This window comes from Protobothrops mucrosquamatus, unplaced genomic scaffold (genome assembly GCF_001527695.2).
Source record: "Protobothrops mucrosquamatus isolate PMUCROS unplaced genomic scaffold, P.Mucros_1.0 scaffold5013, whole genome shotgun sequence".
NCBI lineage: Eukaryota > Metazoa > Chordata > Lepidosauria > Squamata > Viperidae > Protobothrops > Protobothrops mucrosquamatus.
Genome location: NW_015390890.1, coordinates 1 through 54,503, shown reverse-complemented (window position 1 = coordinate 54,503; position 54,503 = coordinate 1). Strand labels below are relative to the sequence as shown.

At 38.3% G+C, this 54,503-nt stretch overlaps 3 protein-coding genes across 3 annotated transcripts; 1 reads left to right on the top strand and 2 right to left on the bottom strand.

Moving 5' to 3' along the window:
- Positions 1-15,931: 15,931 nt before the first annotated feature.
- Positions 15,932-21,492, bottom strand: LOC107299490 (activating molecule in BECN1-regulated autophagy protein 1-like). Its single transcript, XM_015828845.1, has 6 exons — positions 21,321-21,492; positions 20,747-20,805; positions 20,044-20,227; positions 19,338-19,510; positions 18,033-18,099; positions 15,932-17,443 (listed from the first exon to the last, which is right to left on the bottom strand). The coding sequence occupies exons 1-6, from the start codon at positions 21,453-21,455 to the stop codon at positions 15,932-15,934; spliced, it is 2,130 nt and encodes a 709-aa protein (XP_015684331.1). The 5' UTR covers positions 21,456-21,492.
- Positions 21,493-32,073: 10,581 nt separating this feature from the next.
- On the bottom strand, positions 32,074-37,016 carry HARBI1 (harbinger transposase derived 1). The gene is made up of 3 exons (XM_015828844.1): positions 37,002-37,016; positions 33,038-33,736; positions 32,074-32,785 (listed from the first exon to the last, which is right to left on the bottom strand). The coding sequence occupies exons 2-3, from the start codon at positions 33,705-33,707 to the stop codon at positions 32,409-32,411; spliced, it is 1,047 nt and encodes a 348-aa protein (XP_015684330.1). The 5' UTR covers positions 33,708-33,736; positions 37,002-37,016; the 3' UTR covers positions 32,074-32,408.
- A 5,473-nt stretch (positions 37,017-42,489) lies between these two features.
- Positions 42,490-51,359, top strand: LOC107299488 (autophagy-related protein 13-like; the record flags this gene model as incomplete). The annotated part of the gene is made up of 8 exons (XM_015828843.1): positions 42,490-42,604; positions 43,275-43,321; positions 44,911-45,051; positions 47,812-47,852; positions 48,570-48,663; positions 48,942-49,040; positions 49,836-49,926; positions 51,261-51,359. Coding segments are annotated over exons 1-8 (645 nt in total), but the record flags the coding sequence as incomplete, so codon positions are not given.
- Positions 51,360-54,503: the final 3,144 nt, after the last annotated feature.

Genomic DNA, 54,503 nt, shown 5'->3' with positions numbered 1-54,503 from the left:
CATTTGCATTTTAAACAAAATAGATGTGGATTTTTCAGTTAATTTCATTCTTCTGTCTAAGACAGTTTTTTTAACGTTTTGGTGTGTTTTTTTAAACATTAATAATATTTATCTCCTAAGCTTTCCAAGAAACATACAGTGGTAAAATAAAATATACATAATAATATAGACTCATTTTAAATCAGTCTCCTGACCCACTTCAGGACTGTAATAGTTTTAAAAGTTTGGCTACATACAAAGTAAGTATAGCTAACACTTAACCTCTTAATAAAATACAATGTCTAAACCCTAAAACCCATGATATTCAGCAACAGAATAGTCCATCTTCATTGAAGGCAGTCTTCTCTTAGGCATACAGATAGTCCTAAATTTGCAAACACAACTGGGACGTAAATTTCAATGGTTGAGTAATGCGGTCATTAAGGGAATCATCCCATGAGGGACATGATCTTACGACCATTTTTATCAGCTTCCCAAACTCATTTTGCTTGTCCAAAACCAGCCAGAAAGGTCACCAATCACGATCACATGACCCAACGATACTGCAACCGTTGTAAATGTAAACCACTTGCCAAGCACCCAAACTGTGATGATGTCACCAAGGAGAGTGGTATGACGGCTATAATACACATGCAACTAAACTCTTCCCTTCCCTCCCCCCACTGTTCAGCTGCACGTGTGTTTGTTGGGAGATAGAGGAGCCTCTAAAGCAGTGGTTCTCAACCTTTTTAATGCCGCGACCCCCCAACCGGTCGTAAGTCGAGGACTAAATCGGTCGTAAGTCGAGGACTAAACCGGTCGTAAGTCGAAGACTAAACCAGTCGTAAGTCGAGGACTACCCAACCGGTCGTAAGTCGAGGACTTTCCCTGCCCGGGAGCGCCGCGCATGCGTGGTTCCGCCCCCTGCGCCGGCCGAGGCATAGCTGGCAAGTGGCAGAGACGGAGCAGACCGACCACCAGCTGGCCCAGCTCAAGGGAGGTAAGGCACCCACCGGAAAAGGGGGAAAAAATGGCGGACAGCCTTGCTTGGCGACCCCCGTGAAATGGTCGATCGACCCCAAATGGGGTCGCGACCCATAGGTTGAGAACCGCTGCCTTAAAGGAAGTTTACTGTAAAGCAGGGGTAGGCAACCTTGGCTCTTTTATGACTCGTGGACTTCAACGGCCAGAATTGCTGAGCCAGCCATGCTGGCTCAGGAATTCTGGGAGTTGAAGTCCACGAGTCATAAAAGAGCCAAGGTTGCCTACCCCTGCTTTAAAAGAAGAGCTTGCATGTTTTCCCTCCACCCACCCTTAGCAAGGGACCGAAGGCAAACAGTAAGCAAGGGAAAGGGAAGGGGGAAAAAGATGTCTCTCTCTCGCCATTTGCCTTCACTAAGGACAGGAAGACTAGCGTCTAGCAACAAAAGGAAAATAAGAGAGAAAACTCAAGGGCTATCTGTATACTATTATTATGCTTTTACTCTTGTATGGTTATTATTAGACTGAGAATGCCGTGCAAAATTTATTTTCACCAGTCTTGCGATCCCAGTTAAAACTTTTCCTTTTAACTGATGATTCTATTTAAAGACCTTCAAAAACTCCCGACTACATACAACACTCTTCTGTTTCCGTGATATTCAGGGACTCTCTCTTTTGAACAATCAGGGAGTCTGAAAAGATGGATATCTGGTGTATTACATAACTTCATTCATACACATTCCAAAGAAAAGATTTTTTCCCCCTTAAATATAGAACTGTTTATTGTTTCGCGCCACAAACGTTTGTAGCATATACCTAGTAGAACTTATGCCTTTCATCAACCACTACCAATAGAGGTAGACTTACAACCATTCGTTTAGTGACTGTTCCAAGTTACAACAGTGGTGAAAAAAAGTGGCATGACCATTTTTTCCACACTTAACGACTGCTGCAACATCCACACGGTTACGTGATCAGATGCTGGTCAGATTTATGACGATTGCAGTGTTCCAGGGTCATGTGACCTTCTGACAAGCAAAAGTCAATGGAAAGCCAGATTTGCTTAACAACCATGCAACTAACTTAACAACTGTTGTGATTCACTTAACAACTACGGCAAGAAAAGTCGTAAAATGGGACAAAAGCCACTTAATAACACTCTTGCTGAGCAATGGAATTTTGAGGCTCAATTGTGGTCATAAGTCAACCCAGGAAAGTTCACGCATGAGCTACTTCTTGCTTACCTAGCCAAGTTACATAAATCCGATTAAAATGACTGTTGATGATGAACTAAACAAAATGTTCTTGACAATTCTAAAAAAATTATCCACCTTCCCAAAATAGGCTCTTAACACCAACTGCTCTGTGTGAAAAATCCCTGAAGAGAGAAGGCTCCTATAACAATGGCTAAGTATTTTTATGATTTTATTGAATATTACTTGTAAGCTACCTTTTACCCTGGAAGGTGGTCCACATAGAACTAAATAAATAAAAGAAACATTAGTTTTTTTATAGGATGTTTAGGCACCTTGGAATCTGCAGAACCTTACTTTTAGAATGACACAGACTGTTTAATCTGGACAATAAGCTATGATTAGGGTGACTGTAACACTTCCTGTTCCTACCATAGGTTTGATGACAGAGTGACTAAATCTAGAAAAAAAGCCACTCAGATTTTAATCTGCCTCTCCCAAGTGATGCAGATGGTAACGTGATACCTTCACTATCCTTTATGAAAGTGAACCATGTATATTCCCACCAAATCTGAACGATAAAAAGAACTGAAATAAAGAAATAATGAAATAGTAGCAGTTAAGTTTTTTTTAAAATAGAAAGCTACAATGGAGAAAAAAGTTTGCTCAAGTAGGATTCGCAAAAAGATGAAATCACTGCAAAAATTCAAGCTTCTCTTTCCGCCACCAGCAGTTTGTTAACAGCACTGGGAATAGACAAAATGCCATTTCCCACATTTTACTGTTCTTGCTCATGATTGGGGTGTTTTTTTGTTTTTTGTTTTAGCCATGGAGAATATTTTACAGTCATGAGAATTCCCAGTTGTAAATCCTTTCTTACTTGCCTGTTTTACAATCATGTTTTTATATTAACTACCTCTGATCAGAAGGATTTTTTTCACATGCCATGACCGCAGTCAAAAAGGAAAGGCTTGGGAAATCTATAAATTCGTGTAATGCGCAAGCTGCTATTATAGATGCAGAGAAAATGCATGCATTAGTTAAGAAGAAATGATATCGAACTAAATTTCTCTTTCTGTGACAGAGACTTGATAAAGAAAAATACCCAAAGTATATTTGCGGAAGAAAAAGCGGAATGCTTTAGCCCTTAAATTCTGTGCTACAGCAGTATTGTGATACCGTAATTAGAGGAAACGTTATTGACTTACTGTTTAAAGTTTGAGAAATGCACCCTCTGCTGGTTTGAAAGGAAAAAACATTCTAACACATAGAATAATAGGGCTATACCAGGGGATGAAGGAAGAATGTAATTTGAAGTTTATGTGGGCACGCATGTAGCACCTGTCAAGAACTTAAACCAAATATGTCTCTTTCAAGGAAAGATGTTGTTAATATAAGAACTTCTCAAGAGACCCTACGTTCACACCTAATCATATTTCAACCTTCCAATGCTGTTCACCATATTGCCCTACTACAGTGGTGGCGAACCTATGGCACGGGTGCCAGAGGCGGCACTCAGAGCCCTCTCTGTGGGCACGCGCACCATCGCCCCAGTCCTAGGCCTTCAGCTGGGTTTTATAAAACCTTTTCGCTTTAGGCCTCCGCCACCGTGTACACAAAAAAAAGGTTCAATCAGTCAATTTCAACTTCTCGTGGGAAAAAAAAAAGATCTTGCAAATTTGGAATTGATTGACTGAACGTTTTAGTCCCACCCAGTCTGCCGTTACCACCACAGCCACGCCCACCCAATGGGCCACACCCAGCCAATGGGCCACACCCACCCGGCACCTGACGATGTATAAGTGGGTTTTGGGCTGCAGTTTGGGCACTCGGTTTCTAAAAGGTTCGACATCACTGCCCTACTAAATAATGTACACAGTTATTATATCTGAATGTTCCAGGAAATCTGGGCCAGCCCACCATGACATAGAGCAGGGGTGTCAAACTGCCGGCCCGTGGGCCGGTTTCATCATACCGGAGCCGCGCCCACCCCATTGCCGGCAACGGCGAAAAAGCTCCGATACTTCGCGCGACGTCATGAGTTTGACATGCCTGACATAGAGCCATCCCGAATGATAATTCTAATAATCCTCAACCGGAATGGCCACAGTGAACATTGCAATGCAAAATATCTGGAAGGCAGAGAGACCAGAGAAAACTTAAGTTTATGAAGAGTTTAATCCCCTGGAAGAATGGGGGGGAGGAAGCCTTCAGAAAAAATATACGTAAGCTTCTTTATTTTGGCCAGAAGAGAATAATTATTTAAATAAAATAAGTATTTCACAGGAATGCTTTGGAGACTTAAGAAAACTCTCACCTGAATATAACTGAACAAAATTTTAAAAAATGATTGCTGCCAGCAGAAGATAGGGAAAATATGGTTTAGGAGTATGGGCAAGACAGGTACCATACTATGAGGATTTCAAGATCAGTCAGCATTAATTTAACAAATTAAATCCCTATATGTGCACTGTATGATCATACCCTTGTGAAGAGGACAAAGAAATTCAGTAATCCTTAAATAGGCAATTTGGAAACAGATGGAATCAAATTCAAGTGGATTCAAATGAATGAAGCTGCTGAAGTCTGAAATTACTTTGACCCTAAGTTTAAATTATAAGCACGTAAGAGATTTTACAAGAAAAAGGAACAGAATGCCAGGTACAGGTCGTCCTCAACTTACAACATTCATTTAATGACTGTTCAAAAACGTTACAAAGGCACTGAAAAAAGTGACTTATGCCTGGTTTTCATATTGGGACCACTGCCGCATCCCCGTGGTCACATGATCAAAATTCAGTTGCTTGGCAACTGGCATATATTTATGATAATGGCCCCGTCCCAGGTCATGTGATCACCATTTCTAACCTTGACTTTGACAAGCAAAGTCAATGGGGGAGAAGCCAGATTCGCTTAATGATCATCCCATGATTCACTTACCAACCGCAGTGATTCACTTAAAGGTGGCCAAAAAGGTCACAAAATAGGGCAAAACTAACTTAACTGCTTTGCTTAGCAACAGAAATTTTGGGCTCAATTGTGGTCCTAAGTCAAGGACTACTTGTACCTAAATTCAGTGGTAGAGCTTGTAGACCAATGGTTCTCAACCTTTTTAATGCCGCGACCCCAACCGGTCGTAAGTCGAGGACTAAACCGGTCGTAAGTCGAGGACTAAACCGGTCATAAGTCAAGGACTACCCAACCGGTCGTAAGTCGAGGACTTTCCCTGCCCGGGAGCGCGGCGCGTGCGTGGTTCCGCCCCCTGCGTTGGCCGAGGTGTAGCTGGCAAGCGGCAGAGACGGAGCAGGCCGACCACCAGCTGGCCCAGCCCAAGGGAGGTAAGGCACCCGCTGGAAAAGGGAAAAAAAATGGCGGACAGCCTTGCTTGGCGACCCCCATGAAATGGTCGATCGACCCCAAATGGGGTCCCAACCCACAGGTTGAGAACCACTGTTGTAGACCTAGTTCAGGGGTAGGCAACCTTGGCTCTTTTATGACTCATGGACTTTAACTCCCAGAATTCCTGAGCCAGCCATGCTGGCTCAGGAATTCTGGAAGTTGAAGTCCAAGAGTCATAAAAGAACCAAGGTTGCCTACCCCTGACCTAGTTGATTTTTTTTACATTTTCCAAACTGCTTAGAGAGAGCTGTAAAGCACTATGAAGCGGTACAGAAGTCTAAGTGCCATTGCTATTAACCAATTAGCTGATCACACACCCCCCAACAGAGTAAGCCATTAATTGAGGTATTTGAGCCAATTCTAAAATATTACGAAAATATCTGCTCTGAATTTGTGCCTAGAACAACAGAGATGCTTCCAGGGGAGGAATGGCAGCCTGAAGCTCTCCCAAGTTTTCTAAAGCTTGGGGAGCTGCTCCAACTTTAAAAGCCAGCTGGAAGTTGATTTATGGTGGGTTTTTCTCTGGCTGAATCAAAGAAAGATTGAGAGATTAACCGCACATGTTCTGGACAGCAATCCCACAGTTCATTCTGATAAGTGCAGAAATGGAAAAAGATTTTGTAGATAGATCGGAAATGCTGGATTTTTATCTGCACTCCTAACTCCAACAGAGCCATTACAGATTTTACAGCCTTGCTATCCCAATCTCTTAATCACTTTAAAAAGTAATCAATTATAGCTGGAGAGAGATTTCCTTTTACAGCAAAGACTCCTTGCAGCGAGTTAAACTATTTTTCGAAACTACAAAGAATACAAGATAAGAGTTTGGTTTAAAGGTCTTCAAACTTGGCCCTTTTATGACTTGTGGACTTCAACTCCCAGAATTCCTCAGTCCACAAGTCATAAAAGGGCCAAGTTTGAGGACCCCTGCTTTAAAGGTTTAAGACTTATTGGCAAAAAGCTCTATTAAGAGAGGGTCTGAGTTTTCAATGGCTAAGGAAGTAGTCTTTGTTTTTTATTCTGCTGTTTTCATTTTTACTACAGGTTGTTCTTAACTTACAACCATTTGTTCAATGATAGTTCAAAGTTATGATGGCTTTGGAAAAAGTTATTTACAAACGGTCCTCGCACTTATAAGCACTGCACCATCTCCATGGTCACATGATTTCAGGAGTGAAAAATCAGGCCCACACGTGAAGGTCCAATTAAACTGATTTATCACTAATCACGCCTATGTATAGGAATCTTCCCAACTAACTATGAGGACCTGCTTGGGATTAGATAAGGGTCAACGGAAATCAAGGGAGGTGGGACTTAGTTCGCTTGTGGCTATGTAGGGATTCTATGCTGATCTTTCTCTTAACTCTGCCCCCAGGTTCTGCCACTCTTCCTACACACGATCGCCATTTGGATACTTTGCGACTGGCTCACATTTATGACCAATTGTAATGTCCTGTGGTCATATGTTGGTGATTTGCAACCTTCTGAGAGAGTTTCTGTCAAAAAAAATGTCAGTTGGGATATTTGGATTCCCTTAACAACTGTGGTTAAAATGGTTGTAAAACTGGGTTCAGTCATATGATGATTCACTTTATGACCCCACCTACTTATGATGGAAATTCTTGTTCCAATTGTCATAAGTCAAAGACATTACCTGCGTGTATAAGTTAGTTCACATTACTTATGCCATTACTGAGATAATTAAAGACTTATGCCATTATTAAGATAATTAAAGATAACAGCACTGCATAAGAATATTTCTTAATCTTCTCTAAAGTTCTGCATAACAAAAGACAAAAACTCAGATGTGAGGTTGAGTTACTATGGAGACGTGATATCCATTCTACTTATAAGAAGGAAGGCTTTTCTTTTTCTATATTGTCTACCTAGGACATTTTTGCTTTTAGATTAAAAATGACTATTAGAAAAACAACGAAACAGGACAGAAGAGAATCACCAGAGTAACCTGCAATTTACACAAGATACACTTCAGAATTTTTTCAATAAATGATAAATAAATTTGGTCAGATGGGGGGGGGATTGATATTTTGAAAACCCAAATGGAAGATGTGTAAAACTAAGACAGGTGATGAAAGATGTTGATAAAATATCTGGAAAGGTAAAACAAATTAATGGCAAAGGGAAAAATTTAGAGAGTAAGTCAGGAGTCCAAGGCAGGGAGTTGGGAAAGAGAATTGGATAAACTGGCTCTACTAGAATTGAGAGGAAAAGGATTTTGCCTGAGAATTAGACCTATTCTAGAGGTTCCAGTTGAAAATATTAAAGACAGGCTTATTAATGGTTTTGGCAATTTTCTAGATCTCAATTAGGAGGATAAGGAAAATAAAATGGATAAAATGTTGAAATATATTCCAGATTTGCCAGACTGAGAAATGTTCCTAGGGAAAAAGAAAAGAAGAAAAGCAGCATTTTAATACTAAATTGAAATTGGACACTGAATTGTTTTGAAAGTGATTCACATCAGAATTTAGAATCATAGAATCATAGGGCTGGAAGGGACCTTGGAAGTCTTCTAGCCCAATTCCTGCCAAAGGCAGGAGATCTTATTCTATCCTAGGCAATCTTTTCTTGAAAACTTCCAGCAATGGAGCACCTACAAGAAGTTCCAGATTGGATCTCTTTTTTAATGAGTTTCCACCTGTTGCTTCTTGTCCTGCCCTCAAGTCCTTTACTGAATAAGTTGACCCCGTTCTCTGTGACAGCCTCTCAAGTCCTGGAAGACAGCTACCATGTCACCCCTAATCCTTCTCTTCATTAGGTTAGACCTAATGAGTCAGCTAAGCTGACTCAGGAATTCTGGGAGTTGAAGTCCATGAGTCATAAAAGAGCCGAGGTTGCCTACCCCTGGGTTAGACATACTTAGTTTCCTTAAGTGTTCATCATACAGTTTAACTTTTGGACTCTTTATCATCTTTGTTGCTCTTGTTTGCACACTTTCTAGGGTCTCAGCATCTTTTTTATATCATGGCAACCGGAACTGGGCACGGTATTCCAAGCATGGCCACACTACTGCACTATAGAGCGGTACTTCTCGTGATCTTGATGCTGCCCCTCTGCTGATGCAGCCTAGGACTGCATAGGCTTTTTGGTAACTGCAGTATATTGTTGGCTCATATTTAAGTGGTGGTCCACCAGGACAAGATTCTGGTCCTCTGTTTGATACAGTTTAATACCTTCATTCATCACCTCTTTATTGACTCTTTGCCGGTACCTCTTAGTTTTGAGCATATTGATGTTCATGTTTTTCTTTCCAAATAAATATTGTTTCTCGATGAGCAACAGAAAATTCAGGAAAAGAGAGGAAAGAAACAAGAAATGTAGATTCCTTTCATTTTCATTTTCTGCATGTCCTGTTCAGAATTAATGGTTAAACTTAAGCAGTAAAAGTCTAAGGTATTATCATTTATTTTTCCTTTCTTCTCCAACTTTTCCTCAGATCACCTTTCTTACTTTCTATTTTAGTGGAAACCTAGTATTTGAATATCAAATTAAGTTAAACTCTTTAGATAACCAAAGGGCCTGAGCTCTGCATCCATGAAGAGATCTACAGAAAACAAGGAAGCTGACCACAGGTTCAGCAATATTATAGTCTCAGATGAATGGAAAATCTTCGGAATCTTTTACTATGTGCAATTCAAAACGTTGGCTACCACCTTTAAAGCCCAATATGACTTAGGGCCTGTATATCTATGTGATCATCTTTTCTTAATGAAGTGGGAGATAGGGGAAAATGTGCCTTGTCCAGGTCCCTTCTCTTAGGGAATGTCATCTTCAGACCTCTCTCAATAGGGACTCCCATTCTTAGAAAAGCATTCCTAATCCACTGGTTTTTCAGAAAGCCATTAAAATCTTGCTTTTGGGGAAAGATTTGGGAATAAAATGATGGGAGGGGACTCCCGCTATGTGTTTAGATGTTGTGGCTGTCCTTCAGGATGCAACTATTGTTTAGCTGTTGTTTATTATGGAGTGTATTTTAATGTTATATTTTTCATTTTATTTATTTTAACCCACCTTGGATCCTGTTGGATACAGCAGTATATAAAATGTAGTTATAAATAATCTGGAAACATGAATTAGACATTACTATTTTAAGTTAAAGAGAATCTGCAAGCTGTCAGTCAAACCTGCAAGTATCTATAACTCAACAATAGAATTTCTATACTATGTTATATTAATATTGTAAATATATAGTAATATGGAACTTAATTATAGGCTTTGTTCTTTGCTCTACTAAATCTGAAATCCTAAGTATACATGCATAGAAATAAATCTACAGAACACAATGGAAGATCCATCTAAGTAAAATGTGTAGATGAGAACTAAGGCTGAAAGACTTCTTCTTCATGAATGCTACTCAATTATTTTCCTGTGGTCCACTATCATTACCCTCAATTATTCTATGCAGTAATAGAGCAATATTTCTATAGCACAATCACCCATGGGTCCAACAGATATAGAGACAGATGGTGAAAACATCTGTAAGCAAATAGTCCTATCTTTCAAGCACCATCAGTCTGAAGATCACTGGAGAAAATTAAAATTTCACACCCTTATTGCACGAAAGCAGACATATGGCCTTATTTCATCTTAATGTGTGTATGCATCCCCAAAATCTTGCATAATACATTTGCCAGTGGGTCAAAATCCCAAGGCTAAATCAGAAGTTATATGCATAGAGTCCAGCTGCTTTCAAATTAAACTCTGTGGATGGGTACATATGCTCTCTTTAATAAGGTTCTAAGTTATATCCTCCAGTTAAAAAAATAAGACCAAGGTCAATTATGAAAACCAATTGGAAGCTTATTAAACACTATGTGATTAGCCTAACATAATTAAACAAGATCACTCAAAGATCAGAACTTTCTTCACACATGTCTACTCTGTAAAACATGATACAGCAGACAGCCTTCATTTAGCCATCATTAATTCCATTCACCCTGTGAAGACATGTGGTTACCAAACATGTACATTCTTAAACTGACAAACCAGCTCAAGAAAACCAGACCCAAAGAGATGCCAAACAAAACCCATTTTCATTATTTAATTTATCTAAACTTGCTGTTACCATTCCAATAACTGCATTATTGAGTGAGCTATTTGGACAAATAGAACAAAACCTAATAGAAATAAACCAAATTTACAGGAAGATGAATTTTGCTAAACAGAAATATTCTGAGAAAGGTAATGAACCAGACAATTGCTGATCTAGCTCTGTGAAAAGAACAAGAGAAAATAATTATTAATCTGGGAATGATTTTAACCCCAGAGGAGATGATAAATGAACCTGTTAAATACGACTCTAGATTGTACAGCAAACAGATATTACATTAGGAGATTAAAGAATACTTAAATATAATACAGATCATAAATTTACAGATCGGCAAAAGCAGCCCTTAATAAACAAATTACAGAAGATAAAAAAGAAGCACTATAGAAACTGAAATTGAATAAATTCTCTATACACCACTATATTCCTGCAATATATTATAGGATTTTCCAAGAAATCTTGATGAAATCAGTACCCAGGTCATAAATGAGATATAACAATGTCCTTCTTTGTGGTAAGAGGCTCTTTTTTTAATTTACAAAATAGGAAATGTTCCAACCCACCCAAAGTCTTATAGGCATTTCTTGAGTAGATTATAGTTCTATAGACTGTATTGGCAAAGAAATTAAAGGGCGTTTTAACTGATCCAATACATCCTGCCCTGACTAAATTTGCTCTAAAGCAGGGGTCTTCAAACTTGGCCCTTTTATGACGTGTGGACTTCAACTCCCAGAATTCCTAAGCCGGAGTTGAAGTCCACACATCATAAAAGGGCCAAGTTTGAAGACCCCTGCTCTAAAGAAATATAGAAGACACATTTTGAATGGCACTGAGAATATAAATCAGAAAAAAAAATGACACAAAAAGATTTTGATAAATTGAAATGGCTCTTAACAAACATTACTTTGAAGAAGGTGGACCGTGGTTTGAATTTTTTCACATAAATAAAGGGCATTTATAAAGAACAAGAAGCTAAGATAATGGTAAATGTAATTTATTACAATAATTAAAAGAAATCTGCAAGGTTATTAGTAGGGCAATATTGGAAGAAGGATTGCTTGCCTACTATAGAAGAATGGACGCTTAAAGTTTCAAATCTAGCAGAAATGGCCAAGATTTCTGCTTATTTGAAGGATCATTCACAAGAAAAATACACTTCGGTTTGGAGAAGATGGATAGATTAAAAGGGAGTTAAAGCGCTTTATGGACTTGGTTATTTAAATAGTTGGTTAATGTTAGTTAGATTATGATTATTATATTTGTAACCCTGTGTTCAGCTCTGGGAAGTGGGGGAGAGGGAGGGGGGTTTTGGGGTGGGTATGGGGATTCATATTGTAATTTTTATAAAACTTTTAATAAAAAAAAATAATTAAAAGAAATCTGCAACCAATAAAAGAAAAAAATGGACTAGCAATACATGTTACATTATACTTAGACAAGATAGCTGTCTAACTTAGATTAAAGACCAGATTGTATCACTTATGGCTACATTACTTCTCCTGAAAGAGCAGGATTCCTAGAAGGTTTGCATAAATAACTTGGAATCAAACAGAAATGTGCTATCTGTAAGAGATAATTAATTATAAACAGCACACTAAATATATGGGATAAACACAGAAAAAATAAGTCTAGACTTTTCACTCCTTGCTTTAACATTAATTATTTTCATTAAGGTGAAGTAAAAAAAAAGATTAGTGGAAATTGTATATCATACATGATTTAATTTTTTAATAAAACAAAGATGAAACCTCTCAAGACTCTCTGGAATCATTAAAAATTAAAATGAGTTCAATGATTTTAGTATTTCCAAATAAGCAGCATATCTAAAAGGAATTACAAAAACAAGTGAGTACTTAAGAAATCTGACTGATTTTGAAAAACTCAAGAACATCTGTTGAGGCTTAGTTACAATTCAAAAAGCATACACATTAAAGATTGCATGATGAAATGAATGTAAGCAGTGCAACTGCTAGCAACAATGGGAATATCAACGGAAGACAAATATTAAATTTATTGTGAACATTACACTCAAAAAATCACTATTATAAGATGCTTCAGTGCTGGTATATTACTCTAGTGTTGATTGCTGAAATAAATAAAAACTGCTAGAAATGAAATAAGGTCAGATATCTTTTTCATATTTGGAAGAATGTTATAAAGTACAATAATTCTGGGAGATGATGTATTATAGAATGAAATAAATCTTAAAGGTTGAATTATTTTTCCTGCCAGCTGTTTTATTTCTCCAATAAAGATTACCAAGTTAATATCTTACAAAGTATACAGAATTGGCTTTGTATAGCTGCCAGGATAGTTTATTCTTCCTACTAGAAATCCATGGTATATCTCAATATTCAAGATGTACTTCAACAAAACATACAACCTATTGCCTATATGTGTATGTGTGTGTGTGTGTGTGCCTTACCCACTTACCTTAGGATAGTTGCAGCCAGGCCTCCCACGCCCCAACACCTGCCTTGCCAGCCCACTTCTTCAGCGGCCACTTGCCGCCGCTCGCATGCGTTGTCCCCGGCCTCCATTTCGCCATCAGAGGCCTTTAGGCCAGGGGCGATGCGCGCGAGCAGTGGTAAGTGGCCGCAGAAGAAGTGGGCCTGCGAGGTAGGTGTCGGGGCGTGGAAGGCCTGGCACCAACTGTCCTAAGGTAAATGGGTGTGGGGTGTGTAGGGCAGCTCCACTCCCCCCATCCCTGCCCTAGCTTTTTACCCATGCACCTTCCCTATCTCGTACAGCCAAGTGAGTATGGAGTAGGCCGGGTCTTAAGTAGGCTTATTTTTGGGGTAGGTCTTATATTGGGCACACATGTAAAAATAAAGCTAGGGCTTATTTTCATGGTAGGTCTTATTTTTGGGAAAACGTGGTATAAAAGTTACCACAATATGGATCCTACAGCCAGGCTATTTCTATCCAGGAAGACTATATTATTGTAGACCTACCAGCCTAATTTGACTGATGCCATCATAGGAGACATTTAATAAAAGGATAGCTGAAACTTTAGTTTAAACTTTAAAAAGACTATTCCACAAGGGTTCACTAACCATGCATTTGATCATTTAGGGAGAATGCAGCATCTGCCAAAGAAGGTCAAGTCCGAGAAAGATTAACAACTCCAGAAAGTTTAACCACTCACTAACGCAGGAGTGGGCAACTTCCATGTAGACAAAAGCAGCAGTTTACTTTTCCAACTGGCCAGCAGGCCAATTAAGTGTTTCCATTACCTCACCTTAGTGGCTTTGTAAAATAAACAGATTGAGAGACTTTTAATCCTGTTATTTTAATGCGTTTGCTCAGAGGTTTTCTATTGTTAAATAATATCAAGAATTAAATGAAATCCTGTAGAACCTGAAAAATTCCCCCTCTCCCCATTTAAGAAGACTGTGATCATTTCCTCCCATAAGGTGGATCATATAACCAAGCACAGTGAAGGCATTATTTATCATAAATATAAAATCCTACAGGATGCATTATTCAATAATCTGATTAAATTCTACTGGTTTTCTTTTTTCTTTTTCGTTATGTCTAGTTTAATGAAAAGAAGGAGTAGGGGTGACATGATATACAGTAGCAGTATTCTAATATCTAAGGGATTGCCACAAAGAAAAGGGGGTCAACCCATTCTCCAAAGCACCCGAAGGCAGGACAAGAAGCAATGGGCAGAAAACAACCAAGGATAGAACCAACCTAGAACCAAGGAGAAACCCTCCGACAGTCAGAACAACCAATCAGCGGAATGACCCCCAGAAACCGCGGGCGCTTCATCACTAGAGGCTCCCAAAAAGAGACTGTACATCCACCTGTCTGGAATGGCACAGGGTCCCTCGCCCGAGCAGGGGGGTGCGCCACAAGACCTCCGAGGTCCCTTCCAATTCTGTTATTCTGAAATGTTTTCGTAACTCTGAATTCAACTACCGCAAGTTAAAATGCAGATGAATTCAAGCCACAAGTGATGGGGAAAAAAAAAGTTGCAGTGGAAAATGTGTAAGATCTTTCCGAATCCGTTTGTTAACACGGTCCGATTCCCCAAAAGTACATGCGCTAACTGGTGTGACCCAGTAGCAATATAGATGATTTGCAAAATCCCCTTTTCTGTTCTTGCTGCAGGCTAATGCTGCACTGAAAACGTCCTTGAAAAGTTAGATCAAGGCCAAAGTGCCTTTCGTTCTCCATTCTGTGCCAGTGGCCAGCCAGATGAATTCAGATTGCTCTCATACGTGTATGGTGGTGAGGGTGGGGAGCACTTCTTCTATTGTCTTGTCCCATTGTTCTCTCTCTAGCATTGCATATTTAATGCGGGGGGGGGGGGACATCAAACAATTTAATAATAGAGATAAAGAACAGAAACTGTTTAGATTTTTGCAGTTTTGCAAAGAAGGCAAGTATTTGAGTGCTTAGAGCAGCAGGCTATCTAATACTTCCCTGCTTTGCTTCAACTGTAATTGACTAGCTGAGGCAAATATAGAAGAAAAGGTACATCTAAATACACATTCCAGGGCTGGTTTTATCATCAGAGAGAATAATTTCCTTTCAGTTAGCCTTCTGTCTTCCATGGAAATCGCCGTTTCATCACAACACTGAAGTAAGAGATAACCACTAATTCAGTCAATGTCTAAGCAAAGAAATGGGAACAGGCAACATCTAGTCCAAGGGTAGGCAACCTCGGCTCTTTTATGACTCATGGACTTCAACTCCCAGAATTCCTGAGTCAGCTATGCTGACTCAGGAATTCTGGGAGTTGAAGTCCATGAGTCATAAAAGAGCCGAGGTTGCCTACCCCTGATCTAGTCTATTACAAGCAACAAAATATCTCGACCTCATTCTCACCGAGAATATAGCAATGCAGATCAAGAAAATCCAGACAGACACCTAAACATGAACAACAGCCAAGTGTTGTGTTGTGTTGGTTACATAAATATACCCGCATTTCTCCCCCCCGCATTTCCGTTTTTATCAAAATAATAAAATAAAAATGTGCATTTCAGAGCGTGTAGCCACTGATATTCTGTCACAAAAAGTTTTGATTCTAGCAAAAGATCAGGCCACCAATACAGATGCTTCCTTCTCAGTGTCTAAGAATGAGGGCTATGAAAAACCTTAATTTGCTCTCCCAGATATCCTCACAGATCTAATTGATTACACGGCTTCATAGTGGAGATCACAGCACTATTTTGCAATTAGGGGTTTTTTTTTGATAAGAGCATTTTCAGTTTTCTATTAGAACACTTAGAAAAGGTCAGACTTGGTGGGGCTTCCAAGACAAATCAAGATGGAATCTAGCTAGAAAAGTCTAGCGGTCTTACCTCCTGAGTGAATCCTCTTCTGAAATCTCCTCAGGCATTTCCTGGTTTAAGGCGTCCTGTGATACATTCTCAGGTCTATTTGAAGCAGATTGGCTGTAAATTCTTTCCCAGTGCCCCGTCTCTTGATTAAAGACCCCTCTCACAGTCCTTTCCTCTTGAGGATTAGAAGATCTTCTCAGGGGCAGCCTGCTAGAGGGAGAGGTTCGGCTTTCCATTCTCTCAGAAGGTGGCAGCTGGCTACTGCTGGATGGCACCCCCTCAAATGTGCTTTGGGACTGCCCTGGTGCATAGCTGGGTGTGCTTCTTTCCCAGCGAAGTGTGTCATTGTTAAAAGTCAGCAGGTTGTGACAGGCGCGACAGCGGTTCAGATGCCCCCGTGACAAATTGGAATTGTTTTCACTGCTATGTGGGGTCTGTTGATGAGAAGGACCAGGCCTATCAGGCTCAATGTTGTTATTAAGCATTTCCTGGGCCTGATGTGACTGACTAGGTTCACCACTTATCCCCTGATCTAGTTCTTGAAGCCTATCATATTCCAAGAAGAACCGCCTCAAGTCACACTGAAGCTCATTGCGAAGGCTGGCTGGATTGCTTGGGCCAGTACTACTGGTGCTTTCTGCTTCAGCTTCAGGAGGAGCTGGGAAACCCCTCCCTTCTGTAGCTGAAGTATATACAGAGGATTGGGAACTTCCTTCCTGCTGTCTCAGTACCGACAACAAACTCACTGAAGAGGCACTGGTTCTAGGAGGAGGCATACCTTCCAGCTCAGAGCGAGGGCCCATATTTAACACTGTTCGAGTCCACTCAGAACCCTCCAACCCTGAGGCCATCTGTCTTGGGTGGATCCTGGACGGATGGCCTGACAAAGACCCAGTAAGGGATCTACGAGTGGGGCCCAGGCTAAAGTTGCGCAGGGTGTTGCCAGCAGTACTGCTCTGAACAGTGCTGAAAGCAGATGGTCGATTAAGGAGTCCCTGCTCCTGCTGTGTTGAAGAGGCCTGCTCCTGGGGTTGGTAAGGTTCCATTTGCACAGAAGAAAAGGAAGTGCCAGTGGACCCAGAGGATGTGGAAGGGGCGTTGTCCTGGGATGGGAAGAGAGAAGATGGAAGTCTTGCACTAGAACATCGCCTGCAAAGGCACAAAACCCCCAGATGCTGGCAACATTTTACTGAGGGGTAATTGACAGGCTCACTGAGGCCATTATAGGCAGATGCTCTAGAGGTTTCACTAGCTGGAGGTGGTGGTGGTGGAGGAGGAGGAGGAGGGGGAGGTGGTGGGGGAGGTGGTGGGGGAGGAGGAGGCGGGGGAGGAGGAGGAGGGGAGGGTGTAGCAGAGTCTTGCATGGCGTTTTGCTCTCCCACCTGGATACCAGAAGAGCGTGATGACAGCATATGCAGGAAATTATGAAGGAGTGGTGTGCGTCTCACTGGTTGAGATTGGAGAATGGAACGTTGACGATAATGTGGTATTTCTGTACTATCCACAGGTATTTCCACCTCCTCATCGTTCTGCAGAATAAAGCGCACACAATCAATCAACTCATGGGGGAGGGAACGGAAGATAAAGCAGAAAATGCTTTTCTTGAGTTCGGTAAAATTATTAATAATCTTTCATTAGACTGATCAGTGAAGATTCAGAAAATTCCATGGAATAATGCTGTAAATTCCCACAAAGATACAGTAGAGTTCTTTCAAAGAAAGCAGTGCAGCTAATAGGGCTCAAAAAGCGATCGGCACAAAGAAAGCTTTGGGGCCCCCAACATGCAATATGGTCGTGGAAATATTCCTATTAGCTCAGCCATACATTTCACGCCTTAGTTATGTATAAGCTTGTCTTTTATCGGGTCCTCCCATTCTGTACCAAAGACTAAAATGGATAGTCACCCATTCAAATGCTTTCAGATTACTACCAAGAGTTTTAAAGATTCTGGTTCATGTTATTCCAGACTAGTCTGTTTAAAAAATTGCATACATACCGGTAGCTAAATTAACAACACAGATAACTATATTATGAAGCATCTTCATGCTACATCCAAAAGCTGAAGCTTCTCACAGACAAAATATTTAATGTCTTCCAAATGGTTCACAAAACAATTACCTGCTGGTTGGAAGGGTTAACAATTGCTGTGAGTAAATAATGCCCAAGGGGATCAAATCGTACTAGTCTGAAATAGAAAGGAAGATATAATTTCAACTCCAGCTATTCAAGACAATAATATCTACAAGTTCTAACAAACTTGCCACATTTCTAGTTTTTGAAAGAAAAAAGTGCCTGATTTTAGAAATCAGATCGCATCTAACTCTCTAAGCAGCAACACTTCTGCAAAATAAGATTTTCAGTTATCGTTTCAGAGTCAGTTGTACACACACACAAAAGCCCCTATATTTCAGAGATTGTTTCTAATTTATAATTAGAATAGTTTCAAGTTACACACGCTATATAGAAGTTGTTTAAAGTAAATGATCATTTCAAACGTTAATGTTAGTTAATTTAATTCAACATGATGCATTTATTACCTTTTGTGCATTGGGTAATTGTAGGATTGTTACTGGGATCACCTACTTTTTTCTGGCTTTTATTGGCTTAACCTAAAGGACAACCTCCAAAAGAACCACCATTTCATTCATTTTTCTCCTTTCAAACCACTAATTCCTAGATAAGCACAATTTTTGCAGAGCAGTTTCAAGCAGTCTTTAGTTTTCAAGTTCACCAAGATTTATTTTGTAATTTGATCCTATCAGCCAGATAGTTGGGCTTTTGATGCCTCTGGCTAACAAAATATCCAGAGTAATATTAAATCAGTAAAGCAACTGCCTTTTTCTCATTTAATAAATATGTACGCCTACTTGCGTATTCTATGTGCCTCAGTTTCAGCTATGTCATTCAACATATTACATACCGGTATTGTTGCCCAAGTACCTTGCTGTACTACTTGTGAAAGGCTATAGTTGTTAAAGAAGTGTAACAGGATAGGTGAGTTGGAACTCATTAAAAATGGCTTATCTGATCTAGATAAGCAATGCTACTTCAGTCTCACTTTATTTCAGATAAAAAAATATAACAGTAGGCAGTTGCAGCTATGAATTTGAATAGAACTATTGGTAATTCTCAAATTTGAGTACTAACCACCACTTCTGAACACACTCTTCTTTTGGAAAACTCAGAATAGCTTATGTATCACTCCCTGATAATTTCCAAACTACAAACCATCATCATGTGCTAATATCAAATTTAACACCGAAGCCAATGTAGCGATCTCCCATAGTACATCCAGTTTGTCAATTACTCATTCTCATTTTTGATCTATAAATATACCTCAAGTGGTTTTATCTGAGGATTTCTTCTAACAACAGCTACTCCTCTACTTCCTTGTTAACTAGATACACTCCCAGGATTACTCACCGGACACGCTCCATTTCGCTAGCTGTTTTCACAACCGCAAAAGGCTCCCGGCGACTCCAGTCCCAGAAGTGAATCTCATTGGCTGTTGCAATTAGCAGAAGTTGGGCCGTTGGATGAAAAGCCAAGGATGCAATGGCATTGTTGCTATCTGTAAACCAGCTCTCACTTCCACCCTGAGAGCAAATCAGTGTAGAGTCACCAATAATTTTGAAACAAAAAAAAAAAAGTCAAAAAGAAAGTAACCTGTCTAAAACATGTTTCTATTCTCTCTCACCTTTAGCTAGATCTAGAATTGAATAAGGATCAGTACATATCCTTTCTTTTTTTTTTAATCACACAGGCCCCCATCCTGCACAGTGAAACTAGGATTCTTTACTTCATTTACCACAAGCACATTGCAATATATTGTCTATAGAAGTTACCTAGGAATTATCACACATTCTAGAGAAATGAGAAAAAAGTCATTTGAGTTGACACAAACATTTCAGCTATGCTGCACTAGAGAAAAATAATCATGAAAAATACCCATTCGTGCAAGAGTTTTATTTAAAGACTTTTTTTAATATATAAAACCAATCCAGAATCCACCTGATGTTTCCTTACATATTTAGAATGGAAAGGGATGTACACTCAAAGCAGTAACTCCCCCATGACCAAATCATCCATGCATAAAAAGAGAAATAGACGTGTGCTAGAAGGAACTTACATGCAAATCCCAGATTCTAACCTCTCCATCAAGGCACCCTGAAGCAATGAGCCCTGGGATAGTGGGATGAAAAGTTACACACCATGGTGTGCGTCGATGTCCAACTAGCGAGTGAACACACTTGCCCGTTTTCACCTCTGTGATGTAAATATTATGGTTCACATGAGTTGATGCCATGAGAGTCCTGCAAAAAAAAAAGACACTATAAGCAGTTAACTGAGGAGGGGAGGAGGAGACCCTTACTTAAACATCACAGCAAGAACTGTGGTGGAAATTAGTCTTCCCCAACCTGACACCTCCAAATACCTTAAACCAGAGCTCTCATCACGTCAATGTACACAATAATGGTCAAGTTGACTTGAAAGTATAAGCTGAGATTATCGACCAACACTTCTTGAGAGCTCAACTTGGGGAAGGCAATAATAAATTAGCCTGTTTTTAATTTAAATGTGTAGGATTATTCACAAACTGGAATTATAGATCTTTTCAAAGACAGTAGTTATTTTAGCATTTCAAAGACAATTATTATGCAATGTTTGTTTTTATGATCATTTCATTCTTCACTTTAGTCACCTTAAATGTTATTTTTTGGTGGAAAGGCATAACACACTTCAAATTTTCAAAGTCTGGAAAAGACTGATTGCCAAATGTATATTTAGAACATAATAAAAAGCAACTAAATAAATAAACAAATAAATATTACCTGTCTGGACTGAATGCTAGCAGAAAAGTGGAGCGTGGACTATCCGGCAACTCAACTTTCTGGAAGTTAAAAAGTACAGAACATTTTCTAAGTTCAAAGTACATGCTATACGTACAATCATTTTTGCTTTACGAAATCAAAATTGGGAAAATCAGACATGTTCTTAAAACTTCCATTCATTATATCATTTCAAAAAGGCTTTAAAACTAACACATATATGATAGCAATTAATCCAAATCTATTCACTCTGCAAGTACAGTACATTGAACTATCTACAAGCAAAACACTCATACACCACAGCTCACTGAAAACTACATTCTTTATATAATTAAGGATGTGTCAATCCAAAATGTCCCCATATAAGGGGTTCCCCTAACCCTAACCAATCTGCTCAAACTGAAGAAGCTACTTGGATGAGCAGCAAAACATTTCGAATCAAGAAGAAAAGAAGTCCAGTTGCCATGACTCAATTTCCAGACAACTCTACCTGGATGATTCAGAATCTTCATTGACATGCCTCCATATAAAGCAGGAAAACATTAAAATCCTTTAGAATTCCTGCCAATTGTCTCACCTTGCCTTCCCATTTCATCCAACGGGTTTTGTCTTCAACCAACTCCTGCAAAAGACGCTGTGCTCCCAAAGCTTGTGTTCCACGTTCTCGGCCCCAAAGGATTCGCACGGCATTCTTTTCTGGTACAACCTTCATGATTTTAGTGCAAAAAATGAGTCACTGACAGACACTCAATCTCAAGTGCCAAGGATCTACAGAAAGGCCATCCACATCTCGCAAGTCTATCTTCATGGAAATCTAGATAAGAGACATTTCAAAACAGTCAAAAGACAGAAGTTTCCAAGGGTCAGTACAGATACATACAGTATAGAATTCATGCATTTATGAAGTAGTTGTTTTTAATTGCATAGCACTACATAGGAGAACAAACCCATCAGGACAAGATTCAGCTGTCCATCTGCATTTAAAAGACAAAGGCCACTCTTTTGAAGACAGCGAAGTCCACATTTTAGACAGAGAAAACCACTGGTTTGAAAGAGGGGTCAAAGAATCATCTATGTCAAAATTGAACATCTATCTCCAGTCTACAACACAGTCCTTTCAGCATTTCCAAGAAGGCTCTATACCCATTTGCATTACTCAAGTAAACCTGAGGACACAAACTTCCAAGTGGTCTCAACCACTCTCTAAAAGAATGCAAATGACCAGCTGTTTGCAAGGAATATAAATCCTTCCATTCCCCACCATTCAATCAGAGCCGAAGAACCTTCTTGGATGAGAAGTGAAACATCTTCAAAGAAAAACAAGAAAGCCCAGTTGCCTTCTTGAAAATGCACCTTTGGGACAACCATGACCTGGATGACTGAGAATCTCCATAGACATCAGGCTAGAAACCAAGAGACTGTGAATTCTAGTTCCACTTTGGCCATAAAAGCCAACTGGGTGACTTTGGGCCAGTCACTCTCTCTCAGTCCAACCCACCTCAAAGGGTTGCTGTTGTGGGGGAAAATAGGAGGAGGAAGGTATGTTGGATATGTGGGCCACTTTGAGTTATTTGTAAAAACAATAAAGGCAGGATATAAATAAGATCATTTTGTTAGACTGGAAATACATAAGGAATCAAATCCCTGTTTTTTTTATCTAATACTTATTTCATGATAATTTTGTAACATGGACATTCCAATCACGTCTTTAATTTCAATAAAGGTAGGGATCAGTTTGCATTGTTCTTTTTGAAACATTTTGCATACAATGTATTATCTAGAATGAAATCAGATAATTTTAGAATTTATCCTCAAAATTGTCTCACTCAATAAGCAATGTAGCCAAACACACAGAAAAATGAAGTCCTCTAGTGTGATAATGCCTGTTTCTATAAAAGGTGAATTATTCATTTCCAGAATTTTCCTGTAGGTTTTGCCCACAGAAATAAGTGATGCAGCAGATGCCACATAACAAGTGGAAGTAAAATGTAAGCTTTAATTAGATTATGAAAGCTTACAGAAAAAAAAAATAATCATATCAATTTCTATAAACAACCAAAAAGGAAACTGGAGAGTTCTTATTACCATCTTAAACTCATTGAGGACTTCCAAACTGCTAACCTAGACACCAGCCGTTTATGAAGGATAATATTTTTAATTAGCCACAAGAGAAATTTTCCTTGTTAAACAAAGCTGATGGAGTTCTTAAATGAATCTTCTGCAGAAATTACTGTTCTCTGATAAAATAAATTCAAAATTCTCAAACTTTTATTTTTTACAGATTCTATAGCCTGAATAAATTTTCTCCAAGGTCCCTAAAACTGTAACACAGAATTCTAGTAATTGTACAAAGCTCGTTTAGTCGACATAATGTTTAATGTTTTATTTCTTAGTTGCTGTAAGTCACTTTAAGTGCTTATACAAATATAGAGGTGTGGTATAAATCTTATGTATTTCAAAGGATATAGTTGCTAGTTTAATTTCTACATCAGTAAACAACTTCTTCAACTTAAAAGCACTTGAAATAAGTATTTGGCATGTCTTGGAGGAGTTCTTGGCCAAATATGGGTATGTTAAGTCCTCTTTTGTTTCATCAACTGAATGTAAGCATGGTTAAATCTTTACTTTGACTAAAAATTGCAAGTTGGTGGCTAAATATTCCTACTGTTGAAAAATACCCTCAACATAAATTTTTCATCATAGATCAGGCTCACAAAAAAACTTTGGTTATAGAAAATAGCATTCGGAATTAATAAAGTCTCTATGTCCTCCTAGTAAAGCAGGAATTAATGGATTTCTGAATTATAAACAAAATAATCGAAGAAAGACGTGAAGAAAAAAATAAGCTTTTACTATACTTCATAAAATGAGAAATCAGAGATGTAAGAAGGCATTTTTGTAAACAAGTTTCTTATTAATAGCTTCTGTTGGAACAAACTAAGGAAGGCAATAAATAAACTTTCCCAATCAGAAAGAACATTCCATTACACAGATATTAGGAAAACTACTTATTACACAAGATACCTAACTATAGAACAGTGTTTATCAACCTTGACAATTTTAAGGCATGTGGACTTCAACTCCCAGAATTCCACAGCCAGCATTGCTGGCTGTGGAATTCTGGGAGTTGAAGTCCACATGCCTTAAAATTGTCAAGGTTGAGAAACACTGCTATAGAACATACTTCAAAGATTAAAATACTGAAAGATATGAAAAATGTAGTCTAAAAGATTATCATCTCTGGAAAACAGTCCTCTCTTATAAGCAATTACATTTAAGTGCTGACAATTCAGCCAATACACTGAGTACCCTGAATCTCATGTCTGATGTCTCACTTTTCCTTACTCTATGTCAGGAGTCCCCAATCTATGGGATGCGGCCTGATACCGGGCCACGGGCTCTTGGTCAGCGGGCCGGAGAAATGGCTGGCCACTCATGGGCTCACATTTCCCCCCCCTCACACTAGCACCCAGAGCTGTATTTGTGCATGCACACGGGCGCAAACGGGAACGCTAGCATGGAGGGGCGTGCACCCGTTTTGCATGTACGAACGGGCCACTAGCATGGGGGGGTTGTAGCCCTTTGCATATGCGCAAATGGGCACTGCGCCAGTGGGCGTGGGCCAGTTTGCGTGCATGCACACACAGAAATTGCTGCTCTCCCCTCCGGGCCGTGAGCCCAGAAAGGTTAGAGAACTCTGCTCTATGTGGTGATTTACTTTTATAGAAAATCTTTTTAGTATATATCTAGAGTTTCATAGAACAACATTCAATCATACAGGTAGTCCTCGGCTTACAGCCATTTGTTTAGTGATTGTTCAAAGTTACAATGGTACTGAAAAAATGACTTATGACTGTTTTTCACATTTTCTACCATTGCAACATCCCATGGTCACATGATCAAAATTCAAGCACTTGGCAACTGGCATGTATTTATGACAGTTGAACTGTCCTGAGGTCACATGTTCACCATTTGTAACCTTCCCAGCCAGCTTCCGAAAGCAAAGTCAACGGGGCAAGATAGATTTACTTAACGACCACATGATTCACCTAACAACTAGTAATTCGCTTAACAACTGTGGCAAAAAAATTGTAAATTGGGGCAAAACTCACTTAACAACTGTCTTGCTTAGCAACCAAACTTTTGGATCAATTGTGGTCATAAGTTGAGGACTACTGTATCTATGTTTATTTAGAAGTATGTCCCACTAAAATCATGTGTAATTTCATCAGATGAGCTGCTAACTTTAAAAAAAAAACACTTTTTCAGAACTGTTAGGTTCCAACTTTCATATTCTTGAATGTACAGAGGCCTTTTTACTTTATTAAAATTGATTCATTATTCATTTGCCCATTCCTTCATCTTGCAATAGATCTGGCAGAGCTATAATGCATTGGTCAATAGCCTGTATAAATATTTCTGCAAATTAAACCTCTCAATACCATCATTTAACAATAATTTATGTATGTTATAGTTCTAAAATATTTATCTTCTGATTCTTGCTGACTACTGCATGATGCATCTCAAATACATGAGTCTGATTTCTGGGGAAGAAATGGCAAACTGAAGACATTAAAAAGGGAAGCTGACGATTGCAGTGGAATGAAGAGCCAGCAAGTAGACTGACTCTTTGTAATTCCTCTACAAAGTGAAGACTTGAGATCATCCATAAGTGCTCCATAAATCGCTCCTAGTGAGGAGACTGCAAGATTGTGGTCCCCAGTAGGTTTAGAACAGGGGGCCCCAACCCCCGGTCCATGGACTGGCACCAGTCTGCGGCATGTCAGAAACCAATCCACATAAATAAGCAAAGCCCCATCCACATGATGCAGGCAGTATGTGGTACCACGCACCCTCCAGTCTGTAGAAAAAAACTTCTCTTCACAGAATCAGTCCCTGGTGCCCAAAAGGTTGAGGGCCACTGATTTACAGCTCTTGAAATGAGGAAAAGTCATTTTTGCTCAAACCACAGTGACACCTTTATGGGCATTAGGTCCATATACTTCCTTTTCTAATCACTGTCAGAAATTGCTTGTTAATTGCTTTTCAGCTATTTGGAATCTGGTGAGTTTCTTTCAATCCCAAGTGAAAGAAGTTTTAAGTATAATTTAAGGACTTTTTAAAAAAGAAAATCTGGAATAAACAGCAAAAGAGTCATTAAAACTTTGATTTTTAGAAAGTTATAAATGGACTGGGGATCCATATGATTTTGGAATAAATTTTAAAGAATCCTTCCAATCAGAAAATATTTTTTGAATCCCTTAAAAACATGACAGGATGGGACTTTGAAGGTTGCACACTACAGTCCTTGACTTACAACAGTTTACTTAGTGACTTTTCCAAGTTGCAACGGCACTGAAAAAGGTGACTTATGATTGTTTTTCATAAGCATCCCCATGGTCACCTGATCAAAATTCAGATGCTTGGCAACTAGTTCATCCTTATGACAGTTGCAGTGTCCGGAGTTATGTGATCCCCTTTTGCAACCTTCTGACAAACAAAGTCAATGGAAAAACCAGATTCACTTAACAATCTTGTTATCATTTTAAGAAATGCAGTGATTCACTTAACAAATGTGGAGAGAAAAGTTGTAAAATGGAGCAAACTCACTTAACAAATTTCTCACTTAACAACATAAATTTTGGGCTCAATTGTGGTCATAAGCTAAGAACTGGATACACAAATGAAACTGGCATATAAAATAACAAACCAAAGAGTGACCTGGATATCTATCCTATATTGGATTTACAAAAGAGATTGCTTAAGACTTTAAAGAACTTTGTGAGAAGGGAAAAAGTAATAATGAAAAGAAGCCAAGTTTTAGGACATTATTTGGAGGGATTAAACTCAAGATTGTTAAAAATAAAAAGAAGAAATATAACATTAATTTACTTATTTGATCAAGGTTAGAATATGTTATCTCTCATAACCCTTAATGCACTTTTGCTGACCAGAACTGAATGACAAGGTTTAAAGATTTGTTTATAGATAAGAGATAAGATATGGGAAGAGATCATTTATTGTATTTTAAAGGTGATAATTTGCTAAAATTGTTTATACTTGTGATGAACAGCAGAATTGTTTCTTTGTTTTTTCTTTTTTACTATATTCTTATTCTTGTTTTCTATTTTTTATTTTCTACACTTCTTATTTTTTATTATTCTTTTTTTAGTTTGTATTAGCTTTTATCTTTTTAATAACATTTAATAAAATTACTGCTAAAAGATCAAACACATTACTCTGGACAGCTAACTGTACTTAAAACAGTAAACCAAATTATTATTATTTTTAAATGGGGTAAAGCATCTGGCTACATCTTAATGAAATCTCAAGATGATATATAACTAACCTAAATTAAATACTAGGGAAGACAAGCTAAAAGTTATTTAAATGATCTCAACATTTTTTTAAAAAATGAGTTAATTACAAAGTGAAATTCAGTGAAAATAAATGTAAACTGTACATTACCAGTAAAGTATTGGCAAGTTTATTTTTGAACGCTCTTTCCAAGTATTCTTCTTTCAACTGTAATATTCAAACACAAGTTGTTTGACAGCCACGTATTTGCCAAATGTGGAACAGAACCTCTTTCACAGAACTCTATCCAGTCTGGTATTTGGTACCAATATTAGGATATAATTTTTCCCTGCCATGCCACTGGAAGAGCTGTTAATATTTTCCAAGTTTGATTGGGTGTATTTGGTGTCTCTGTGGGAATTCTGTTCTATAAAATCTGATTTGGGTTTTTTTCAAAATTTTAAGAGAGTATGGGATTGTTCAGGATGATTTAAAAAATAACAGTATAAAGTGGGCTAACAGAGACATAAAATACAGCAAACCGAACTTTAAAAAAAAAAAAAAAAAAAAGATAAAGGACTCCCTGAAGATTTTACTCTGCTAGTCATTGCAGACTATATAGGCCAGTGTTTCTCAACCTTGACAATTTTAAGGCATGTGGATTTCAACTCCCAGAATTCCACAGCCAGCATTGCTGGCTGTGGAATTCTGGGAGTTGAAGTCCACATGCCTTAAAATTGTCAAGGTTGAGAAACACTGATATAGGCAATGGTGCTCATCTGTTTTGAGGCCATTGAGCCAGTGCTGTTCAAAGACGAATCTGCGGTCATGCGGCCAGCATGATGTCATGGAACACTATTACCTTCCCATCAAAGTGGCACCTATTTATCTATTCACATTTGCTTGCTTTTGAACTGCTAGATTGCCAGGACTTGGGGAGAGAACAGGAGCTCACTCCATCTCACGGCGCTCAGGTCTCGAACTTGGGCTGTCAGTTTTCCAGCCAACAAGCCCAGCACCTTAAACCACTGAGCCACTCCACCGCCCCTTAAAATCAGATTTGGAAAACATTAAAATATTTAAAATCATATTCAAATATTGGCACCAAATATCAGACTGGATAGAGTTTGATGAAAAATGTCTATTCTTCACTTCGTGAATAGAACACATGGTTCCTAAGCTGCTTCATTTGCATAGTCAAAGTTGAGAGGAGGATCCCTGAAATGAGTTATTCAAAAATATACTTGCAAGTACTTTATTAGTCTATCTAAAATATTAAAACCCGTACTTTGTATTACTACCACAGTGTTTCCCAAGCTATTATTACATTAGATAATATCCAGGAGAAGGCAAGATAGACTGAACCCAGGGTTTATTTATACAATCTTTCAAAGTACACAACATTTATTTTTGACGGATTTTATAAATAATGGGAGAATTACCTTGAAGCAGAAGAATTAAAGCTTTCTTGCTTACGGATTAGTATTAGCATACTCCTATGCTTTCGGTATGTTTTATTAGATTTACTGGTGTTATTAAAAGCACAAATGTTGACAGGAAAATAAGAGTTTTCTACTGGCAACACATTGAGGGTTTCTGGGTTTTGTTTTGTTGCAACTGGGGTGTCTTGCTGGGATCCTTGCATCTGACACATATTACACCATAAAATGATGGTTTGAAGAAAAAAAAGAATTTATTTTAGAACTGTTCCAAGACGGCCCAATTTTTTTAAAGAAGTTTTCTTTGCATACATGTGGCCGGAATACAGATTTTAAAGAAAAGGATGTTGTTTCTTTTTCTATAAAAAAAACCCCTGCATACCTGTAATTGTAGCTTACCATAGGATGTTGGGGAGATTAGCATGGGTGAGACTGCATTCATTGTCTCACCGTGAGCAGCACCTTTCTTAAAAGGCAAACAGTTGGATGGCTCTACCTTGCAATCCTGATTACATATATATATGTCTCACTGTGTTTTCTCTTAAATAAAACATACACAGGGTTTGCTTAGTCGCTCTCCACTAAAAAGAAAAAAAAAACCTTCTTGGTTAAAAGAGAACAGGACTCTCTGCATAGGAGAATTTTTTCTAGCAAGGCAGAAGATGGAAAACTCTCCTCTTTGGGAGGGGAGCAAAACAACCCCATCTCTGCCTTCAGAGAGGACCAGAGAAGCAGGAAAAGGAAAAGAACAGGAGGAAGCAGGAAAGATTACGTGCCCGTATTTACGTGTGCTAAAACAAACCAAAAACCCAGGGGGAAGGGGAGGGGAACGAAATATGCCAGAAGACGCCGCAAATTAACAAGCCAGCCAGCCCTGCCGCCTCTTAAGCAGAGGCCTCTGGCTGGGAGGGAGGCTGACCGCCATGAAAAATCTCCGCGGGTAGGCCTGGGCGTCCCCTCCAGGGGTCCCAACTCTTAGCCAGACCTATCAGGGGCGCCGAGACTCCCGAAAGTCTGCCCGAGCCAAAGAACGGGGGATGCGGGCTAAGCGGGCAGGTTCCCCGACTGAAGGACGGGGGTGGGTGCTCGAGGTGGGCGGGCTGGAGAACTTAAGACGCCAGGCTGGGCCTACCGCCTCGTAGCCCAGGCGACTCGACCTTCAGCGCCCACCGGCCCTCTCCCCCTCTTCCCCGCCATCCCTTCGAAATCGCCACTCGTGGCCTCTCCCCGCCGGCAACTCCAGGAGGGGGAAGCAGGCCCGGAATCTCTAGGCCCGGAGCCTACCTGGGGCAGGGAGGGACCGAGGCCCGGCGGCGCGCTCCAACGCCCCAAAATCGGCCGGACGGTTGGGGCGGGGAGGGGGGGGGTTCGGCTACCGAAGTGGCCGGGATCTAATCGGGGAGGAAACGAGCCCAATCCGGCGACGATCTCCCCCGCCTTCTCCTTCCAATGCAGCTTCTCTCGTCGTTGCCTCTCCGGGTTACTATCAAGGCCAGGGCGCCTAGCCGAGCGCCTCGCAGTCGAGTCTGGAGCCGTCGCGGACCGAGCGCCGAGCCGATCGAACGAAGGAGTCGCAACTAGAGCAAATCTGACGAGCGGAATTCAGAGAGCGAGATCCGGGAGGGAGGCTGCTGGAGAGGAAAAGGAAGGCGAAAGCCGAATTTGCAAGATCTATGTAGATCTCTCGGTTCTGATGTCATCTGATCCTCGCCACACATCCGGGGAAAAGCCTGAGGATACCAATGACCTATCCTTCCCCCTTCGCCTTTCCTTTCCATCTCTCCTCTCTTCTTCTCTCCATCTTTCAAAATACATATCCATAATTTCTGATTTTAAAAAAAACAACTCAACTCATGTAATTTAAATATATATTATGATGTGAGGCTGTCCACCTGCCTTTAAAAGATTCCTGTGTGGGGATTTAGCTAATTCATAAATCAAAATAAAATGTGTTTTAAATTAGGGTTGCCAGGTGTCCACTTCTTTCACATTATGTTCACTATTTTTTTTCACAAAATAGTGGACATTTTTTTTATTCAAAAGCATTATGATGAAATGGTACGTAATCTAAAGCTGTACAGTCTACTTTTTTTTACTACTTAACCCCCCCCACTTGTCCGTTATTTTTTGGAAGCAGACCTGGCAACCCTAGTTTTAATTGATAAAATTATTTTTTACAGAATATTTGTAGCATGGGTGATGTCATCCAGTTTGGTATTGAAATGTCTGCAAGAAAACAACCAAACTCAGACTACCAAGGACCCCACAATTATTTAACATTCAGCATATTCTATTTCCCTAAAATACTGAAACTTTAGAGACAAAATGATTGTGTGCTTTGCATCTCAAATCTTTTAGGCATTTTATTTTGCTACTTTTATTTTCAGGAATGTCAGTTACTCTCTTGAGTTAATCTTGTATTCCCCTTGGTAATTTTTCCAATAATCCCTTTTATGTTAATCATTTGTCTCTGCCTGTTGTTTTTCTTCTATGGAGTGCTTATTGTACTGAGATCCTCATAAGTGCTTTCAGACAAAACTTAGTATCTATTCCATATTCTCAATACGGCACATCTAATAAAATGGTTTTTCAATAGAAGAGAATGTTTGTAGTCCAGGATTGAACTGTGGTAGGATTAATAATGTTATCTAGTTTGGTAATGAAAGGTCCACAAGAAAACCACCAAGCTCAGAGAGCACCAATGACCCTAAAATGATTTTTAAAATCCACATTAGTTTCAACTTTATCCTACCATAAGTATCCGTGCCATCCGAATGTCAGGTTGTGATCTTCTAAAACAGGGGTGTCAAACTCGCAACGTCATGTGATGTGACGTGTTGTGACATATCGCGACTTTTTTGCAGAATCAGTAAACTAAAAGGAACTATTTAGTCCAGTAAGCAGGTCAGGTGCTTACTGGACTAAAGCACCTGTGACAGATTGTGATTAAAGCACCTGTGACAGATGTCTGTCTAAGGATTGAATCATGTCTCTGGGTAACGTTTCCCACTCTTAAAATTGCATTTAAATAAATTCAAGAGACTGGATTTAATTTCCAGTCCTCTGAGCATTCTTGCTTCTCTGAACCTTTCCAACTTCTCCATTTTTTTCTTAAAGTACATTGCCAGAACTGGACATAGTAGTCAAACTGAGATCTTGCCAATGCAAAATAAAGTGAGATTTCTCTATGTGCTTGAGAAATTATATTTCTTTGGATGCTGACTAGATCTGAATATGCCTTTCTTGGAACCACATTATAAATTCACACAGATTTTTGGCAATTATCACATTTGTTTAAGGTGCATTCAGATTTGCTCATAGGTGTCACATGGAGGGAGAAGCAAGCTATGAAATGTTTCTTGACATAATCCTTTGTGACCTACATTCTTGAAGGTGATGCCAAGATGCTAGTATAAGAGAATACAGATTTTGAAGTGACACATCCTTTTGAGAATTCTATCATTTCAACACAAATGTTTTTACACAAATATAGTTGATAATTAAAATGCATAGTAAATTATGCAGCAAAATAAATTATATAATTGGGGTAGTGAACAATAAATTGCAATTAGTCATATGAACTTAATAGTTTTGAATTTAATTACAAAGAAAACAAGATATTCTTAATATTTTGCAAAACTTCAAAATAAAGCATTTTATCAGGAAAATAAACCTGTTAGATTTCATCTTACTGTATATCTTTAATGATTTTTTTTAGTAAACGACATTAAAGACAACCATATATTTCGTAGACTAAAATACAACATGTACAATAGAATCAAAATACTTAGAGATGCACACATTCAAGATAATATTTTTGCAAAGTACTGATAAATATACCCCTCTTGGCAAATTCTATAAAAATAAAGATCAAACTATGCTTCCTTCTACCTTTTTTCTTAAAACCAACTTGATATTCTCAAATTTGGTTAGCTAAAATGTGTTAGCAATAATTCCTGGCGAACTCTGTCAGCTTCAGAGTCAAGAGATTCCATGTGCTCATATTCTTCCTCTGGATGTTCCGCTTGTTCCGAATATGAGGAAGACCATATATCCATTCCATGCTCCAGAGAGATATTATGAAGGACGCAGCAAGCAAGGATGATGTTACCTGCTTTTTCTGGAGAATACTGTAATGTCCCTTTTGATCCATCCAAACAACGGAACCGAGCCTGGAGTGTCCTGAATGTTCGTTCAATAATATTATGAGTTGCTGAATGTGCCATATTATATCTGTACTCTGCAGGTGTTTCAGGAATATGCAGAGGAGTCATTAGCCAGGTGCGAAGAAAGAATGAACTATCACCTATAAAATCAAGAAAAAAAATGAGATTCCTAGTAAATAGCAAAAGATTCTAGTTTTATTTTCAGCAACCGACATTTGAATCTGAAATCCTAGCAAAGGGAACAAAATATACATCTTAAGCTACACATATTTATATTTATAAAAGCAGGCATGTTATGATGCAACTATGTTTGGGTTACTTTACATGTCAATAAATCAATCAGAACTTTATTGAAAATAGATTTAGAGAACTAGCAATCAGCATGAACTTACCAAGTAGCCAGCCATCTTTCTGCATACCAGCTTCAAACTGATTTCTTAGAGCTGACTGCTGAAGCACAGTGCAGTCCTGCAGGCTTCCTGGCCAGTGTGTTTCCGCACTTAGCAGCCTTCCCCTGGCATTACACACCATCAGACAATTTAAAGAATGAAGGCCCTTTCGATTCACATACGATAAATCCTCAGCATTGGGTGCCTTTATTGCTACATGATTGCAATCAACCAATCCTAGTACCCCTGGCATACCTGCCAGCCCATAAAAATCGTCTTTCATATGTTGTATTAACACTTCATCCTCTGGGAAATGAATAAACTGAGAGGCTCTTTCCACCAAGGCATCGGTAACATTGGCAACACAACGACTCATAGATGCTTGGCTAATGCCAATGGCATCTCCCATGCGAGTCTGAAATGAGCCAGAAGTATAAAATCCTAATGCAGCAAGAATCTGTGTCTCTGGACTGATGGCCCTGGATCGTTGAGTAGGACGAGAAAGATTGGCACCTAGAAGATCCACCAAATGATAAATGAACTGACGTGGAAATCCATACATAGATACAAGAAATTCATCAGTAACATCCTCCAGCTTGAAGCGATCCAGTGTCCTATGTCCACGTCCATATAATAAGAGATCACAATCAATAACTGCTATGGGAATAGCCATAGTAAGTTGATCTTCCTTTCTGTGTTGACCTTCATTAGAAAAGAATGCAGGTGAAAAGCAAAAAGAAAATACAACATATTGATAAAAATTGTGCACATTTCCTTTGCTGTTCTCTTCATCCTACTTCAGTTCAACATAAATCACATTGACTTAAGTAGAACAATATTTTAGTAGGACTGGAAATTCATTTATATACAGAAACTCTCATTTTGATATTTTTGCTGTAAAACCAAAGTACTATATAATCTTCTGTGAATACAAGCAAAAGATAAGTAATAAAATGTCCTGCAGTATTATGTGCCACACTCCTACCAAATACATTTTATTGGGAAAGATTGAAATGAGGCCTCCATGAGATTTTGCTATTAACCTTCAGTTAATGATAAATTACGGCAATTTTTCTGGCAAAATTCTAATGATTTGTTTTCAAAAAGCTAAACTTTTACAGGATCAGGGAATATGTTAGCATGAAAGAATGTACAATTAATATTGACCCAATGTCACATATAAAACTGTATATATTCCACAGGAAATTGGTAGCATATTCTCCAAATCAGTCAAACAAGTTTAGGAAAATGCTTCCTAAGCATTAATCTCTTTGCTCCATTTTTGTGCCATTTATATATAATTTGCGATGATCATTTACTCAATTTTCCCTGTTAAATAAACTATCCTAACTTATTAATTTCCAGATCTATACACTTTAACATTTGATGCCAATTATATGTATTTTCATCTAAGAAGTCATCATCTCTAGAGGCAAAAATACATGCACATTCATATCCCCAACTAAACATGTCTTTAACTTTAGAAGTATTACTTCTGGTGCTTAGCCCAATTTTTGAACTTTATCTCCAATTTGTTGCTTCCAGGTAGAATGACATATGTCAAACAAAACAGAAGAGGTCAAGCCTTATGGTTGGAGATTAATCTTTAGCCAGTATTTGAATATACTTAACCATGCCCTTGTTTGAACTGTCAGCAGCCTGCCTCCAGCCATAACGTGGCATTAGAAACTTGCTTTTCCTAGCCTCTAGAGTTCCTACTAAAGTATAATTAATATAAAGTATTAATTTATAAAGTATTAAACATTTATTTATTAATTTATTTATTTAAAAAGATTTCAGATTTCATTTGAAAACATTTATTTATCTATTTATCTATATTATCTATATCTATATCTTCTATCTATATCTATATCTATATCTATAAATAAAAATGTAAATGTTCGTTTGTTCAAATCTTAAATCTCCGAAAGTTCTTCACCAATTGCTTTGAAATTTTGACACAACGTTGCATTCGAATACGCGTGTTTTTATATACCTACTATTATATAGATGTCACACCTGTGACAGGTAAAAACATGGTTGGACAATTATGTTGTGTGTTCTAGAGTCGGCAAACCAGACAATCTCTATATCTGCACAGACAATGGAACAACAAAAAATATTGTATACCAACAAGCATTGTGAAATTAAACATATTACAAACGTGCGCTTTCTCTTTTCTTTCTTTTCCATTTAACCAGACTGAACCACATCAACGCATGGCCGGGTACAGCTAGTTATTGAATATATCCTTAAATAAGGGGCACAATGGCTCACTGGTTAAAAACACTGAGCTTGTCAGCTGGAAAGCTCACAGCCTAGGTTCAAGATCCAAGTACTGCGCAATAGGGCAGACATGTCAAACACAAGGCCCTGGGGCCGGATGCGGCCCGCGAAGTGGTTTCATGTGGCCCGCGAAGCCATCCTGGAAACAGTGAGGAAACGGCCCACAGTGCCTTGGCCCTGGCCCAGGCCAGCCGGCCGGGACCCAATATACAATTTTGTGGTGGCCATCTATGCTGAAACGCATTCAGTCTCCCTCTGACTTTGCCCTGGTACCCATCATGAACAACCTGGCTAAGGAGAGCAAGCAAAGCAGCAGCAGCCTTGAGGAGGAGGTAAGTGCAGCTGGCGCCCCCTTGGGGAAGTGGGGCTGGACTCGGTGCCACGGGTGCTCAAGGGCCAGGCTGGGCATTTGACCTCTACTGCCCAGGGCTCCAGGCAGCCCGCACCACCATCCAGCCCCCTTCACATGGCCTGAGAGGAACAGTGAGGCTCCTCCAGTGGACCATGCCTTGGCATTTGACCTCGTCCCACCCCCTTCTGCCAGAAACCCTCAGATCTGTCTGATTCCTGCCTAGGCTCCCACAGGCACCATTGACACGAACAATGTAGAGCTGGCCATGCCCACCCAGTAGGCCACACCCACTCCCTCCACGGCCACCCAGTAGGCCGCACCCACCCTGGCCACACCCACCCGGCCCCCCAAGGGCAACTGCAATGCTGATGTGGCCCTCAATGAAATTGAGTTTGACACCCCTGCAATAGGGTGAGCTCCCGTTACTTGCCCCAGCTCCTGCCCACCTATCGTAGTAGTTTGAAAGCATGCAAACATAAGTAGACTAATAGGTACCACTTTGGTGGGAAGGTAACAGCATTCCATCCACCTTGGGGTATAGTCATGCTGGCCACATGACCACAGAAATGTCTTTAGACAACACTGGCTCCCTTGGCTAAGAAATGGAGATGAGCTCTGCCCCCTCAAGTTGGACATGACTGGGGAAACCTTTATCTTTATATGCTTAAACAAATTGCATAATTCATTATTGTGTTAGACACCAGCACATCTAGAGGGGATTATTTGTGCAGCCAAACATATTTCTCAAGTTACAAACTGTTTGGAGAACAAAGGGACCTTCAATAATGATGCTGGCAACATCTGTTTTATTTTGGTAGAAAACATGTTTGTATGTACTGAGCGAGAAACCACACAACCACATTTTGACATAGCATGTCTTGCAGGTTACTTGCTGTGGTCCTAGACCAGGGGTCCCCAAATCTTCAGTACATTGACCCCTTCATGAAATTTCAGACTGTTCATTGACCCCCAATATTATATGAAAACAATAAATAATAACAGATAATGCCATCAACCCTTGAAGGTCAATATTGATCACTTTGAGGAACTTCGTCTTAGATTAAGATACCAAGAACCATTTTAATTAAAGAGAATGGGAAGCAATGGAAATGGATGGTGCTAAAGATCCATGGGCATTAGATATACATGATAAAGTGGGCATTAGATATGGGCATTAGATATACATGATAAAGTGGGGCCTGAGGACAAAAGCAGCAACTGGAGAAGGGCAGAGAAACATGAAATTAGCCCATTTCAAAACAAGCTACAGCTGACTACGGGTACATTATATTCTATATCAATGTATTTACGATACAAACTAAGACTTACTTTGAAATGAGGGGCCCAAACAGCAATCAGCTAAGTTGCACAAGAGAACGCTTTAAAGGATGAAGCATTTCATCAATCGCCCTAGCCACAGGCTCTTGCCAGGGTCAAGGAACTAAGCCAGAGAAGGGTTTGCTTGGAAGTCATTTGGGGGGACCAAAAGCCGGTGTTAGGAACTTAGGCTGTGAAGGGTGTGCTAGATATGTGATCAAGAAATAAAAAAAAAAAACGTGTGTCGTGGGGGAGAAGAAACAGCCTGCACACGTTCACCTCTTTTTCCCCATCCTAGGATTAGTCCAAAGGAGCCAAAAACGCTGAATTCCGGTTTTTCTCCCCAGCGCCGGGAAAAGCCAGGCGGAGCTTTCCGCTCTCGCACACGACGCACAAGCTGCCGTTTCCCAAACGCAGATTCTTCACAAGTATAATTTTTAATATATATATATATATATTGCAGCGGGCCTTCTTATTCGTGAACTTATGAGCGTTGCGGCCTAATTCCCCTGGAGGGAGGCAGAAATCAGACGGCGGGAGGAGAGGAAAAAATATTTCGACTCCGCGTGAAAAGTGCTGCCCCGGTTGCCTCGTTTGCCCTAAGCCGATGAAAACAAACATCAGCAATGGCGGCGGGGGTGACGGCGGTTGCGGGATCCCGGGAGAGGCCGCGGTCGTGAGGCAGCGTCGCGGCCCCCGCAGTTTCCAGCGAAGAAACCAGGTTAGGGGGCCGACCAGCCGGCTGCTTGCTTTGGCCACAAGCGTCTCTCAGACGGCTCTTCCCGGGAAGGGCGCTTCTGGGACCGGAGTCTATTGGTAGTCGAGCTTGGGGGCATTTCTCCTCTGTTTGAGCCTGGAAAGAGAAGCTGTTGGGGCTGCCGCCCCAGGGCCAAATTCTGGTTTTTAGCTCGGGGTTATCGGGCTCCACCGCGCTCTTCACCCCCTTCCCTCAAGAGCCAAGCTGAGGATTTAGACTCCTTCTCCCCTTGCGCCTTTCCTGGCGGTATCCTCGCGGAAACTGGGCAGCGCAGCCGGTCGCCTGCCTAGTGGAGACGGAGGATCCTTAGTGCTTTTCCTTAGTTGGACAGAGAAGGTTCCCTTGTTAAATACCCTGATTTCTCTGCTACCTGAAACTGAGAAGATCCTCAACAGGAAGAAAGGAGGCGTCTTCCATCCTGTATCAAGACGAGAGGAAGAGACGCCGAATGAATATGGCCAAGCAAAGAGGCTAGGATTAAGCCTCTGGGTTAATCCCGGGATGAAACCACGAATTGTCACCTCAGCCTCTCTAGCGCAGGTAATGATTATACCTCTTGCAGCTGAAATGTACATAGATCTCCATAGATTATGTTTACAAATTATACTGCTCTTCCTGAATTACACTAAAACAAGGGTCAGGCGATGATGTGTGGAATATTGAATTGCAGAAACAAAGAGAATTATGCGTATGATGTCTACACACTCTAGTCCAGCTTTTGGATTTGGGAAGGGTTGGTGGAGGATCATCTCAATGGATGAGTCAAAGCAGAAAATTGGGCAGGGCAGTTTAATTCTCCTAACAGACTGTCAACCATGATGTGTATCTTCCTGGGTTGTATTTCTAGTTGGTGTTTGGGATAGAGTTGCACATTTCATTCATTCATTCGTTTAAGCTAATGTGCTTGGGTGAGTGAATGTAGCCACTGTCGCTTTTAAATAAATTTATTTATTTATTTATTTATTTAATTCAATTTATATCCCGCCCTTCTCCCAACGGGACTCAGGGCGGCTCACAACATATTTAAAACAAAGGCATATATACAATCCCCCCCTGTAAAACCGAATTAAACCAAATTTTAAAGTTGTGTTATTTCGAATTCCTTAAAATGAACCCAGTATAAAATCCTCCCTAGGCCAGNTTCGTTCCAGAGGGCAGGGGCACCCACAGAGAAGGCCCTCCCCCTGGGATTAACATGTGTAAATTTCAACTAATTTTGATTAAAGAAAAACATGGCTTACTGTGATATGTGAGTTCAATCACAGAGCTATTGTAATGAAAAAAGTGACTTATAATCGTTTTTCACACGACCATTGCAGCACCCTCTGGTCACATGATCAGAATTCAGACATTTGGCAACTGACTCATATTTATGAGGGTACAGGGTCCTGGGGTCATGTGATAACTTTTTGTGACCTTCTGTCAAACAAAGTCAGTGGGGAAGCCAGATTCAGCTAACAATCATGTTACTAACTTAACAACTGCGGTGATTCACTTAATAACTTTGGCAAGAAAGATTGTAAAATGAAGCAAAATTCACTTAACTGCTTCACATAGCAACAGAAAGTTTGGGCTCAATTGTTGTCATACATCAAGGACTTATTGTATTGTCTTCTTGTTTCTCAACCCATATTTAGAGCCTTGAGAGATGACTTCAACTTATATGTACATGCTTTGTACTTAAATTTGGGCTTCTGGGATCTTTCCATCCACCATATTAGTAAAGTAGTTAGTCTGGTAAATAATAATCTATCTTGTAATTCTTTCTCCTTTCATTTACCACCTCATTTTATGCTATGACTGATTTTAAAATATTCCTTCATTTTCTTGACAGAAACTTGTATGCTGCAGTCACCACTGGTAGCATGTAGCATCTTTATTTCCAATAATAGATCTGGGCCTCATAAAGGCATTGCAGGCATTCTTAGGAACAATAAAGAATTGGGGTTTTTTTGAGGTATTTTGATATCATAGGAAAAATAAAAGCTGCAATTGCAGGAACTACTGTACATGAGAACTACTGTATCGTGAGAGGAGTAACCTCAACAGCTTTCCTTTTTATAATGGTGTGCTGTGTGGCTGTCCAAAACCATTCTAGCAACCTTTATTGAAGGGCAGAGCCTATTATACCCTGCCCTTCCCAATGGAGATCATTTTATAGGATAATGCACTTCAACAATTTCATATTTGCTGACTAGGTCAAAAGCTTTGCCTATTCTTGCTTTATGTAAAATTCAAAACCAGTTAGCTAATCTCTGATGCCACTAATTGTCATTTTTGAACAAAAAGATTGAGAGATTGTAATGCGAAATGCGAACAAGGTTCTGTTTGGAAATTTGGCCCTGCTTTGATCTTACTTATGATAATAGATTTTACTTGATCTGTGAACACTAAATAAGCATACAGTGCTAAGACTGTATTATCATTCATTAAAGTTATTTAACTTGAACAACTTGTTTTTCATGTTTTCAAATTTGAGGGAAAGGAGCTTTTTTATCCTTGCAACATGAAAACTATTTTGTACCTAGCATGCTCTAACCTAGGTATTTAGTGCTATCAAGTCTGGCTCAACATTAGTGGCTATATAGACAAATGCTCACCATCTTGACTTGTCTCTGAGCATAGTCCATAGTCATGGATATTTGTGGACTGCAAGTAATAAATTATGATATACAAAATGCTAGTACTGTACTTGCATAAGATATTAGGAGGCAAATTAGTACTGTACTTGCATAAGATATTAGGAGGGTCACGTGCATCATGCCATCTTCTTGACAGAATCTCTGTTAGATTGTTAGACTTCTCCAAATGTGGTTTAATAACCTCCTTGGTAACATTATCAGTGCAGGAATTTTAGAGAAATTAGGTTAATTGGTTGGTAGAGATTATACTGTATATCTTGCCTTTCCTGCTGTGTTCATGCTTTTGATGGGATGGCCTTGTGGGCAGATGGTGTTTTGTAAGTTATTGATGCCTTGTGCTTTGTAAATTATTTGGTTGTTGAGGTGGTGTCTCATGTCTTTGTTGGTTGTTTTTTATATGGTCTGTGATACTATGATGGAGTGATGGAATGGTTCAGGTGGGAGACCTTTTGATATGATAAAGTTAAAATATCTGCTGCTGGCTGCTTGCTTCCAGTGCAGTGCTTCCAAGAATTTTCTTGTATTTTTAATCTGGCTTGTTTTAAGATTTCTAGTTTCCTATCTGAAATTATTCTTGAGGCTATCTTTGCAGAGGGAGATTAATGAAGTTACACTGTGCCTTTTGAGAGTTAGTTGATGTTTGAGAATGCATTCTGCTGATTTCTGTTGTTTGTTTTATATAATGTAATTCAGAATCCTTGCATTTTATTTTGTAGTTGATTCCCTATTGTTTTCCTTTGATATTAGGTCTTTGCCTACGCTCATTATTCTTGGTAGGGACATGTTGGGGTATTTATTCCAAAGAGCTAGGGTAGTGTGTTAGTAGATTCTAAAGAACTTTAAAAGGGGGTACCGTTATTCTTTTTGTAGAATGTGCATTGAAAGATATATAGAGAGTATATTTCTGCTTTCTGTAATCTTGGTTTGCTATGTATATCTGTGTCCACAGCACTTCCAAGAATTCTCCAATAATATGTTTGATCTATCCGCCCATGTTATCTGTTTGTCTTCTGGTTCTTTCAACTTTTAACAAGCATAGTTGTTTTTTCTAGTGTACTATCTGATCACATCATCTGTCCAAAGTATATGGGTTTAAGCTTCTTTATAATCTCTCAATACCAATCTTCCTCTTCATTAAAACAGTATTTTATTGTATTGACTACACACATGGCATCAGCTGCTGCGGAGTTCAGTTTCAGATCTACTCTGAATAAAGTTACATCATGAATAATGATACGTCAGCGCTTACTCATTGTCTCACATTACATTACCTAGAAGTCATTTCACAAATGATTAATATTATTCACTACATATCTCTATCAAGTTCATGGGGTTAAATAAAAAAGTTACTTGATTTTGCTCTTCTAGTTTTGTTACAACTGAGGTGATTCTGAAAGTGCAGATAGTTACAATAGTAATCTTCTTAATTTCTGTTTATCTAATTCAGTGATGGCGAACCTTTTAGAGACCAAGTGCCACAAAACCGCCCTGCCCGCTCCGTCCCTGCCCCTGCTCCGTCCCCCCACACTGCCCCCGCTATGCCCCACCCACCCGCAGGACCACCCACCGCCTCCACAGCCTGCTGCAGCAGATCACCCAGGCAGCCCTGCAGCGTCATGGCGGCCATCCCCTCTGCCCGTGCCCCTGGCGACCCCCAGGGGGAGGGCCTTCTCTGTGGGAGCCCCCACCCTTTGGAATGAACTCCCCCCAGAGATCCGGGTGATTCCGGATCTCCCCTCCTTCCGCCGCGCCCTCAAGACGTGGCTTTTTAAGCAGGCAGGACTGGCCTAAGTATTACTTTTAATTAGTTTTCTATTGGTTTTAAAGGATACTAATTGGCCTANCTAGAGAGGGGTAGTGAAAGCAAATGGGATTTGTGTATATCTGTGTGTTTGTATATTTTCTCTTTACAATAGTATGAGGAAATCAACATTTATTAATCTGCAGTGTATGACAGCAAAGGATATTTTGCTTTGTAGTTATGAGATTAATCTATTGTGAACTGTGTTTTATTATACATATTTCTGCAGTATGGTAGACAATAGGTTTCTAAAGTAGATTCCTGGAAATTAAAATCTACATTCTTAATTTTACAGTTCAACTTGGCAATCAAAGACATACCAGAAGTTACTCATGAAGCAAAAAAAGCTTTGGCAGGACAGCTGCCTGCTGTTGGGCGCTCAATGTGTGTGGAAATCTCCCTTAAAACCTCTGAGGTATAAGTTGAACCGACCATTTTTTTTCTTATTAAATTTCATCTCAGATTTTATTATATGGTTTCAAATCATGTGAAGATAAACCAGAGAGGGCTCAAGTGAACCACTGCTGGCAGCATTATAATTTTCATTTTTATATAAAAAGCAGAAACTGCTCTGTTTAAATCACTGAAATATTGTTACACGTAGGATCTTCTTTCCAGGAATTCTATTCGGAATTGCCTTAAATGATGAGATAGTGGATAGAACTATTTTATCTACTACTAAAATACTGGTTCTAATAATCTTTAACTGGGTGAAATGGGACAACAATTTTTGAACCAAGGTATTTCAAATGGATTAACTTACAGAGTGCATCCAAAATCCAGGATCCAATTCCCATTTAATTGAAATTTGGCAAGTTTTATCAAGCATTTTATCAATCCATTATTTTATATCCTGCATTCTTCAGTGACAAAACTTGAGCTTCTTTTGTGTGACATTCTTTCAGGTATATGGCGGTATCACTTTTCATAATTTGGAAACTGTACTAATGTTAAGTCAGCCTAAAGTTTCATTTGTCTTGTTTTCAGCAACACCCATTGACTCATCTGTACTAGGTACTTTTTTTACAAGTAAAAGTTTTGTCATTATAAAACTTGGTTAAAATGCTTTTTTTTCCCCATGGCAGGGAGATTCCATGGAGCTGGAAATCTGGTGTTTAGAAATGAATGAAAAGTAAGTAACTGTTTAAAGTATTTTCATTCTTATCTTTAGTGAGAAAAAAAATCTATCGGAAAGATTCAACCAATAACAGAGAGGACATTACCTGTCCTTAGAATGCTTGGAACCTAAAAGAGATAGTGTAAAAGAAAAGAGAAGTGAGAAGAAGTGGGCATTTTGCTAGCACTCCAACAGTGTATTGCAAATTATCCAATATTTTCATATGTCAGGTAGCCAGACAGAAATTTGTTCATTTCATAGTTCCCTTTTCATTAAATACATTTATGTATTGCAAAAAGCTGTGGGATTTAGATAAATCTGTTATCAGTGATAACATTCCATTCCATAATAGTATTTTTATAGGTATAGTAATATTGCATTCCTGTTCAGGAAATGAGTATAGAATGGAACTTCATTTTAATTGGGATGAAGGGAATGTTCATTCTAACAAACATACAGGTTGTACTTGCTTAGTGGCTGCCTCATTTAGCAGCCATTCACAGTTACGATTGCGATGATAAAATATCTCTCGCAATAAAGTCATAAGAGTTGTGATTTCACTTAGTGACCACTTTGCTTATTTACCAAGTTGCCAAGTCCAGTTGTCATTACATGAGAACTACCCATATGCAGAAATTCATCTTATTTGCATGATGCTATCATTAACCAAACAATGCAAATTACTTCATTTGCATCAATGACAAATGCAAATGATGTAAATTGCTGTGAAAATTTGGCCCCATTGCGAATGAAGTCCATTGAGTTGGGATTTGATAAATCATAATTTCACTGCATTAGAAAACAGACTTTTTTGTTTTTTGGTGCATCCGAATTAAAAATAGCCCATTTCCACATTCCCCAAACATATCCTATTCTAATTTATAAACAATGTGGAAGAAACTGTTTTATGTATTCTGTATCAAACAAAGATATATTGTAATATGCATCCATTTCTTTATAACATTCTTGCATTAATTATTACTTAAGGTATTGTTCCTCTCTGATATTTGAAAAGCAAACATTTTCATTTGAATTAGAATTAATTGGTGTATTACCCAAAATCCATAGAACTCTCTAAAAGTATAATCTATAGTTTTAACTTTTTACAATGATAATTCAGTACAGATAGTCCTTGACTTACAACCGTTTGTTTAATGACTGTTCAAAGTTGCAACGGCATTGAAAAATGAGACTTAGAACTAGTTTTCACACTTACAACTGTTGCTGCATTGTCACAGTCACGTCATCAAAATTCAGGCATTCGGCAACTGGCATGTATTTATGACGGTTGCGCTATCCTGGAGTCACATGATCACCATTTGTAACCTCAGCTGGCTTCTGACAAGCAAAAGTCAATGGGGGAAGCCAGATTCACTTAATGATCACATGATTCATTTGACAGCTGCAATGATTCACTTAACAAGTGTGGCCAAAAGGTCATAAAATGGGGTAAAAATCACTTAACAACTGCCTTGCTTAGCAATGGAAATGTTGGGCTAAATTATGGTCATAAGTCAAGGACTATCTGTATTTTAAACTTGCTTCACTTCAGAACTTATCGATTCTTGGAATGTTGGACTAATTATTTTTATATATGCTTATAGATGTGATAAAGAAACCAAAGTTTCCTACACTGTGTATAATAGGCTGTCTCTACTGCTGAAATCTTTGCTTGCTATAACAAGGGTGACACCAGCCTACAGACTCTCAAGGAAACAAGGTCATGAATATGTCATATTGTACAGGTAATACTGACTTTGATCATCCTCAGAGCCAGTAAATAGAACTTCTAATACATTCTGTATTGTCTGTATCAAGTTTTATATTTCATGCTTTTGCATTTCCATTATTTTTATCCAGCCTCGTATTTTTTAACATGCTTGCATAGGTCTCTCTTTTTTTAACTTTTTCATTTGCTTTAATCTTATCTTAATAAAGAAGTAGATTCTCATGTGTAATTGATAGTTTACTGCATTCTTCTAATATGTGTACAATTTAGGAATATTTGGATTTATAGCTATATTTTTCCTTGTGTTTCTTCAGTATTTCATAACTTAGACAAAATATAGTTAACAAATTTTATTTCATTTTATAATTTCTCAAAATAGTAAACAGACCGTTTTTTTAACTTAGTAGTTTTGCTTCTTAATCTTATTCAAATTATAATTCTATGCATAAACCATAAAATGAAAAATGAACAAAATAAGTTGCATATATTTCTTCCTTCTTTTTTTATCTTTAGTGCAATGTTATAAAATCTCATTAGATAATATTAACAAGCCAGCATGATAGCAGTAGATTCAAGAATTCTGTAAATATTTGGAAATTATTTTAACAAATCTAAATCTTTCATAATTCCATGTATTTCTCAACAATTATAGGTTCATTTGTCCTATAATAATCTTTCCTCTTTTTTGGTTTTTAAATCAATATGGTTGCTAGGACTAAAAAATGTCTTGATGGCAAATAATCACTCAATCAATGATTAATTTACAAAGATATCAGAGATTTAGTTTATTCTTTTAGTGAATGAAAAATTAAAGCAATTTAATTCCTTTACTAATATGATAGGAATAATAATTGAGCATTTTGTAAATGTCATAAATTCTATTGTTAAGAGGAATGGAATGGAATAGAATAGAATAGAATAGAATAGACTTTGAAGGTCTTATAGTCCAATCCCCTGCGTAGGCAGGAAATCCTATACCATTTCGGACAAATGGTTGTCCAATCTCTTTTTAAAAACTTCCAGTGTTGGAGCATTCACAACTTCTGGAGGCAGGTTGTTCCACTGATTAATTGTTCTAACTGTCAGGAAGTTTCTCCTTAGTTCTAGGTCGCTTCTCTCCTTGATTAATTTCCATCCATTGCTTCTTGTCCTGCCTTCAGGTGCTTTGGAGAATAGCTTGACTCCCTCTTCTTTGTGGCAGCCCCTGAGATATTGGAACACTGCTATTACGTCACCCCTAGTTCTTCTTTTCATTAAACTAGTTATTATATGGATGCATATTTCTCTGTTCCTGCCTGTATATTGTTCCAGGCAAAAATAGTATAATCACACAAATTGTACTACACTACAAATGTCCATTAGATAAACATTTTATCCTAGAGAATAAGTTCTACTCCACATTTCAGGAATAAACATATTTATAATGTAAACTTTCCCCACTAATTTTGTATTTCTACTGTTTTTGCTGCAAGGAGCTGCAAAAATATTCATTCATTCATTCATTCATTTAGATGCTATCTAACTCCAAAGAGGTTTATTAATCTATTAAGTACATTGGCCTGCTTGGTTTATTTACTCTGAAGAAAATATTGGTTTATTTTAGCTCTCTACTATATTTTTCTTCCATGATTTTCTGATATTTAAGTGAGGAATATAAATTGAATACTATAGGATTTAATATGGGCAGATCTAGACATACTGTATGTACATTCTTAAATATAAAAATCACTTGGCAACTTTGTACCAATATGTTTAATGTAATGCTAATTGTAGCAGGAGTAATATTAATGATAACTGAGAATCGAATAATTTTGAAATCACCTATATACCCTATTTTCAACTATAAGCTAATAGACCTATTGAACTCTAAAAGTATATTGCTATGTTGTGTTTTCTTAAAAGGAGAGAGAATTTAAAAGAAATTATGTTAATCCAAGCTGAATATCACTGATTTCATTTAATCCAATCTTAATGTCAGTAATTTCATCACTTGAACATGTAACTGGCTAAATATTAGGTTAAACTTCCTGTTTAAAGCAACTGAAATGTATTAATATGGGGAAGCTTTTTGAAATCTAGCGGGCAAATAAAAGTGTAATAGTGTGATATTATTGTGCAACTGTGTATTTTCCAGTTAACCTGCTATACGTATTGCCAGTTGCCTGGTCTAACTAGTAAAATACTCTTATATGATTTATATTTCCACACTACATGTGCATTTAATGAATGGCCTCAATAAAACTGTAGTTTCAGACAGAATACAAATGATCTGGCTGGCTCCTAATTTTTCTTATTATCCTCAACATCAATTGGTTGCTATTACTTTGAATTTTTGTTGGTTATTGTTATGTCCTAGGGCCTAACAATTAAAACTGACAATATATCAATGGGGTTTTAGACCAAAACCTTACTACAGGAATTTACATTTCTTTTGATTCTTTTTTGTTGTTGTTGTCTACATTCTGTGCCAATAATAATAATAATAAATCTTTATTGATTAGCCCTTGGGCCATATCAAAGCTGTGCCAATAATAATATCATATGTTCTAATTTTGGCACTTAAGCATTTGCCATGATTCTTACTTCCTTTAATGCTGACATTAGTAGATCTTATGGTTATTTTATTTCCTTGTTCACAGAAGATCAAAAAGTGACCAGATCAAGGGTTGTAAAGTCATTGTACATTAAGAATAAAAAATAAAATTTAATCTCTGCCTTGTATCCTGAATCAACATATATGATGTATATAATTTTTTTGTCTACCTATCTGTTGTAGGGTATACTTTGGAGAAGTGCAACTGAATGGCTTGGGAGAAGGTATGATTGGGTATCAGAAAAATTTAGATCTAGGCTTTTTTACTATCAGTATTGACAGACTGTAGAAAATAAAAATGAGCAATTATAGACAGATTCACATGTTTAGAAATGAAACCTGCATAGATGGATGGATGTTTGAGGTTTATAAGAGATTGGTGAAGAACTGAAACTGATATCGGATTCAACTAAAGAATATATTCATCTGACTTTTGTCAATTGGAGAACTAATAGAAGTTTGCATCAATCTCTTTTGAGTGTATCATAAGCATAATAGTAAAATTACTTTTATGGGATTTAGTCACAAAGTAGAGTATCATCTCTGAAAAAGTAAATTGGTAAGGTTAAAAGAAAAGCAGCTTCTCAAGGTCTATAGCTAAGTACAAGGTAGTGGTAATTTCCAAATAACAGGATTGTTCTTTCAGACCTGGAGTTTTCTGTTCCACTATCTGAAATGGGTTTCAGATAGTGTCTAGAGATATGCTTGTCACTGTACTAGTTTCCCACAAACAATATTGCACTAAAATTAAAAATGAGGCAGAACAGTAGAGACTGATGAACACAAAGGGTGATCTGCATGGACATCACCTTGGGGACTTCAGTTTTATTGGTGTGCTCGGCTAAGAATAGAGCAATAGCAAATCATTTTATTTTTGTGGTTGACAGTTATTAACATAAAGAGTAGTTGGGACAATGATCATTTCTCTTCTGCCTGTGTAGGATTTCAGACAGTCCGAGTTGGGACAGTTGGTACTCCACTAGGCACAATCACTTTGTCATGTGCCTACAGAATCAACCTAGCATTCATGTCTACGTCCACTCCTGAAGAATCAGTTTGATTTATTAGAGAAGATCCTATAAGAAGAAATTCGGACTGTTAGACTCAATGAACCTAAACCGTCTAACTATAACCATCAAAATTCAAAACTCGTTCAAGGAATAAATACACACCTCAACGTCCCAACTTAACACCACTACGAGACGAGGGGTATTTAAATGGGTTTTCTCGTCATTGGCTGTCAGAACAAGTTGTAAAATAAAAAGAACAGTCCTATGAATAATACAATTTGCTTATTACTTATTGCCTTGCAGGCAGTTTGAGAGGACCCCACCTATCATGGGGATTATCATTGATCACTTTGTGGACCGTCCCTACCCCAGCTCCTCACCCATGCATCCCTGCAATTACAGGTGAGGAAAGAGGAATCATGAATAGTGGAGGCAATTATCCCAGGTATAGAGCCTTTACAGCTTACATTGCCGGGTAGAGAAAATTATGTGAGCCTTGCTCACCACTTTAATTGAAGTGTAGTATGCAGAAAAAGCCTGAATTTCTCACACTATTAGAATTGAATGGATAGAATGAGAATTTTTTAAGACACATCCATTCCAGATATCACATTAGTCAGTGAGAAATCTTGGGATTGTAATTATTTTTCCAGAATAAAGTGCAGAATGAAAATAATTTATTTTTTTGACAAACAACTTGGCACTTGTTTTACAAATTGCTGTTTGCATGATTTTATGATAGTATAAGTAAAGCATGCATAATTCAAACATATTTTAATAGATGACCAATTTAAAAAAAAACCTTTCCTGGGTTAATATTTTCTTCATTGCCCAGAACAGCAGTGTTTAGAAATGCGTTTTGTGAAGCTCTGACACTACATTATTTGTACATCTCTACAACTAATAGCATTGAAATGAATTTATCAGTAAAACCTTCCTTTTAAAAAACAAAAGACAAAACTAAGAAAATATTTCATTCTTTTCCAGGGAAAATTTATGAACACATAAAATCCAAAATTATTAGATCCACCCTACCAGTTCCGCTCTTTTAAGGAAAGAGTGAGCTCTGTCATAATTCTCCTTTCAACTCCACCCAAATCTTCTAGTTCCTGTCTGTAGTGTTTTTATCCGTAGAGCCTTTGCTTAGCTATTATTAAACATTTCCATTTTTAAAAATGTATCTTTTGATTGTTACAGAACAGGTGAAGAAAATGCAGTGGCATATCCATCAGTAGAAGATTCTCAAGAAGTATGCACAACCTCTTTCTCTACTTCTCCCCCATCCCAGGTAAGTTGTTTTTCCAAATCAATTTAGATGTTTCCTAGTGTGACTAGCTGATAGCAAAAAAATTGCTAAATATATACAAAATGAAGAGCATGACAACTAAACACATTAATAAGACATTGATCAGAATTCACTTCCTTATGCATATACCTGTATACCAAGAGATTGTATTTTTAATTAATAAGAATAGAGTATAGATGTATGAAAAAATTAGGTCCAGTTCAAGCTTGATGACAATCTATTGATGATAACATATACAGTCTAATCTTTTTATCCATCTGTAATTTTCAGATTTTTAAAAATTCTATACATAATTTGGCAGATACTCCTGCAAAACATTTGGATTAAAAATCAAGACAGAAGGCTTAGTTTTAAAACTGGCATGGAAATAGGTTTCAGTTCTTTAATGGCAGTGTTGGTGGTTGTTGTTGGGAGAAAGTTAGGTTGCATGTAATTGATTACGGTATATAGTCATTTTAGGGGGAAAAATATTCTGCTGAGTATGAGTTACAGCTGATTTCTTTATCCCCATTTCCCCAGCTTATTATACAGTGTTAAATCATACCTGATTTAGAGCATTCTGTAAATTCTGTCTCGTAGACAATTTCTTGAATAATTAATTGACCATCAACATTTGACAAGAATTACTTCTTAAGATGTTCTGAATCTAGTGTTGCCATTGTCTTAATTATGTTTAATATGAAAAGACATCTCTTCTAGCTATAATTATAGAAGTTATAAAATTTGTGATCAAAAACTTTGCTCTGTTGTCATATATGTCCACTTTAAATGGAAAACCAGAAACCCCACCCATTATCTGTTTATATTGGATGCAAATACGGTATATAAGGGTTTGTATCGTGATTTCAATGGCACAATTCGTTCTTTCCCCATTCCATCCCCTCTGCATATGCCTGTCTCCTGTCTTCATTGGAACTGCATTCTTTTAAGCTAGTGCAGATAGAGGTGGTTGTGCTCACTGGAATATTTGATAGTTTTTGACTGAATTGATCTTTCCTCCTCTCTGCTGTTACCAATAACCATTTGACCTAATCCTTAGAAGGCCCATGTATTTGCAGAAAAATCTTTTTCCTGATCTAAACTGAATTCTCGGATGCAACATAGAATTAAAAAAGAGATTAATTTGGAAAATACAACAGTGAAATGCTAAACCTCTTGCAAATCATGATGTGCCTTGCAGTTTTGTATATGAACATTTCCAATATCTGTCTGGACATAACATTCAGTTCCTCAAACTCTTTTCCATTTTTCTTTCTGAAGTTCTTTTCTTTCTCTTCCTTGTGTGTTTTCTTTTGTGTGTTCCTGTCTTTGTATAGTGTGTATTTACTGTCACTAAAGCACATTTTCATACCCCTCCTCCTGTGGTGATGGATACCTTGAAGGGCCCTATGATGGGGCTGGCCTTTTCACACCAAGTGAGTTAAAAAAAACAAACTGTGTAACTGTCTGTTGAGGGTACCAGCTTTTGTCACAGTCATGCCTACTATATATTTTTTCTCCTCCAAAAAGAGGAAAAGAGACACTAAGAATTGATTGAGAGTTATGGTATATGAGGTTTTATTTGAAATTTTGTTGCTGAGCCTGGGAAAAAGCAGAGCAAGAGGATGAGGGAAAGGTAGGCCATTGCTAAGAGGATCCATTTATAATTCCAATCATAATACAGATAAGGTATTTTCTGTTTTATATAGGTAGTCCTTGGCTTATGACCATAATTAGGATGGGAATCTTGGTTGTTGAATGAAATGGTTGTTAAGCGAAATGTCATGTGACCATAATCCTAACTCACTGACCGTAAATGTAGCACTCTGCAGGCCTTGGACCTGCTTCTCACCTTGCTGGATCCCAGCCCCTCCTCCCTCTTCCCTACCCCATCCCTGACCACTCACTTACCTTCTATAGATCTCTAAAGCTGTGGAGATCATGTTGGAAAAGGTAAGCAGGCCACTTCATCCCTTGGCATTCCTAAGCCATGTGGCTCAGCCCATATATTGTGGCTGCTCCCAAAATAACGTCCACTTCTGGGCCTCCCCAGGCCTCCCCCACCCTTTGAGGTACTCCATTCTCTACTTAACAACCACAATGGGGAGAGTAGGGAGGGGGACCGTTAAATGAGATAGTCATGTAGCAGATTCCATTATGGTCATAAATGAAAGACTGCCATACCTGTAATGAAAGTATAAGGAAACAGTATGGTTGTGTAGATGATCATGCTAATCATACTCCTTGACAAAATGAATGCTGCGGGGGGAGGGGGGGAATCATCATTTTCAATGCTGTCTTGCACTGGTCAAATTAAAAAATAGTGGGATTAAAAAAATCTCATAATACTAATGAGTGCCTCTTCCATTAGCAATATGGTGAGATGTAATTTACAGGAACCATACTGGATTGGGTGTCACCTTGGTCAACAAGGACTGTGCTAGATGTTGAAGTTCATGGACATCTGGTGAAAAATGGGGTAGAGATGTTGGCTAAGGAATCAGAGCCAGCAGTTGCAGGACTATTGGAAGAAAAATTATTTACCCATCGCAAATATACCCAGATTGAAATAGTGATCTGTTATTATAAATAAAATTCAATAAGAAGAGGATATCTGAAAAGAATGTACAGTACTAGTTCTGGAAAGAAAAACATCCAGAATCAGAAATAACCAAACAGAGGCTAGCAGATGAATGTTGATTTAAAATGTGAAATAAAGTATTCACAGAAGCAGAATTGGAATAACTATAAAGGTCCACCATGGGCAAAAAAATTGAAGCCTTCTAGAAGTAGCTCAGACTGTAGAGACAAACCAGGGGAAGTTGGAGCTAGAAGAAGCCAGCATAGCTATTAAATCATTTTCGTTCCCAAACACCAGATACCTCCTTCACAGAATTAAAAAAAGCCCTCTAGTTAAAAAACAAAAGGAATTGAAACAAAAAAAATAACTGAACATCTAGAACAGCACAAAAACAATGGAATAAGGCTGCCTATTGAACAATTAAAGCTTGTTCCAAAGAAACAGCTAACACAAATATTAAAAGATATCAATAGGGCAATATCAACTATAAATGCCAGCTCACTGCAAGAAACAAACCAACTAATGTACAGCACAGTTGTATTTGTAACTGAATACCTTGGGGGGGGGGGGGAAATCAACAAGAAAAAAAGCCAAACTGCACCACCAAAATGGAAGATTAGGCTGCAAAATAAGATCAATATGCTAAAATCAGATGCAAGCAAACTGGAACGGTTAAAAGAAGCTGAAGAACAAGATGACCAAAGAATATCTAATTAAGAAATATTACTTAGAAACAAGGAAGATTAAGAACACACTGGAAATAATTCAGCGGCAAATAACAATAGCCAAGAAAATCAGCAGATATGAAGCTTGAATTGAACATTATAGGTAGAATCTCACATTTCAGCTAATTGGAAACATTTCTACCAAGTCATCCATGGAGAAACTGTACTGAACCAATCCACACCTGACAAAGAAGAAATAATGCAGTTTTAAGCTGGGGATTTCTCAAAAAATATAACAAGAATGCAGCTTGGATAGAGGTGAATAAGAATTAAAAAAGAAGCTGAACTGATAGTGCTTGGAATTCAAGAAATCACTCTGGGCTTGAATGAGTAGTTGAAAAAACATCTTGCCAAAAAAAAACAATGGCAGAACACCTTTGTATTAATCACTATAGCAGTCTCCTCCTATAATACAAATCTGATTCGTTAATATAGAGATGGTACCTATGGAGTTATAGATTATAGGATTTACCATCCAACACCATCCAAAAGAGTACAGGTTTCCTGTCATTTGCTTTAATAGTGCTAATTGGGATAATGATACACTTATACACACATAGAGATGCACACATAAACACACACACAAGCATATTTTCCTTAGCTAGGAAAGCATATGTACAATGCTCATAACAGGTAGTGTAATGCAACATATTATGCAAATTAGTGCATGTATGTATATGAGAGTTTTAGTTCCAAGCTTTATTTTTCATAGAATCTGGAATATACATATTCTGGAAAGTCAAGAGTAAGAGATTTAATACAAACTAAGTATCAGTTCTGTCCTCTGCCCATCTTTTGTCTGTTTCCTAATTATTTTAATAGATGCAATGAAATGTCTCAGATATTAATTTTGGTGCAGGCTAAGATTTCCCCTCTGATGACTAGAAGTTCTGCTTTGCAAACTTTGCATTTTATGGCTGAAATTCAAAATATTTTCTGGGGCATATGACTGATAATTATCTAACACGGTATTCTTTTGGTAAGCTTCTGTCAAAGCAGTGGTTGTACTGTCATTTGCACAGATTGTTTCCTTATTTAAAATGTTAAATGCTGGACTATAGCGCTCTTTAACTTTCAAACTATATAAAGGTCATTTCTTTAATTAGCCCTTAAAAATCCTGAATATCAGTCATAAGTTCCATGGAAACCAGCTTAACTTTTTTGTGTGTGTGAGAGAGGGTATTAGAAACAGACTAGCCATTTTATTTTGGAAACCTGATTTCCTTTCCTTTCCTTTCCTGTATATCTAAACATGATTCAGACTCTGGGGTTTC

Coding starts and splice junctions, on each gene's coding strand:
- LOC107299490 (XM_015828845.1), bottom strand. CDS start 21,455: ATGAAGGTTGTACCAGAAAAGAATGCCGTGCGAATCCTTTGGGGCCGA. Junction 20,806..21,320: donor GGATGAAATGGGAAGGCAAG/GTGAGACAATTG, acceptor TTTAACTTCCAG/AAAGTTGAGTTGCCGGATAG. Junction 18,100..19,337: donor AGCGAAATGGAGCGTGTCCG/GTGAGTAATCCT, acceptor TTTCTATTTCAG/ACTAGTACGATTTGATCCCC.
- HARBI1 (XM_015828844.1), bottom strand. CDS start 33,707: ATGGCTATTCCCATAGCAGTTATTGATTGTGATCTCTTATTATATGGA. Junction 32,786..33,037: donor GAAAGATGGCTGGCTACTTG/GTAAGTTCATGC, acceptor TTGATTTTATAG/GTGATAGTTCATTCTTTCTT.